Below are 72,089 nucleotides of genomic sequence, written 5' to 3' on the forward strand. Positions count from 1 at the left end.
TCCATATGGTTCGGAACCACAAAAGGAGGATCGGGGATGATGGTACGAAGTGAGTCATGGAGTCACATTCGCCCGTATTGGCCTCTACTCGATTCTTATAGTGAAAAGTGATTCCTGCGATCTTAAAGGCATACAAACAAAAATTCAATTTGCTCCAAACTATTATTAAGCTAAATTGGTTGAATATTAATGCAACATATAATTCTAAAATATTGTGATCACTTGATTTAATAACAAGATTAAAAAGGAACCTAAACCGGTTGTCCAAATTATCTTATTAGGCGTGATTTTCAATTACATATTCCCTTTAAACATGCAATATGGTGATCATAAATAATAATAGAACAAACATTAATATTGGAAGCAATTTAACAATAATAGCGTTAGTCAAATCGAATATAAAATAACCTAATCATGATACTAGCAATAATAAAATAAGAGTAACTAAATTAATTAATTACTCACATTGCGCGCGTTCCTTTAAATTGCTACATCATGAATAAACTGTTAGTAACTTCAATAAATAATAAATCAAATGGAAATTAAATTAAATAAATGTAGATTTGAATTGGTCCAAACCCTCAGTTATTTGTACCTTTCACGCCTTGGTTTAAGGACGGAACCTCGGGTTAAGTATGGACTCCTTGGAGTGCTTAAGGGAAGAATGGTGTAATTAGGAATATGGGTTTAAGGCTTAGAATATGGGAGAGAAAGAAGAGAATGATTCTTGGTGTAAAAGAGAGAAAGAGAGAAGGATTCGATGATCAAGCTTGTTGATGATTGAAAAAGGGTAGATATGACCTCTATTTATAAGGAAAAAAGAGGGTCGGAGAATCAAGAAAAGATAAGAATTCGAATTGAAATAATACTCTTGCGATAGACAGCAGTTTTTGCGATTTTTGTTTTTATCATATGTTTTGATCCGGAAATCGGAATAAGATAAATAATACATCGTTGGAAAGCTGTTGAAGTCTACTTTCTAACCCAATTAGAATCAGATTAAAATCCTTTGTAGAATAAAAGATATGGCCGAAATAGTGAGACGGTGTCAGTTTTGGATAGAGTTTGATATTTCATTCATATCTTTTCCGTTATAGCTCGGAATTGATATTATAATACATCATTGGAAAGATAATTTCAAGGGCTATCCAACCATCTAATATTTGGATAAAAAATATAAGGCACGAAAATAATATCTGTCTATCTTTGAACGTCTTTCAATTCGGATAGAATTAGGACTTTCAAAAAGAAAAGTTTTATTAATTTCAAACTCTTTAATCTTATCTTTTCAAAAAGGATAATTAAGGTATTTTAGAAACTTATAGAAGCTTCTAATTAATCCTAATTGGTTTAGGAATGGGATTAAATCATTTGGACCCTCCACATGATCATTGGGTCGTAGCTAAGGTGGGCTTAGGTTCGGTTTGGGCTCAGTTTAATATTTTGGTCATAACTTATTCGTTATAACTCGGATTTGGGCTTATAATATATCGTTGGAAAGCTCTTTTCAAACCCCATCCAATTATTCAATCATTGGACCCAGATTATGGACCAAAATAAACTGGATTAAACGTTTTTATAAAAAGGACACGAAATGAATGATTTTAAAGGACACGAAATGAATTATTTTGGGTTTAAAGGCACGAAAAGAGGAAAATAAGTTATGGTTTGGGGAAATGGGCTAGGAGTTGGGTTGGTTTATGAAATGGAAATATGGATTTAAGCACTCCAAGATTAAATACGCAACCCGACCAATAATGGCGGTGAAAGGTTGTTCATCATCGGGTTTGGTTTTGGGGAGACATTTTTAGGTGTCTACACCTTCATGACAGAAAACCCTAGCCATTACATACACCTACAAACTTTAATGTTTTAAGGCGATTTGCAACTTACAATAAACAATCTTTATGCGAATTTGAATTAATCAAATACCAATACTCAGTCGATGGCATAATCACTCGCTAGTTTGCATTTACAATTATACGAGATTTTAAGGGACCTTACCTAATACGATTCGGTGAGGAATAGCGCGTTGCGCCGCTGCCTTTGATTCGTTCACCCAATTCCTTGCGCAAGAAGCTGTGATATACGTAGTACAAACTAAATGGATGTGAATCGATTCAATAGATCTACAAATGATAAACTGAAGATGCCCAATTTGACGTTGGCTAACATCCGCCATCCGGTACTTAAATCCCGTTTGTACACTGTTATGTCATGTCCATTACTGTGCAATTCTTATCTGGCAATTATAACACGTAACATCACCTTACTTGACACGGTGTCCATTTTTTGAGATGTATATTTTACGAAAATGTCCCCATGATGAACGCTGAACGTTTATCATAAAGATGAATGTGTGTCTTGTTCTTCAACTCAACTCTATCGTGTGCACCAAAAGAACAAAGAAAATACTTAACCTCCATTGTCATCTCTCTCAATCGATCTTTCTGCTTTTTCTAATTTCCAAGGTTAGTATTTTTTTTCTTCTTATAATTATCTGCAGTTAATTCTACTATTCGATGATTTTCAGGTTGTTCTTAGACAATTTATCTTCCAATTTTGTCGTTGTTTTTATAATTGATCCTTTAATTTGATGATTCGACAATATTGGAGGTCAATTAATGATGAATTGTGAGATTAATTGTTAAAACTGGAGTAATTTTTGCTGGTAAAGTTCTCAATTTGCTACTGTTAATGGATTGAATTGATCCCAAACTAGGGTATTCAAATTCAATATTCTGGTATGATTTTGTCTGCATTTTGAAGAAATATGATAATTAAAGGTAATTTTAGTTGGACTCAACGATTATGCTAGGGTTATTTGCAATTTGATAGTTTGGCAACAATTTTGTATTATCTCAACGCATGTATTTGACTGGTTATACTTGTTGCGTCATCAATGGTGTCTAATAGTAATGAAATTCATAACTAAGGGTAAAGGTGCTTTAATTCCGGCACCAGAGCTGAGTTCGAGCTTTAATTTTGTTGCTTAGTTCTAAGGGAATTCATTTTCTTTTGATTTGGGAAAATTGAAAAAAAAAAACTGTCACTGCTCTATTACTTGTGTACTTGTGAAGTGGAATTGTGGAGTGTATTATTAGTTTTGTTGCTATAAGATAGCCATTTTTTCAAGACTAAAGATATAGAGAATGGTTAAAGTTTTCTAAATAAGGGAAGTTTGTCGGTTTTTTTTTTTATTTTTTTATTTTTTTTTATTTTTTATTGATGTCCAGTTTTAGGAAGCATCTTTATTTAGGTATGCATCCATGAAGCCATGAAGGAGAAGAAGACTACATTGATATTGCAGCGCATCTTTGTCAATTGTAGTGCACAGGTATTCAAGAGTAACACAAGTATAAGATTTATAACTTTATGCCCTGTTCAATTTATGTGTCATAGCTTTTAAACTACTTGATTACTTGATGTTAGTACATTAAATTAGAGATGGAACTTTTCTGCACCTGGGTATGATGGAGTTGGGTTTGCACCAGTCATAGCTACTTTTTCTTTTGTCCATTCTATTTTTTGGAAAATAGTTTTACCAACAACGCATTAAGAGTACCCTATGCAGTATGCATATCTAGGTTTTCCTGCTGACAGACTTTCAGTAATTTCAGCATCTATCAACACTGTTGTGTGAACTTTCCATTCCAACAAAATTACTCTTTTGTTATACTTCCTCCGTTCTTTTTTTATTGCACCATAAGGGATTTCACGCTTGCCAATGCATTACTTTAGCTATCAATATCTTCAATTATACTTTTGTAAAAATTATAAAAATTTGATATTTGAAAAGTAGGGATCGATACGAATCTAACTAGATCCCACATGACTATATTTTTTATAATGTATAAATCACAAATGATGGTCAAAGAAGATTAGCCATTGCAATCGCTGGAAATACTAGGCCTACTAAAGGCACAAAAATTGAGGGAAAGTTCATAGTTGTCATAGACCGGGTACCTCGATTCATGAATAGTGTAAAAGTCCTAATGGTACAATAAAATAAAAACGGAGGAAGTATACATTTTCTTATGTATTGTTTATAGATGCCTCTGAAATACTTTGTAAATGTTGTTAACATTTCAAGGTAGCTTTTATATTGAAGTGTTCATGATGTATATGGTCAATTATGTAACTGGCTTGTTTCTCAAAACCATGATGCTCCCCTGTCTTTGCCACCAGAGTTCTAGACACAAATATCACTTCAGAAAACATATAGTGAGGGGATATGCTAGGGCCATAAGTCTCCCTCCCTAAAAGAGATATTATTGTTTTTTAAAAATTGATGTCTGCTATTATCATTGCCAATTAATAATTGTCAAAGCATTTTTCCCATCTTTCTTATTCTATTTTTCATGAATTGGACTCTACTTTATTTATTTGATACAGTTCACCATATTAAAATCACCGGCCATCTTTTCCCTTCCATGGGCACTTTATACAAATCTTTCTTCCCGTCTCTATCTAGTTTGGATTTGAATTGAATTTTTTGTTTGGTTGTCAAAATTAAAGAAATGCAAGTAATCAAACATCCTCCTCCTTTGAAGTTTTGTTAGGTGCTCTCTTTGTTTGGTGGTTACTTTACTTTTGTTCAACCAAGCTGCGACGGTGATGGAAGTTGAATCTGTAGCCTTAGGAATTGTGGAATTTAGTTTTGATCCAGTTGCCAGGTTTCTCCAAATTAACCATGGTCTTTGAAATATTAATTGTTCAATGAAAATTTTCAACCTATTTGATTGTGATTTTGAAATTGATTCGGTGATTGATGTTATGTGATAGAGCTAGAATGTGGTCTTAGGTCGTTTTGAAGTGTTGAATTTGGAGTAATATATGTCAAAATGTGTGATTGTGGAATTGAAAGAGAATAAGAGATAGAGAGGAGGGTGCAGGAGTGAGAGATGTAGAAGAGGAAAGATTGCTGTCTAGAGTGCATGATGAGCAATGGAATTGCTGCTTGTCCACTTCACATTTGCTCCTGTTAAGGCATTCCATTTTGAAATCTTCATTTACTAAGGCATTCCCATGACTAGATAGAGGATCTAAGTCATCTAACCATGATTATTGGAGGTTGAGAATGCTAGGAGGATGGTGGTGGGGGGTGGGGGGGGGGGGGCTATTTACTTGCAAGTCTTTGGTTTGCTTATATTGCCTCCAAAATACACCCTTTCCCAGTTGACAAATAACTTTAGAAGGCTTGAGTTCCTCTGAAGATGGCAACTTTTCTGCAGACCTTTGTGTCAGGTAGAAGTAACACTAACATTATGCTCCAAGGATTGCTATGTTGCCAAAACTGTGCATGTTGTGTCATGCCTCATAAGAGAAAAGAACTAAATATTTGGAATAGTCTTTTTGCTGTCTTTGTAGACCGTGGAGTACTGATCTCTCAATCCGTGGAGTATTGATCTCTCAATCCTTCATAGGGGTTGTTTGGCAATCGGCAGTTGGTTGTTCCATGTTTGCTTGGCTTGTTTGACTAGCTGAAAGTATTAGGTGTATGAATTGGCTTTTTAAGTTAGTTGTTTAAGCCAACTGTTTACAAAAGTGTTTGAGAAAATTATTAATGGTTGCTAGCTGTTTATTAGTGATTAAGTGGGCCAACAAGCCAAAATTCCATAGAAAAAGCTACTCTTATTAGCTTTTGGCTTTTGGCGGAAAGCCAGCTTAAAAATAATTTTTAATTCTCTTTGGTAACACTATACTTTTTAATTTTCTCAATGGTGAATTGCAATAAAAATAATTATCTTTGGTTAACTTGAATTTTTTATATTAAGCTAACTATAACATTAATGACAAATTTAAACTAAATATTTAACCATAGTTAGGTTTTTTTATTTTTATTTTTTTTGCATTTAATTGATTTTAAAAATATTTTTTTTAAAAAAATTAAAAACTCACCCCCTACCCCGATTCCCCCGCCAGCGCCAAGCACTCCCCTTCCCAAACCCACGCCAGCGCCCAGCCCTCTCCCTTGCCGGCGGCCCGGCGTGCCGGCCTCCCCGCCTGCCGCGCATCTCCCCAAACCCCTGAAACACCACTTCCCTTCTCCCCGAGAACCCTCGAAACCCCTTTTGCACCCCCTCAAAATCCCCCATCCCCCAGACGCCCAATACCCCAGCTCTCTACCCCGGCCGACGACGCCCTGCCCCTGCCGAAACCTCCTGTTGAATCGGAAGTTGGTCGTTAGTAAATTGATAAGGTTTTCGCAGAAGAAGATCTTGTTAAGGATTTGAATTGATTCAAGCCTTTAATGCCAAAAAACCCTCATTTCTGCATTTTTCTCGAAAATATCGTCGATTGAAGCTTAAGGGAGACTAACCAGAAGCTTAACGAACTCAAATTTCTGTAACAATGGCGGACGACTAACCAGAAACTTTGAAAATTTGCAGTCTTTCGATTAATGTTGGGGGATCGGCGGTGGGGGTGGGAAACTGGGCACAAATTAAAATTTCGAGAATTTTGCAGGTTTAGGGTCGTGGTGGGGGATGGGGAGGAGGGCGTAGTGATGGGGAAAAATGGGGTGGGTCTTAGTGTCGGGCTAGGGCCGCCGACTGGGGGAGTCAAGTAACCGGCAGGGAAAGGTGGGCCGACGGCGCCGGCAGTGGAGGGGAGGAGAATAAGGAGGCTAGCTGGTGGGGGAGGATTTTTTTTTAAAAAAAATTTATTTAATTATTGTAAATTAACCATGGTTAGCTATTTTAATTAAATTAGCTATTCTCTTTGGTAACCAAAAATTCAAGTTTACTAAAGATAATAACTTTTTTTCCCAATTTACCATAGAGAAATATAAGAAATTGGGTGTTACTAAAGAGAATTTCCCCATATTTTTTGGCTGTTTGATCAAACTAAAAAGCCAATTGCCAAACACCCCCATACGGTATTTGAATTGCTGCAAGTTCGATTTTTGGGCTTAGGTTGGGAAACGGAGATGAAAATCTTGTGCATAATGCTTTTATGGGGATTTTCTAGTGCTTATGAGCTCTTGGCTAAAAAGACTGCGCATATTTTCTTAGGTTCCGTGCTAATCAATGATTCTCTTTGGGATATGATATCTATCTAGCATCTTGTGGGCAATGACAACTGGATGTTTTAACAGTTAGTGGGGAAAAATTCAAAGTTTCAATTTGTGTACTGAGTACAATTTGTCCTCTGTTATTTTGCAATCTGTTTCTGCTGTTCACTTTTACAATATCTTTTTATCAATAACAGGAGTTGAACTGCCATCTTTGAGGGCGCTTCTGGTTCATTAATAGAGGGGTTGGGATGGCTTACAGAGGGTGATGGTGAATGGTGATAGTATGCTCTCTGTGAATCAAGTGGTGTTAGATGACAGAATAATGTTATATTAAATAGCCAAGTTGCAGAGTTTAGATCTTTGAGGGAGGGGAGTGAAGGAAATGTTGGCAATCAGAAGAGATTATAGATGAAGTGTAAATTTATCCCAACTATGTAGTATATTTAATTTAAGAAAAAAATACTGAACCAATTACTTAGATCAAAGAAAATTCCCTTTCCTTTCTTGAAGATCCTAAACCAAACGACACGTAATATTTAGCTCTGTATTTATACCTGTCATAATGAAAGAATGTTAATTATGTTTTCTCTTAGCTCTTATTGATGTTTTCTGATAAAATCTCATTTTGCATTTACCATATGGTAAAAGTATCCGTGTTGCTGTTTCACCTTTGTGTTTGTGTTCTATTTTAATCCAATTGCTTTATATCTAGGCAAAGAATTATGGAAGCTGTGTTGCAGCGAAGATTCCAGAAGTTGAACATAGTATGTGCGTGAAAGAATTTTGTGCTCTGAAGAATTGTATGCAGAATGTGGTACTGTTTCCCGTAAATAGTGAATTGGTGGCTTTGAGCAGCTTCTTGTTCTTCTTTTTGTCTTCATCTGATGTATTTGTTCTTTTGTAGCTTAAAGGCAAGCCTTAGTGTGGCAAATTGATTGATCAGTGGGGCATATCTGGAATTGCAATCAATAGTTTTGATAGTTGATTTAAGAGACCACTTCAAAGGAGTTATATGTGATTGTTGTGTATACCAAAATACGTACTTAGGTAATTATGTACTTGACTTCACTCTATACATTAAATTAGAATCTCATAGATATATCTTTGTGGAAAATGTGCTGCTGTAGTGACTCGTCTAATAAATGTCTGATGTAAATACAATCTTGCCTTTCTTTTCTTCTATTTTCTTGCTCATTCTGGTTCATTTCTTTTCTGTTTGTAGGTTCTCAATTCTTTTCTTTTTCATAGTGATCCTTGGTTATCTTTGCACAGAAAGCAGAATATTTTAGGGAACAAGAGAGGGCATATTAATATGAACAGTGAAGCATCAAGTTCTCAAGCCAGCATTGGCTTAAGTGGGTCAGGTGCTTTGTCACATGTTTATATTCAGTATCCCCCTTTGAAATGCAGCTTCCCAGGTTCAAAGGGCTTATTCTATGATGATGGGAATAAGTTATTGTTATCCCCAACATCTGATCAGGTAATGATACATAATGAATTTAGATGATGTTGTTAGGATTTGCATATGGCTTCATCAAATAATACCAGCAAGTTGTTTTTTTTTCCCATGAGTTAAATGTAAGGTAATTTGATATCTCTTGCTAGGTTATTTCGTGGAAAGTTGCACCTTTTGAGCCTAATGTTGAACCTACATCTGATTCCATAAGCGAAGGTTCTGTATTATCTGTTCGCTACTCTCTAGATAATAAGATTATAGCAATTCAGCGGTCAAGCCATGAGATTCAATTTTGGAACAAAGAAAAAGGCAACTCATTTAGCCACAGGTGTAAGCCCGAGTCAGAGAAGATACTGGGGTTTTTTTGGACAGATTCCTCTGCTTGTAATTTTGTGCTTGTGAAGACTAGGTATGTATATAAAAACCTGAAATGTTTTATGTTCTGAGTGAGTCTATTTTAGAACCTGATGATATTTGTTTGCCAACTTTTTCATTACTAAAGTATTAATGAGAAAGGCATGTCCATTATCTCAAGAATCCATCTCCCTCCATGTAAGATACAACATAAGACCGCTGTTAGATTGAACATATTTCTGCTCTGCAGAGTATAAAGAAATGTAGAAATAGATTGAACAAATCATTTACAGTTGAAACATAAGGAACTTATGTCAGGAAATCTGCATTCTTCACAACAAACCTAGGAGTTCAGAAATAGAATATTTGGATAGCACTCCTTCTTCACCAGTATTAAATAAAGTGAATAAGAAAGTAAAAAATTTATAGGATCCTATTTGAAACAACTTGCGATTGCAGTTGTAATTTGTGATAATGTTTGCATCCTTGGAAAAGGGTTAAGTTGTAATTTTACACTTTATAATGTGAATTTACAAATTAGAAAATTTTCACTTTGTCATTGTAACTCGAGAGTTTTGGTTCATATCTTATAGTATATGCTTGATTTAATACATAGTATTTTAAAGGTATAAACTTGTAAATTTGGAGAAAATTGTGGATTTAAGTACTTTGTGTGATGGTGTAAGTAAGGGATTATAATGGCTGATTACATAACACAATTATGTATAAAGGATGCTTGGCATGAGTTGAAAAATATCATCTCGAACAGCTCTTTGTGGAAAGCCAAGTGGAAAAAAATAAAAAATTCCTTCTGTGAGTGACTGGTGACTCGAACAGCAAACTTTTGTTTCCAATTTCTGTCACGTAATCAACAATGCTTTGAATGGACGTGCTACTTTGTCTCACTCTGCTGTCCTCAAACTCCTTGCTGTTTATATCTTGTTGTGTAATTGTTATAGGCTATTTTTTTGCCTATTATATTCTGCTTTGCTTATAAAGAAAAGAAAATCTCTGTAATGCTTTGATCCCTTCGTTCCATTTCTGCCTATAGCATAATTAGGAGTCTACATTTGATTTGAATCCCAATTGTCATATGGATACAAATGGGATGGACATATGGTAAGAAGACAAGCTGAGAATTGCTTACAGAAGCTATTAATTTCATTATAGTATAGAGTTAGAGACCAGTTTCACCAAATTACACTTCTTAAATCTTAAGTGTGATGCATCATTATTTCTCTGGTCCATATATCAAAATCATCTACTCCCTCCGTCCCATAATATAGTTCCAGTTTTCCTTTTTTGAGTGTCCCAAAATGTTGTTCCTGTTCCATTATCTTCTTTTTTGACAATATGAAATATCTAAAATACCCTTATTATTTTTGTCTTTAGTCATTGCACTAGCCAAAATATCCTTACATTTCTTGTTATTTGTGTCCTCACCTACTTTCATGTTCTCTTTCTTTATGTACTTATTATTTGTACCCCACTCACATGTCTTGTACTTTTCTCCCTTTTCATGTACTTATTCTTCCGTTTCTTAATTATCGTGAAATTTCACAAACGAGAACTATATTATGGGACAGAGGGAGTAGTTGCTTAACTACATTCATAATTACCAGTGTGGCATTTGCAGTATAACTTCGTAGGATTTGTGTCAGAATAAGATCTTAGCCCTCGTACAGTCCTCAAGACAGCTTACTGACTAGGTTCTGAATACATTTCATGGGCTTAATCCCATATTACATTTTCTTTTGTGAAAGCTTTCCTGCATGTCTGTACTATGTTCTACAGACCATCATATAATTAAATACTACTAGAATGCAAGATTTGGTTCCTTAGAGAAGTTTCTGAGATATTGTAGCATTATAAAGAAAACATTTCTTTAAACGCTAATGAAAATATTTGAATACTTCAGCCAATAATCTCATATACTACCTCCGTTTCATATTATTTGCAATGATTAGACATTTTTCCTCTGTACTTTATGTCAAATCGTTGCAAATAATATGAAATGAAGGTAGTATTTTAAAAATTTTCTAAGGTTTACTCTTTTTATGGAAGTTGTTTTTAAATACATTTTTATTGTCTTGACAAAACGTTTTGAGTTGTAGATTATTTGTTTCATCATTTTAAGCCTTCTATGTATGCATAATCATAACTAAATTCTATTAATGCTCTATGACTGGTCTTTTAAATGTAATAGGTTATTCAGTTGTTGTAGACTGGTGTAAATTGTTTATCTAGATTTAAGTTTTTTATATGGGGTTTGTGTGTTCACGATTATGTGAAAGACAGTTGTAATGCAAATGAAATTTTTGGTAATTTTTGTTTGTCTGAGTTGTTGATCAAGCTGTAAATACTACATGGAAAGACACATAATACTTTTTCTATGATATGTATGTGGTTTGATTTACCTGTTGTCTTTGATATTGCAGTGGGCTGGACATGTTAACTTATGATTCTGAATCACAAAATATTCAACTTATTGAATCCAAGCGTGTAAATGTGAATTGGTACATCTACACACATGAAAGTCGTCTTGTTCTCCTTGCTTCAGGGATGCAATGCAAGAGTTTTACAGGATTCCAGGTAATGAATGTTCATAATATGTATTTATTTATGGTTTGGAACTTGAGAGAATAATATCATAATCTGTGCTGGAAGATCTCTGTGCAATATGACAGTTGTTTAGGTTTTATGGTGTTTGGCAATGCTTTTATATGGTATAGAGGATAAAAGGAACAATACATGTAAACATGTTCCCTGATATATGGGACTAAAAGTGAAAGTGTATTTGGTATTAACCTTTTTTCTTTGGATTGGACCATCTTAGACTTATAGTCCAAGCACTATGGTAAAAATCTCTTTTGATCTATTCTGCTCTGCTGGATGACACTGGCTTCAATCTGTTTGCCTTTTTCCAATAGAGTTACTGCTAGTTATCTTTGACAATATGGAAATGATAATAGGATATAGCATTCTTAGAGCTGATTGAGGATATATCAATAACATGTTAGGATAAAGATTGTTGACAACTAGTGGGGTTATAAATAATTTAATGCTTATCTGTTTCTTATTGTATTATAATATTTTTTGTGTTATTATATGACTTGAGTTGAGATCTCCTTTGCAGCAATTATCAAAACCATCAATAATTAGACTATTCTACTATAACAGTGCCATAAACTAATTCATAATTTAATATACTCCCTTCATCCAAAAAAAATTTCCCATTACCCTTAGGCGGATAGCTGTAGGAGATTATTGGTGGTGGAATTTGACGAATAGCTGTGAATAGAAAGCAAGGTAGTAAGTATTATTGTTTATTCAATTGAGGTGAGAAAAGTGGGGACCATAATGTTTAACAGCTTGTTTGAATACATTATCAGGAAGGAAGGGGTTGGGAGGGGAGGGAGGAAAAGACTCAACTCCCTTTGTTTTGAATTGGATAGAGGAGAAAAGAAAGGAGGGGTAGAAGAAAGTGGAGAGAGAAATTCAAAAGAAAAACACGTGAAATACTGAAGCTGCAGTAGCCTACTTCCACCACCAAAGCAACCAACAAAAAAAAAGTAAAAAAAAAATAAAAGAAAAAGATGACACAATCACACACAAGGAAGAAGAATCAGTGTCTGAAGATGAACTAAGAAATATTTATATATTTGTCTTCATTTTTCTGTGGAGAGTAGCTTTGGTGAAGAATTATCCTATTTAATCAAATGAATAAAACAATCATTGCTCAACTACTTTTTTTCGGAAGATCTATTGAATCGAGGGTGCTTAGGGTGATAATATAGTGATATTTTCGATTAAATTTAAAGGTGTTGATCTTAGTTTTAAAAGGCGCGCCTAGGCACAAGGCTCACAAAAGCGCGTACCAGGGAGCTTCAACCAAAGCAGGCGCAATGTCCTACAAAAAGCGCGCACCTTAGTGTGCCTTTGCCAAGGTCTAAGGCGCAGCTCCTACATTGCCTTTTGTTTGATTTTATGTAATTTTATGTAGGCTCCATTTTTAAAACAATCAAACAAATTTTTAAAGGCATTATGGACTTACGTAGCTTATTTGTCATACACTGTTATTATAACCAACTCCGCCAAAACCTGGAAAATATAGTATGAAAATAGAAAATTAGTATCAAAATAATAAAGTGATCTAAGAAACTCATAAACAAGCTCTCTTACCTTGGTGTTCTGTGAAGTTATACCTAAATTAGTTTTTGAGTAAAAAAAGTAAGTATGTGTCTATATATATTAGTAGTGGTAATGAATTGAAGAAACTAATATCACTATTTTATAGCTTATGAATAGTTAGATACTTGACTGTTAACAACACTATATTATAGCTTAGTTGGTTATTTGGCTTATAAACCATCATATGAATAGATTTGTTTATTTGCTTGATTTTTGTTTAAGAAAAACTTATATGATTTGACATGTCAGTCTTATTATAACTTATATGTATGACGTTACTTTATTCTCATATGAAAAAGATGATAATAAAGCCCATATAAAAATAGACAAAAAATAAAGTAAAGCATTCTTGATTAGTAATACTCAATAAAGTATAATAAGTGGAAATATGGTAAAGAGAATGTTAATTTTGAACTTATTAACCTTGAACTTATGTGAACTTATTAACCCTTATATGAACTTATTAGACCCGAAATAAGTGAAAATAAGGTGAAGAGAAGAGGCCCTCAATCCGATAATAGCTCCATCGTTAACGAACTTTAGCTTTGAGCACAAAATGAGGAGAGAGAGAGTGCTTTGTTTAATTTCGGGAAGAAAATAAAAGGGTAAAGTTTTCTTTTCATAAAAATTCAGTTTGTATAATCTATTTCCCTTCCAAATCTTTTCAAATTTGAATTTTTTTTATTTTTAAACCATTAATGGAAAATATACCTTCCATTACCCTCCCCTCCATTTCCCTTACCCCTTATGATTGTTATCCAAACAATAGGAAATTTCCCCAATTCTTTTCCTACTCTATCCTTGTATCCAAACAAGCTATAAATGGTGTTGAGAGAAAGATGGATAAAATAAATATTAAAAAGGGAAAGCAGAACATTATTAGATCTAGTGACCTAGTTTGGGAGAAATGGAAAAGTTTGGACAAATATTCAAAGAGTAATATATATATATATATATAAGAGGGACTTTTCTTTCCCCCGCACCCCCCCCCCCCCCCACTCCCCCTCTTAAGAGCCTAATTCTAAAATCAATATAGAGAATAGAGATGTGATTAAATTGATTGAAGTTTGTAAGAAGCGTGATCTAAATTTGGTATTCTAAGCTTGCACACATACATATATTTGGATGAGGAAAAAAAACATGCATACCATGAATAGATTATAGATAAAATCAATGCAACCAACCAAAAAAAAAAAACTTATGCAATTGTCTACCATCGTAAAGTTATATATATATATATATATATATGTATGTATATATATATATATAAAATTTTATCCTTCAAAGATCTTTGTTGTTCATCTGTAAGATTTCAAAAAATCATGTGGTTAGGAAAAAGGGTCTTGGCTTTGCAAGTTTGTGGAGTTAGGAAAGAGAATTTTAGAATGGAAATCCATGGTAGTTGTGTTCTTGGTTTGGATTAGGGTTATCACATGAAATAAGTATTATGGTAAATTGTTAATTATGTGAGGTGGGTATACTAAACCAAAATTAACTAGCCTTTTGACCCGTTCAATGCATGGGTTATTTTTTGTAGATTATTTTTCTTGAGGTGTGTTTTTAAGAAAATGTAACACCTCATTTTGTTACTCAAATTATGCCAAGTTATGGAATGCCTAAAATCTTTAACCATTTTAGGTTATATAATCTATATTTAAGTTAGTGGGAATGTGAAAGAATTAATGTTGAGTACATGTAATGAATACCTTCATCGATGTTTTGTTTTGTTTTTTTATTTTTTTTTTTTTTGGAAAACTTAATTGATGATAAGTGAAATGGTGTGTGTGACATGTGGTGCTATTGGTTTGTGTGACATGTGGCGCTGTTGGTTTGTGTGATGGTCAAGCTATATTTAAGTTAGTGGGAATGTGAAAGTAATAATGTTGATTACATGTAATGAATTAATTTTATTGATGATTTTAATATAAATTTATAATAAAAAAATTAGGGAAAAAAAAAAGTGAAATGGTGAGTGCGACATGTGTCGCTATTGGTTTGTGTGATGGCGTGTTATTATATACTAAGTATAGTTATCTAGTCTCTTTTATTTATTTATTTATTTTATTGGTTCGTACTTGCCATGCCAGTGGCTGGATACAGTTTATATAGCATATAGCCATATATTATTATATTCACATCTTTAAAAAGATCTCTGTGGATTAATGCTTGTTTACCATTTTTATATGTTTTCATAATTTGTCTGAAACATGCCCATTTCCTCTATGTAGCTCTCATCTGCTGGAATTATTCGCTTGCCAAAGTTTGAAATGCTGATGGCCAAGTCTGAGGCCAATAGTAAGCCAATCCTAGCTGACCAAGACGTCCACATAATCACGGTGTAAGGCTTGCAGAGCTGTTACTGATTATTATCCTTAGTCTGAATATATGCGAGCTCTCTGAAATATTTAACCTTTACAGTTATGGAAGAATATACTGCTTACAAGTTGATAGAGTGGCCATGCTGCTCCATTGCTATAGATTTTATCGTGATGCTGTTGTACCACAGGTACTTATTCTTAGTTGTTTTTATTCTTTACTCTAACCTCTGTTAAAAAATTTAGAATTTCTATTGTTAAAAATTTTAGAATTTTTGTTCAGCATCGAATAATGATTTTGATGCTTTTTTTTGGGTGATGGGAACATTTTTTATTGGAAGTCAAATATCATATTTAGGGCTGGAATACTGGAATTACAAATTTGAAATGACAGTATCTTCTGTCATGAACTCAGGATCAAATATTTGCATTATCACAAACTGACACAATTCTGAAGTTGTAAATTTAAGGTGAAAACATGTTATCTTACTCTTCTCCGATTTTCTTCAGCCTGTAGGTTATAGACTGGTAGGTCTATAATTTGTCATATGTTTCAGTCCCTTCACCACTCTAAAAGTTACAGCCTATTGTTTCTGAAAGTTCTTCACACTTTCTGCTTCGTTCATTTCAGAAAGTACCAAACCCCTGCTACTACCTCATTCTCTTACCCAACAATCTTTACTTTTTTCCATTCACTCTTAATTTATCAACCTTTTTCATATACACACTTACCTTTTTACACCCTCTTTTACTTTAACCGCCTTTTTGTTACACCCACTCATCACATCAGCATTCTCTCCAATTGCCTTAAAATTTGTGCAAACTTTAAATGTTAAGAACTTACAGAAACGAAGGAGTAGAATTTGTGTATCGCTTGATGGTTGGAATCCAGCTGACACATTTATGCTAATGCACCTGCTAGTGATGAAAATAATTTTCAATTACCATCTACTTTGTATCTAAGTATGCTTTTCTACTAATATACTATTGTTTTCAGGGCTCTTTACCCATTTATTCCAGCAAGGTTTCTGTGAGTGTGATTGATAATGTACTGCTGGTTCATCAAGTGGATGCAAAGGTTGTCATACTGTATGACCTTTTTGCAGAGTCTAGGGCACCAGTATCTGCTCCACTTCCGCTGCTTTTAAGGGGTTATCCTAGAGTAAGTATGTCTTCTACTTCTAGTCCTTGTAGCAAAGATGATGGACGTTCAGGGCTGAAACTGAGTGATGAAGATGAGACAACAATTTACGGAGATGGATGGACATTTTTTAATCCAGATCTTATATGTGATACCAGTAGTGGACTATTGTGGAAAATCCATTTGGACTTGGATGTGAGTACTATAAATTTTAAATTTTATTGTTTTAGTGCAAAATGCTGTTGTTACATTCAATGCCTTTTATGCAGTCTATATCTGCTAGTAGCTCAGACGTACCCTCCGTACTGGAATTTCTTCAGAGACGGAAGTTAGAAGCCAATAAGGTAGACTATATAACCTACATCCATATGGTGATTGCATTATGAAGTAAAATTTTATTCCATATATTTGCAAAAAGGTGATTCAGTCAGCATTCTCGTTTGCTTTATTCTTTACTTTTTCTCTGACTCAGGCTAAGCAATTATGTTTGGATTTAGCAAGGACTATCATATTGGAGCATAGGGCAGTGGGTATTGTTGCACAATCAATGGATGTTCTAATGACTTCTTATTCCCGTGCAATAAAGACGGGCAGTTACTTTAAAGGGATAATAGCTGACAAAATTCTTTCTTCTGATGTCCGACCTGCCCATAACCCTAGACCTGCTGCTGATGAACTCTCTAGAGGGGACTCCTCTGCGATCCGTGATGAATATACTAGATCTTCAACCATTTCACATTCAGATTTAGAGGGAAAAGTTGGTCCGAGTTCAGCTAGAAGTAAACTGGTTGAAGGTGCTCAAAGTGTTGGTACAAAGGTTCAGCAATCATCCTTAGAGTCTGAAGTTCCTGGTCCCAATAGTGTCCCATTGGATTCTGATAATCTAGAGCAGCAAGAATCTCAGATCACCACTGCAGCCATTTCTCCTGATGAGCTATACCGCTTTGTATTTTCTTCTGTAGATGAAGAGATGACTGGGGATCCTGCTTATTTGGTTGCTATCCTTGTTGAGTTCCTTCGCAGGTATCCAAATTGATATTCTTATACACTCATAGCTCCACTTCTTATTTTGCTTCTCCAGTGAATTTCCCTCCCCTGCTTTATGTTGATCATCCTTACTGCCTGCGGAATACTCAAGGAAAGGAAAACAATTCAAATCCTGGAAATGTTTTTAAAGAAAAAGTAAGCCAAAGTAATTGTGTTGATGGTTCGTAGCAATAACAGTAACTATGCTCACTGTGGTATTTTTAAGAAGTTCAGAACAAGAACTCCCTCTATTCCCAAAAGTTCGACTCGCTTTTCATTTTAAGTTGTTTTACCCCTCCTACCCCACACTATTTACACCTTAACTCTCTCTTACTGTATCCACCTTTTTCTTACACCAACCCACCTTTTTACCCCATCTCTTTTACTTTATTCGCATTGTTTTTTCAACCGCACCATCTTTTCATGCATTCCTAGAAACAAGACTCTACAGTAAGCAGGTCGAACCAATTAGTTATATAATTTTTGTTTAAAGCTCTATATTTCTTTTGACACCTTGCCTGATTTTTTGTTTTCCCCCTTTGAAAATAAGGTTTTTTTTTTTTTTTTATAAAAGTAATAATGTTTAGCTTTATTTTCTACGTTTTCCCCTCTCTTTACTCTTATACCTTTTTTTTTTAACACAACATAGGAGATATATTAACGGCTCAAGTGGTAAGCAATTTGATGTTGCTTATGGAAGGTCTCGGGTTCGAGGCTCACCGTATGCAGAAACTCTTGTTGGGAGACTCACCCACCATAAGCCAAGTGTGCTACCCGAGTCGTGAACCTGGTGGGCATCCTAAAAAAATAATGGTCTATGGGCATCCTAAAAAAATAATGGTCTATAGGATCTTATCCAGTGATCTTAATGGATACCAGATGAATAGTGTTGATAGAGTTAATTACAACATCCAGCCATATGCGTGGATGCGCCAAAATATACAACCCATTATTTTAAACACCATCCCTGAAACAACTAGGATGGGACAAAAACACCTGGCACTACTACTAGTATTCCCTCTCAAATGAAAAGGGAGTCGAATTTTTGGGAATAGTATGATGGGACAAATTTGATAGAAGTACTTGTCTCCTGTGTATATGACTACTGATGGGACATGATTGTGCTAAAACTATGACAGAGATAGGCGGGAATCATGTAGTGTCTTGCTAGCTAGAAGTTTTATCCAATTGATAGAGATGGGACAAAATTGATAGAAGTTTTGACCTGCATTTCACAGGAAATGCTACTATGACTACTGATGTGGATAGTAGTAGTGCCTATAGTAGCCTGCATTTTAGGGGTGATGTTTTAAACAATGGGTTGTATATTTTGGTGCATCCACGCTTATGGTTGGATGTTGTAATTAACTCTATCAACATTATGGCAGCTCATATGCCTTCGTTTTGATGGGCTTTATCAGTCTGGTTAAAGCTCCTAAAGACCACTATGCTCATATTTATACATCTCCTATGGTATGTAAAAAAAAAAAAAAATCTTTCAAAACCTTGTTATATGGGCTTTGGACTTTTTAACAAATCTTTTCCTAGTAACAACAGTCCATGGGCCATAGTTATCTGCGCCCAAATCTTGAGTGGTTTTATCAATAGATGTATCACAAGGCTCCAAATCAGGCCTATCCAAAACAAGTATTTGACTTGTTAAAGGTACATCCTTTTCTTTCACAATAGCCAAATCAGACTTATCCTTAGCACTAGGATCCAAATTCACTTTTGACATATTACTCACATTCTGATCCTTAACATCATGCACACCAACTAAAGCAAATGTTTGGCAATTTTCATGGCCCACTATACCACATGCAATCATAGATTATTCAGATTTTCATACACAATGGATTGCCAGGCTCCTCCAACCCAGATTTTAGTGCAAACAGGAATATTAAGATCAATTTCAACACAAGCTCAAGCATATCTAGCTCTTGTTAAACGATCTGTAGCATAATGCCGAATTGGTTTCCCTGCAATTCTTGCTATTTCAAACCGAGCTAATATATCAAAATATTCCGCTGGAAGTTTTCTGATCCAAACAGCCATTTTATCAAAACGGGAAGAGTTTGGTGTGAAATTTGGTTCCCATTTACTGATCATTAAGTAGTGATCTAAAACAAACCAAGGGCCTCCAAACAAGGCTCTCTCATAATCATCTATCATTGAAAAACGAAACATGAACATGCCATGTCCCATATCAATAATTTCAAGAGTACCCTTTATTTTCCACATTATTTCGGCTCTTTTGGCCATAAAAGCTTGTCTAATTGACAAACCAACCACTCTACCCATTAAGGTTAACTTCCATGGTCTACGAAGTCTCTCAATAGTAGCTTTGCTAAACTAGACAGATTCCTTCTCACAGGCGCCATATCTTCAGAGTTCAGAGTCATTCCATAAATCCTCTTCCACCTCAATAATATGTTTTGCTTGATCAAACCAAGATGAAGCCACCGCTTCCCTAAAGCTTATATTCTTAGTATCCTTCAAGACAGGAATTTTAGTTTGATTAACTTTTGTAGGAGTTTCATCTATATTCATAAAAGAATCAATGATAGAGGAGTTATGAATCTCATCCTCCATAAGAGGAGGAGTTTCAAAGGGAGTTGTAGAGAGAAGTTAGAGAAAAATCTTAGAGAGAGAGTCTAAAGATATTAAAAAAAATTACCACAAATACGAAGTACAACTTTTTTATGTTTTTATGTTGGTGGTTTAGTTTTTTTAAATTTTAAAGCAACAATGTTAATCAATCAATCAAAGCCTTAATCCCATAAGTGCGGTCGGCTACATGAACCAAATTTAATTATTCCGTGTAATCATTGACAAAAATCCTCCTCCTTCATCTCTTACGATCCAATGCCTCATCTTCATGTAAATCTAAAAACTTCGTATCCTTCCTAACTCCTTCTAACCAAGTCATTTTCGGTCTCCCTAGTTTAACCCCTCCATGGTCCCACGTTTCCACTCTTCGTACCGTTGCACCCTCGGGTCTCCGTGTTACATGCCCAAACCAACGCAGACGATTTTCCTTTAGTTTGTCTGTAATGCCTACCATACCTATCTTCTTGCGAATAACCTCGTTTCTGATTCTATCTCTTAGAGTGTTCCCGCACATCCACATTAACATTCGCATTTTCGTAACCTCCATGTTTCTAATGTGCTCCTTCTTAGAAGCCCAACATTTTATGCCATAGAGCAACAATATAGAGCAACACTGGTCTTATGGCAGTCCTGTGAATTTTCCCTCCAACTGTAAGGGAATGCTTCGGTCACATAACACTCCTATGGGCACTATCTACTTAAGCCACCCCAACCCTCTGGACCACGTCTTGATCTAGGTATGAACAAACTTTGTACAACCAGCTTACAGATCAATCTCACCATTTTTGTGGATTATTGACCCAAGATATTTAAAGCATTCGCTCATGGTCAAGTCCTTTCCATCCAAACTCACCACCTCATTGCTTGTCCCCCTCCGAGTACCAAAACAGCATACCAAATATTCTGTCTTACTTCGACTTAGCTTAAACCCTCTAGATCCTAATCTTTGCCTCCATTGCTCCAACTTGGCATTAACCCCATGTTTAGTTTCATCCACCAAAACAATATCATCCGCAAATAGCATACACCATGGGACTTCATCTTGAATTGGTCTAGTTACTTCATCTAGAACCATTGTAAACAAGAAAGGGCTTAATGCAGACCCTTGATGCAATCCAATATTCCAATTGTAATAGGAAAATCTTTTGTCAACCCCCCACATGTCCTCACATTTGTTGACACATTCCGATACATATCCTTAATGAGGTCCACGTACCTTTGTGTGATACCCTTCTTAAACATTTTCCACCAAAGCACCTCTCTTGGCACCTTGTCATATGCCTTCTCTAAATCGATAAAGACTATATGCAGATCCTTCTTCTTTACCCTATAAAACTCCATCATTTGTCTTATCAAATGGATTGCTTCCATAGTGGATTTCCCTGGCGTAAAACCAAATTGAAAATGCTTGTGTATGCCCACAACCTATATTTAATCACTCTTTCCCACAACTTCATAGCATGGCTTATAAGCTTGATCCCTCTATAGTTTAAACAATCTCGAGCGTCTCCTTTGTTTTTATAGATCGGGACCAAGGTGCTCTCCCTCATGCGGGATCCTTGTAGCTCTCCATATCTTGTTAAAGAGATATGTTAACCAATCAATGCCAAACTTACCCAAACACCTCCACACCTCTATTGGTATACCATCCGGCCAACCGCCTTCTTAGGCTTTATCTTTTTTAGTTCAATCTCCACCTCTACTCTCCTAATCCTCCGCATATACTCCATGTTGATTTCTTCATCACTCACAGAGGTATCTCCTATCACCTCTCCATTACTTCCATTTAACAATTCATCAAAGTATCCCTTCCACTTGATGTCCTCATCTTCTACTAGAACAACTTGGTTCGTATCTTTGACACACGTTACCATGCCAAAATCCTTTCTTGCCTCTTGTCTTCTCTTCGCCTTCTTATGAATGATCTTTTCTCCCTCATTGGAGTCAAGCATTTCATAGACCTCCTGATAAGCCTTTTCTTTCGCTTGGCGAAACCGCTACCTTTGCCTTACTCTTAGCCTCCTTATACACTGCAAAGGTTTCATCGCTCCTACATTTTCCCCGATAACATTCCCTTTTTTTACTTAATTACTGCTTTCACCTCTTCATTCCACCATGAAGTATCTTGCTGCATTGAAGTTCTTCCCCTTAATTCCCCTAAGACCTCTTTGGCCACTCTCGAGAAAGAGTTCTTCATTCGTAACCAAGTCATGTCTGGATCCACCTCTTCATCCCAATCCGCCTCCTTGATTACCTGCATCCCTTAGAGTCCACCATCTTACCCCTAGATCCTCTTGTCTTCCTTTTTTCTTCGCCTTCTCTTTCAAACGAATACTCATAACCAAAAGCCAGTGTTGACCACACTGTCTCCTGTAATGACCTTGCAGTTTAAGCAACTTTGTCTATCCGTGCTCCTTGTGAGCCGGAAGTCTATGTGTGTTGCATTTGCTCCACTCTGAAAAGTAATCAAGTGCGAATATCGCTTCTTAAACTGAGTATTAGCCAAAATTAAATCATATGATTGGGCAAAATCCATTATATCCTCGCAACCTGCGTCCTTCTACTCATACCCAAAGCCGCCATGAACCCTCTTGAAGCCATCTCGGCTCACCCCAACATGCCCATTGAAATCACCTCCAATATATTTTCTCGTACCAGCTCATCTAAATCCTCCCAAAATTGTTGTTTCTGTTTTGCACCTAAACCAACTTGGGGAGCAACAATCATGCAAAGTATCTTTTGAAAGAGTTGCTAAGATTTTATTCTGCATTTCTGTAAGTTGTTTTTTAATTTTTGTTAAGTAAAACATTATCAAATAAAATTTGATAACTAAGTATCAACTTTGCTATTGATTTGACTTGCCACAATCAATTATATATTGATGTAGGTTGGGTAGTTTTCTTCTCGAGGATGTGGTTATTTAAACAAGTAGAAAAGCCGATGTCTAAGATAATCACTTCATCGGCTGTAGCATTTAATAGTGGGAGGATGAATATAGGTTCTAAGAAGGCCAATGGAATAATTCTTTCCTATATTATTTTCCACTGAAATTTGGTTGTTGCTTATAGTGACAAAGAGTCAAGTAGTTTTTTTCTTTTCCTGTAATGAAGTAATTTTTCTTGTCTACTTGGCTGATCATGCACAAGGTCGTATTAATAATAAGCTACTAACTGCTTGTCAATTCTTTCTATAATTGTTAGTGCTACACTGGAAAGAATCAGAGTGTATCCAAGTTTATATGTTCTGATGATTCAATTGCTAGCACAAGGTGGGCGATTTGGTGAACTGGGCTTGTTCGTCATTGATAAGGTTTTGATGCAAATTCAATTCTAGTTTATTTTATTAACCTGCAAAGACTCTCTGGATCAATCTACGAATGAAATTACACTGCAGATTATTGAACCTTCAAAAGAGGTTGCTTATCAACTACTAGAATCTGGCCGACAGCATCCTCCAACAAGGAAACTTGGAATGGACATGCTTAGGCAGCTATTTTTGCATCATGATTACGTACTGTCACTGCTGCAGGATGGATATTATCTTGAAGCCTTACGCTATGCACGTAAATATAAGGTATGCCTCTCTCTCTCTCTCTCTCTCTCTCTCTCTCTCTCTCTCTCTCTCTCTCTCTCTCTCTTTCTCTCTCTCTCTCTCTCTCTCCCTCTCTCTCTCTCTCTCTCTCTCTCTCTCTCATCTGCTGTTACAACTTGAAGCATATTAACTAGTAATTATGTTTTTGTGTTGCTGGATGATGTGCACCAATTAACAGATCTTTTTTTAATTTCATCTTCTACTTTTCACAAGAATTAGCAACATAATTACAAAAGTATCTTCCTTGCACTCTGATTTTTCTATCTTCTTTTGGTTGATTTGGTCTCCCTAATCATTAAATGTTCTTTTACGAGGAAAGCTAAGTAGATACTTTTTTTTTTTTTTTTTTTGAAACCAGCTAAGTAGGTACTTGGTACTGTGAGCCTGTGACTCCTTCACTTGTCCTTTAAAATACACAATTCTACTGTGTAAGATGTACCATGAAATGCAGAAAAAGATGTATCATCTCAATATATGGAGTTCATTTCATTTCTTTTAACAAACGACATGTGATTTTCAGGTTGTCACTGTTCAGCCATCTTTGTTTCTTGAAGCAGCCTATGTCTCAAATGATTCTCAACACCTGGCCTCAGTTTTAAGATTTTTTTCAGACTTCATGCCTGGCTTCAAAAACACATCAGATCATGCTACATATGGCGAGATTCTGCGCCAGATGAATGCTCCTTACGTAGGTGCTTAGTCGTTGATGTTCCCTTTATCAACAAGTAGCCCCTGCAACAGGACATTTTGATGTTTAAACTTCAAATTGTTGATGATGCTGTATCTATGGTATACCCAAAACAAAAGCTGATGACTATAATATAGTAGGTATAAGCCACAGGCTTTGGTGGAGGAGCACTGCTTGGTAAAAATAGATTGAGTTCAGTATAATTACAAATTTCGTTTTGAGCAATTGTGTGCTGTGTCACTTTCAGTATAGGCATCAGTTATTCATTGTTAGTCTCCAGATCTGGTAATTCATAAAAAATTTCACGTTTTTGCTGTGATTAGGTTTCCTTAGAACTAGAAATGACAGTGGATCATGCCTCACTGAGCCTCTCCTATATAGTTGTGATGAGTATGTTGCTGCAGCTCCACGATAAAAATATTTGAGACATCAAATGGCGTCCTCATAGGCATCCCGCAGAAAAATTTACTTGTCCACTCATACAAGCCATAATATAGCTTTTAGCGTGTTTTTAGTGTGGCTAGCCACACCGTGTGGTCTACTAATACATGCCAAAACATTGATAATCAACTCCTTATTGATCGAGTAATTCCTGACCAATCAAGTAACCCCTTGAGCGACTGAGTAACCCGTGAATAAGTAATTTCGGCCACATGGTGTGGCCAACTATATATAAAAAGTATGAAAAACTAGCAAATTAAGGTGGCTACAATTCGGATGCGTCACATCACTATTATTCGAACCTTGCAAACTAAATAGAATTTATTTCGTTCATTTTGTTGCTAACAAAACCATCGTCAAAAGCATTGGAGTGTGGTATTGGACTATTGGTGCATTTTTGTTTGAAATTTAAAAATCTAGACTTAAATTATACGGAGTATTATTTAAACTTATACGAAGTATTTTGTATTGTTTTATCAAAATTTTTGTGTACACTCGATTAATAATAATATTAATATAATTAAAATGTTTTAGGATAGCCTTTAATATAGATAACTTTTAATCTTTTACACCTGATAGTTACTTTTGCTCACTTAGATTTGATTTTTATTTATTTATGGAGATTTATTTTAAAATAAATCATATACAACCATGATAACTTTTATTTATATTGGAATAATTAAAAATTGTGCATCCGTTGTAAGTTGCCATAAAATGATCAAAAGTTATCCTGAAATAAATAAAAGTTAATTCCATTATATTGTAACAAGAGAGAAAAAAAAAAAAAAAAAAAAAAAAAAAAAAAAAAAAGGTCATTAACATTAGCCCTCCCTTTACCAATATCAGATCAAGTTTTTTTGGTTTTTTAATTACTTGCTCCATATCTACATGCGCAAAGTGCCGAGTTTTAGGAAAAATAATAAAATATGGAGGTAGGTAGTGGGGTTGGTGGAAAATAAATAATTATAAAAAGCAAAATTAGTTGAGAGAATTGGAGGAGAGAGAATTTGAAATTAATAAAATACGTATGGTTTATGTTGCGTCCACTAATTAAGAGAAATGAATAAAATATTGTAAAGAAAATGAAGCAAGTAATTAAAAACGACCAGAAATGAATAGTGGAACAAGTTTTTTAAAACGAAGAGAGTAAAATAAAGGTCCTATCAAATTGAAAACTCTCATGGGTTAACTAAACCCTACATAGCTGGTTAGAGTGCTAGACACTTTGAGAGTGGGATATGATATGAAGATTTCCTTTCTCAAAATATTTTTAGTGGAAATTGAACCTTCTACCTTAAGGTTGATGAAAAATGTTCTTCTTTTTATCTCTAACCTTAAACAGTTATATACATGGTACACATATACGGTATAGGGCCAATGGTGGTATACCTATAATATGCTTTTGAAAAAGATATACTCCATAGAAGTGTTTGTTATGATTCAAAGAAGGTTCATTCCATAATTGCATGCTTTATCTAGATCAATCATTTTCAATCATGAAAATAGCTACTGCCTCCAAAAGCAATACATGACAATGAGACAATTTAATTGCTATGCATTACAAATAAAATAAAATAATTAAAAAATAAAAAATCAAATCAAATCCAGTTGCATTTCATTTTCAATATGATATGTGATATATAATCCTTCACCAACTCAAGATATCTTTTTCCAAGTTGCATGTTATATGAAAATATTTGAAAAGGTCAACCCACAAACCAATAATTAGAATGCAAATATATTTAATTTGTTTATTTAGATTCTTCTCTGTCATTCATGATAGCTTAAAACTAACTTAAAGAACTATATATGCTTCACATTTGCAGCCTAACACACACATTACATAAATAATTACAAAAAGAAAAATTAAAGAATTGAGCTTGGGGCCTCAATGAGACAATGAGTACGCAAGGGTCCCATGAAATTATTATTATTATTATTATTTTTTTTTTTTATTTTTTTTTTTTTTTTGATAAAGGTCCCATGAAATTATTAATCTAATGTTGTATTGTCTAATTTGGGAATCATTACTAGAATATGGATTAAGCCAAAAAAATTATGCTAACTACTTTTGGTTGGGAAATAATGCATATTTGATCAGCTTTCTTGAACTACGTATATAATTATTTTATATTGGCCAGGGTTGGTAAGATAAACGATGCTACTTAAATAATTAATACTTCCCCCGTTTTTTAATACAGTAGTTGTAATACACACTTTTTCACGATATTTAAGAAATGTGGGGTTTACATGATATAATACACTTTAAAATGGGGTGAGGGGTTGTTAGGGTGTAATTTAGTGGGCCATGTGATTTAAATAAGAGAAATACCGAAATAGTATAGCTTTTCCCCAAAATAACTTTCCATTTATAGTGTGTTGCAAGTATTGTGACATTTTCATTTTAGAAAAATGTTGCAAGTATTAAAAAATGGAGGAAGTAGTTAATACATAACTTTTTTTGTCTAAATTAATTTCCTAACTTACTCCCTCCGTCCCTTATTGATAGTCCCTTGTGATCAATTTTAAGTCTCAAAATGATAGTCTCATTTGCTTTTTTCAAATAGCATTAATATCATTTTTTTACCAAAATCCCCTCCAGTTTGCAACAATATTTGTGTAAATTTAACTTTTCCATATAAATTTTGTTTAGCTTTCTCATATACTTTTATTACTTTTTATCTCTACTTTTTTATATACCCAATGTAAATTTACCTTTTTCATTTACTGTTACTACTTCTTATTTATATTATTAATTCACGTGAAAATTGTATCATTAAGGAACGGGTGGAGTATTTTTTTTTTTTTTTTTTTTTTTTTTTGAGAGAAGTGGAGTATTTTATTTGAAAACAAGATAAATAAGTTAGAATAAATAGGTCATAATTATATGCCATATACTTCTTCTTCTTGTTCTTCCTTTTTTTTTTTTTTTTTTTTTTAGGAAATTTACTTCTTCTTCTTCTTCCTTCATGTAGGGGTATATATTAATAATAGTATAGTACGTATAACTAAAGCAAAGGTTAATCTTATCTCGTGATAAGGTCGTATGTATAATACTTCATACTCTGATCCGTATTTAACTATTGTATATCCTTCACATGCAATATCCCATGATGTTCTTTAAACTTACACATGGCACTCCATGTTTATAAAATTTATGTTATTTTACTATTAACTATTTATTATTTTAATTTATATATATGTTATTTTGAAATAATTACATGTTATTTTATATTTGCATATTTCTTTTTTATATTCAACATCGATTATTTCACCGTACTCCAATTCTATAAAATTCATGTTATTTTGATATGAACTTCTTATTATTTTAAATTATATATATGTTATTTTTAAATAAGCACATGTTATTTCATTCTTGCATGCTTTTTTTTTATACATATTGTTGAAGTAAATAATTAAATAACATACTTGCCTAAAAATTAAAAAAAAAAAAAAAAAAAAAAAAAAAAAAGTAAATAAAGTACTATTTTAACAAAATAATCAATGACGGATCCAGAAATTTTACATTGATTTATAAATTAACTTAACTTTGAATTTTTACAACAAAGAATGAGAAGAAAGATTTTTACTACATATTTATAACTCCTTAAGCTAAAAGAAAAAAGGAATAATAACATCAAAATACTACGGCAAAAACTTAAAATCAGTAGCGGAAAAAAATCCATTTTGTTCCCGGCTGGAATCAATCTCAATGCCCATGGTGTAAGAATATAACTATACAAGCATGCAACCAGCTTAGCTAAGGTATTTCTAATATATTTTTATACAACTTAAACTACATATACCTTTTTAGGATCATGGGGCGGGCCATGGCTTGGGCTGGCCACCCCCTAGATCCATCTATGAAAATAACACAAGATTGAAACAAAATAACTAATTAGTGAACAATTGACCCTAGTGTAGGTAGGACACCCTACACCCCCTCTAAACACGTTGTTTAGAGTACTACCCACACCCCCCACTAACTTTCATTTTATCTCTCCTCACCCTTTTTTACATTTTCTCTCTCCACACCCATTTCACTGCAAGTTTCTCTCTAATCAAAAGCTTTAATTGCAAAATTGTTCTTAAATTATCACAAAAAATCTTCAAGCACTATGAAATTCAATAAAACAAGGTGCGAAATCTGAAAAAATAAGTTATTTTGTTTAAATTTGGAATGAAAAAGAGTATAAACCCTAGGTTTTACTAATTTTTTTGTTGCGATGTATTTCGAAAATGTAATCGAAACATCAACCATGAAAAATGTATATTTTTTTTTTTTTGAGGGATGAAAAATGTATATCAATGTAAGTATTATACTATAATTTTAGTAATTTTTATTGAAACTAGTAAATTATATCAGTACATTCTTCAGTTTTGTTTGCAGAGCGAAGGAAACCGTTTCAGAGAAGAAAAACAAATATTATAGTTCGTTGTTTTTTTTTTAATTTTCTTTATTTTTATGAATGTTCATTTTCATTTTGTTAAATGTTCATTTATATATTAGTATAACGTCATTCACATTTTAATAAATGATTAATATACATGTTCATTTATATATTAGTACATAGTCATTAATGTAATAATATTCGTCCTTTTTCATAGTTTAGATTGGAATATTATTTTGATGACTGTTCATATTTATTTTGGTAGATATTCAATCATATACAAGTATATGATCATTCATAATTTCACATATAAATATACGATTATTAGAATTTTGATAAATATTCATATTTTAGTCATTCTATTCAAATATTTATGTTCATTTCAATTTTGAATTTCAATATATGTTTTTTCTTATATGGATTTATGGTAAATCAAACATTAATATATTCAAGAGTTGAATTATTCAGTGTATATTTCATATATGTTCATCGATCGTTATTTTTCATGGTCATTTTCAAACTAATAAATGTTCAATTATATATTAATAGATATTCATTTCCATATTGAATTACGTAAATATGTTCATTTATGTATTAATAGTTGTTCATTTTCATGTTAATAGATAGTCATTTCTACACTAATATATGTTCAATTCATTTATATATTAATACATGTTCATTTATATTAATAGATGTTCATTTCCATATCAATCATGTCAATTGTTATACTCATCCATGTTCATATTCATATGAAAATTGGTTCATTCTAACACTTATTCTTGCTCAAATCTAATAAAGTAATATATATATATATATATATATTTGTCTGATAGTTAAACAAAGAATCGTGGATATAATGAGTTAGACCACACAATGACAAGGAAAAAGTAAGACGACAAAAATAAAGAAATCGAGAAGGCATGGAGTCGCCAAGCAATATGAACTAATAACACGTGCTTGAATTCTTCAAATTTGAATGATTGAGAAGTTTATATTTATAAATGCAAAGGAATAGGAAAAAAAAAACCTTAGCAATAAGATGAATATCTTCATCAAGTGATATGTTGGATCCGATATTGCTTTTACCGTATATTATTAGTTATTACTCATCTTAACTATTGAATATGTAAAATGATAATTAACATATATCAAACCCCCCCCCCCTCTTTACATAGTATACGTGTTATATGCTTATTAATTTCGAAAGATAAATTAATTTTTATTATATATAAATGTTAATTAACGTATTGATAAATGTTCATTTTCATTCTTATTCATGATCATTTTATTTTTAACAAGTAAATGCATTAATTTTAAAATGAACATGTACATATACTTAAAAGTTCATTTTTATACTACTATTTAAAGCACCCAATTATATCATGAAGTAGTTATTTTTACAAATGTAGTAAGGAATTTCAATAAGAGTGTGTGCTATTGACAGGCTAAAGTCGTAGTCACCCAATCAAAAATAATACCTAAATCCACTAACTATGCAGATAGGGAAGAAGGGTCGAACCACAGGGAAACGAGTTAATTTATTCCTAATTAATCAATATAATCTAAATTATCAAGTAACCAATTTGTTATTATAAAAGGGCACTAAACTACTAAGAGTATAAGTGGGAAGGAATAAAAGTAGGAGGAAAATCAATAAAATAAAAGCCTATGGCATAGGTTCACCAATAAACAATATTCCAAGGTAAAACATAACAATCAATCATCAATGCATCAATTAATCAGATCATAAAGGGCTTTCGCTACGTATTACAATCACAGAGTTAATTTACCGGTATTAAATCTCATCTCTCGAATCTCGACTTAACCATATATAAATTAGTCCGCCTATTGAAACTAAGCCTAAACATCAATTCTCATCTCTCGAATCTCGAATCAATATTGATAAACTCATACAATTAAACCAGGCCTAATCTTATTGCATAGCATTAAATCAATCAATAGGAAATTAATCAAGCATTGATAACCAACAATAATAATTTAACCCTTCATATTATTTATGGATCCCCATAAACCCTAGAAAGAAAAATACTCAGACATAATTGAACATAAACTAAACAAAGCAATTAAAGGAAACATGATGAAAGAAATAAAGTAAAATAAATGAGATTAAAGTAGAAGAAATCGTTACCAAAGTAATCGGAATTAAGGAGTTGAATTAAGAACAAAAATGGAGAACAATGTTGTAGAGAGAGAAACTAATCTAAAGCTAAGTAGAGAGAGAAAGTCTAAGAGAAGAGGTCCTAAGCAAAAGCATTAAAAATCGTATTTATACCATAACCCGAAATTACTCCTAATTAGAAACTAAGTAATCATCGAAGAAGCCTCCCCAGAAACTCGCGCCCGATCGGGCGTAGGGCCTCCCGATCGGGCCCGCCTTTTCTCTTCGCCCTCTTGTTCTGGGCATCCGCCCGATCGGGCTAAAGCTTGCCCGATCGGGTCCGGCTATATGCTGGACTTGGATTGGGCTCCATTCTTGGCCCAATTTGAATCTCCACTTCGGGTCTTGAATACTCGGTGTCCAAAAGCAATCGGTCATGCCTTCAAATGCTCGTAGTTGTACCGCAATAATCCCGTGAAAAAGCTCCAAAGATGCAATTCCCTACAAAACTCAACCAAAACTACGAAAACACTAGAAAACACCAATTAGTAATAAAAGTAGCTCTAACGAGCCAAAAACACTACTAATTACGACCAAGGGACGGGGGTAAAACACCATATAAAGTAGACATATCAGCTATATTGTAGTTGTTATAGAAATGATTCTTACAATTACAATAAGGAGTGTGTGCTACCTTCAAAATTTTCAATAAAAAGTACAAAAATTATAAATTTTATACATTTTTCATCTATAATAATGCTCCTTAATTAAATGTTCAATTATAAATAATTGTATGTTCATTTACAACTATTAAATAAATATGTTCATTTTTGATATATTATATGTTCAATTATAAATAATTGTATGTTCATTTACAAATATTAAATAAATATGTTCATTTTTGAAATATTATATGTTCAATTATAAATAATTGTATGTTCATTTACAACCATTAAATAAATATGTTCGTTTTGGAAATATTATATGTTCAATTATAAATAATTGTATGTTCATTTACAACTATTAAATAAATATGTTCATTTTAAAAATATTATATGTTCAATTAAAAATTATACGAGTATACTGTTTATAAATTTTTTTTTTAAAATTATATAATTCTCATTAAAATCAGAAGCAAGCTTTTATCAATGGTGGTTTAAACTTCATTCTTTACCATTTTCTTTCTCCTTCTCAATCATTTGCATTTGTCTCCTTTAACCCAATCTCAACTCCAACCAAAGGAACCAATCGCCGCTACCACAAAATATCGACCACCACCGCTGCCACAAAATATTAACCACCACCCTGCCACAAAAATCTATGTTATCTCGCCTTCATCGCTGCCACCACAACATAACAACAAATTTGCATTTTACTTGTAAATTGTAATTACTGCGATTAGGATCAAAATCATGAAGCAGAGATTAAAAACTGAAGAAAAAAATCATAAAAAATCAAAGATAAGAACATAATAACTCACATTGATGAACAATTGAAACTACAATTCAAATTCTAGATGGAAACACAACTTCATAATCATAATCAAAATCGGAAATCAAAGTATTATCTATTAAAGCAACACAATTAAAGAATCGAAATGGGAAAAAAAAAGTTGATTAATAATGACGATAAAATCAAAGAAATTAGGAGAAAAAAATGTTAGGAGAGAGAAAATGGAAAAATTAATTGAAAGAGAAAGAAATTCAGGCTTTAAAATCATATGTTACAGAAAAAGAAAAGTAAAAATAAAAAAAAGGAAAATAGAATAAATTATAAGCAATTTAAAATGACATAAAATTGATTGTTGAGGAAAGGATGTAGTGAGGTGAAGTGTAGGGAGATATGGTGGGAAGGGGGTGTAGGCAGCTGTACCTACAAAGGGATGTAGGATAAAATTTAAGATTTAGGCAAAATAACTCAAACATAATTAATATGAAGTACGTGATCTACGAGTATATAATACTGATTGGGAAAATATGGGGTACGACTAATTTTTGTTAAAGTGATTATTGAAATTATGTTTGGCACAACCCGTCAAAAATTAAAAAGAGAGGTAAAGTGTCAGCTTCAAAAAAATTAATTATACTCTGTAAAAGAAACATTATTTCATCAAATCCTCATTGTTAATCACTAATTACTAATTAGTACGTAGTACTTACTTGTTACGTGGTCAATCACTTTCAAGATAATATAATAATGCAAACATTTGGTAAATTTCTATTTATTGAATAACTGCCAAAGATTATGAACTTGTAGCTGAAAATTAAACCAACTAATTAAAGCAACCTCAATTTATAGGAGTGTTCTATATTAAATAAAACTTAGGATTTTATAATGACATTTATATGTTAACATTTAGCCTAACTTTAATCATATAAGCGTACTTTAACGATCACTTAGCTTTGATTTTTCTCAATCTAACCACATTGGAATAGTAAGGCTTCAACTTAAAACTTTTTTTAAAGCACAATTAAAAACTTCTATATCAATTAAGTATCTAATTAAAATTGTGTAGTACTAGTATGTTCATACTAGTACACGTTCTGTTTCTATTTAATAATAGTCTTATTTGTAATTTTATAGATACTAATATATGATAATGTATTTTAACTCTTTCGATATATGTATGAGATAAAACATACTTATATAGGATCTTGTTTAATTGTCTCAATATGTCGTTTTACAATGGTCTTGTTTGGTAAAGACCTTTTTGGAGAGCTTTTAGCTTAATTATTGTGCCCTATTAGATGTCTGACTATTTAAAAAGCTAATTTGGACGTTTGGTAAATAACTTATTAAAAGAGTTTTTTGGCCTCAAAAGCTCTTTTACTAAGGAGGTGTTTGGCAAATAGCTTATTGGGAGTAAATTAGCTTATTTGACCCACTTTAGCTGATTGACTAGTCAAATAAGCTAATGCTAGTGTTTGGTGGTGAGCTTATTGGAAAAGATGATTTGCCTAAATAAGCTCTTTTACAAAAAGTTGGTATGAGCAGCGTTTTGCAAAGAGATGATTTGGTAGGATGAGTTAAATTACAAATTTGCCCCTTATTTATTACCTAACTCTATCACAAATTTACAACTAGCACAATTTAATTTCATTTTCTTTCATTCACTCCCAAGCCACTGCCACTCAATATTTCATAGTGGATCTTTGCCTTAATATTCTTTGTTTCGATTTTGTGTCTTTTGGTTTTCTTTCATTATCTTGTTTTGGTTTTTTGTTTTTTTTTTCTTTTTAACCAAAAATATTATCTTAATTTGTTTTTTGTGATATAAATCATATGCCCAATGATATTTACATAGCATGTAAATATATCTAACAATATATCTATCTTTTGTGCAATAATTAATCCTTCAAAATTAAATATGTCATTGTCTTTATTGGTCATTTTGCATACTCAATCAGTTTTAGAAAATCACCTATTTACCAAACACTTTTATACAATCAGCTAATATGATAAGTTAGTCAAATTAGTTAATAGAATAAGCTAGTAAAAAGTTAACACAATCAGCTTTAACTTTCAGCTTTTCACCAAACATGGCCTAAAAGTTCATTTGAGCTTATTGAACAATTAGGTTTTTGGCTATTAAATACACTAAAACAACTAATAAATAAGAGTTATTCACTTATCACTTTTACATAATTCACTAATTACAACCAGCTAGTCAAATCAGTTACTACAATCAACTATATTAATCAGCTACTACTCCCTCTGTCCCTTATTAATAGTTCATTTTGGGCAATTTTCACTGGAATTAATGAACATAAATAAGAAGTAGTAAATTTATATTGAAAAGGTAAATTTGTATTAGGTATACAAAAAAGTAGAGAGAGAAAGTAATAAAAGCACGTGTAAAAGTAAAATTTACATGAAAAAGTTAAGTTTGCACAAATATTGTTGCAAATTGAAGAGGATTTTGGGGAAAAAAAAATTAATGTTAATGGTACTTGAAAAAAGCAAATTAGTCAAAAGGAAATATCAATAAGGGATGGAGGGAGTAATTAATAACCAAGTAGGGCCAATGTTAACTTTTTATTTGCTTATTTTTTATAATGAAAAACAAGCAAAACGTTACATTGAATAGTATATTAGTGTGAAATAATTAATGTGTAAGCAATCATACCTTGAAAGACCCCATGATATGCAATGTTGGGCTATCCTAAGTGGCTGAGTAGTACTATTAGTCATTAAATTTTTAAAAGAGACAACTAATGTATAAGATTAGCATATTATTAATTAGGAGTATAAGAGACAATAATAATTATGAATGATAACAAAGTACAGTTGATGAGGGGGATTAAAGCCCTCATTAAGTTATTAAGAGTATATTAGCGTTAAACATTTACCTGTGGTCATGATTGCAAGATCCAAAGGAGTTCTCTAATTTATACACAGTACGACAAAATATATACCAATGCACATTAATTAAATACATACTATGTACTACTGGTCACATCTAAGGATAAAGAAATTTGCAAGTGCTTAGAAATTGCTTAGAAGTTGTACAATAGCCAAAATGCTACTCATCACCCAGTTTTTTTTTAAGCTTTTAGTCGTACCATTTTCTCTCACAAAAAGATTCCAAATGTAATAAACAAATAGGAATGGAGAGAATAGTAATTTACTATATCAAAGTCCATAAAAAAGTACAAGAACTTTTTTCTTAGATGGTGCAATTTGATGTTGTACAATAACCCCAAATGCTAGTAGTATACCTGTATCAAATTCTGTTAATGAGTATTACGAATTATTTTCTTAGATGGTGCAATTTGGTTCACATGTCATTGGGGCCGACTGCCTTAGAAAGAAAAAACATTAATATGGGTTATTAATGTAAATTATAAAAAATTATGAAAAATTGATGTTTGGATATTACATGTTGAAACGATTCTTATAAGATCACAGGTTATAATTTCTTATAAATATATAAGTAGCAATAGACGGTCAAAATTTATTTAGTTTAACCCCATGAATAGTAAGTGAGTAGAATATTAAAGAACGAATGTAATATATTGAAATCAAATTGAGTATGTGAATAGTACAAAACTCTTAGAAGATATAATGTTTTCTATTAGACTAAACTTTTTCAAGCTAGTTCATTAGATAAAATCGAAGTTTTCTCTAAAACCAAATACAGATACAAAACTTTCTCGAAAATCAAATACAAATGTAATACATATAGGAGTACCTTAATATTTTGGCCTTGTTTGGTTGCAATGGGAAATAACTTCCCATAATAACTTACAATTTATGGGAAGTTATTTCACTAATGCAATTTTTAGAAAGTTAATCTAACTTGTTTGGTTGATATTAGGGAAATTAGAATACATGGGAATTTAAATGACCTATAGAGACCTGGGTAATTCAATTCCTACATTATGTAGGAACTTCAAATTCCCATAGAATTCTAACTTCCTCTATTTTGCAGTTTTTTGGTTAACCAAACAACTCAACACTTTTGCATTTTCTACTCCATGGGAATTTTGAGTCCCATGAAAAATTAGTGTAACCAAACAACTAGTGAATTGAACAATTTCTTAAATTGATTAATTTGTACAATTTCTTAAATTGATTAATTTTTCTATCACACCTTCATTTGCAAAAAAAATAAAAAAATATATATAAAATAATAAAAAAAAATAAAAAAAAAATTTGTGATGGTAAGAAGAGAGAGGGTACGTTAGGACAGGAGTGGTGAAATTTTGACTTTACAAGCATTGCCAAAATTAAAATTTCTTCCCTTAGTCACATTCCACATAAGCGAGTACGTCCTAATTTTATAACACTATTGGATTAGGTAAGACTAACATGTATCTCCACGTGGCCATTTTTAATTGGTCAATAAGTCAACATAAAAACACGCGACTTTTATGATTCTATGAGTCTATGACTACCCCTAAGTTCGCGCGCCCAAACACATCCAAATACCCCACAAATCATATACCGTCTACACAAATTACTATCAGTTTAATTTACTCGCAACAAAGGAATATTTTATGTCTCACAAATAATAGCTCTTTGTTGCGAGTAAATTGGATCGGAGGTAGTAATTAATATTGCGAATTGTATGAAATTTTTTACCGTATAAATATTGTAGTTAAATTTGAGAATTTATTTCATCATTTTTTTTTATTTTTTTTATTTTTTTTTGAGGATTAAAAAAAAATTTATACTATGTAGTTTATAATTTTATTAAGTAGTGTAGTTAATTATAGATGTATAGCCAATGTATAAACAAGAATAATACTCCGTAACATACGTTTAAACTCTAAAGTACTCCGTATCTCCTAAATTAATTTTAGTTGTATTAATTTTATTCATATTCACTTTACTACGTATTTATTATGGAGTACGAGTATGTTTTAAAATTATTTGATTTGATATCATGAGAATATGAACGGTAATAAACCTAAAAAATCCTACATGATCTTATGGCTATACAATCAAATAAGATTGCTAGGTGGATAATGTAACAAAGTTTGTAAAATAAAAAAAAAAAGAAAAAAAAGAAAAAGAAAATCAAAGTGCATTTTTTAAAAATTGTGGTATATAACATATAAAAATAAGAAGTACTTTGTAAAAGATAGAAACTGTTTTTGCAAATTCTTAAATGAGAAAGGATGATTTGAATTTGAGACATTTTTAATGCAAATCCGAAGTAAAATTTACGGGGTACACACTTCAAATATTTATGATTTAAAGTACTTTGTATCATTAATATGGAGTAATATTTAACAAATACATGTTAGAATAATATTATTCTATTTGTTATCAATAATTTGTGTAACAAATATTTAATTACGAGTACAATATATCATTATAACTATTTCAATGTTTACTTTATACTCCGTATATTAATTTTAAATAAATAATTTTACCAATTACATTTGACACAAATATATTTTTGAATTCATTATAATATACAAAATATTATTACTCCGTATAAAATTAACAATTTTAACGGTTATATTAACAAACACGGCAATCAAACTGCTGCATCTATTAATAAACAAAGCAGAGTATTTAATTATTTCTTGTATTTAATTATTTCTTTTTCTGTCATTACTATAACAAGTGCAGCAAAATATTTTTCATAAAAAAACACCAGAAAATACTTTCCCACATTTATACACTCTCTCTTTTCTGTAGCTGGACGTTGTTGTTGGCATTCAAGTCCATTTTCTCTCTCCTAAAAAAGTAGATTATTGGGGAAATTTTTTCCAGAGAAAAAGAGAGAGAGAGAATCGCTTCGAAGGCAAGCTACAAAAGCTGAACAAACCCTAGCGCCATCCAATTTTGCTGTTCAGAACAAGAGAGAGAAAAACTGTCAAATTAACGCTCACATTTTACTCTCATTGATTACGATTGTTTTTCTCTCTCTAGATCCCTTAAAATTACTCTATTTTTCCAGCAATGTTCAGATAATTAATCATAACTTCCAGGTATTTTTTTGGTTGATTTTTTGATTTCAGTGTTTTTTTGCTTAATTCTAGCTTAATCACTTGTTTTCCAGCTTAATTTTGCTAATTTTTGATTAATTTTGTGTTATTTGTGATTTTTGTTAGGTTTGAGTAGCTTTTTGTAGTGGAAATGGCGTCAAAGTACGGGTCAAAAACGAGGAAATCGGCGAATTCTGCGTCAACTTCAACTACGACGTCGTCGAAGAAGTATCTGGAAACTTCGGCGGAGTGTCAGACTTCGCCGGCGTCTTCTTCGGTGAGGAGTAAGAATCATCATCAGTACTTCTACTCTGAGAGTCCTCCTGTTGAAACTGAGAAATTGAAGGAGAATGTCACCGTCACAGTTCGCTTTCGTCCACTCAGGTGAATTTCCTGCTATTTACTCATTATTTATTTTGTATTTTTGTTTAGTTTATATATTAATTTGAATTGAATGAACTCATTTTGCAATTAATCCTGTATTCTGGTTTGTGATGATGTCTGTGGAATAAGTCCGAAGGAAATTCGGCAGGGAGAGGAGATTGCGTGGTATGCTGATGGCGAGACAGTGGTGAGGAGTGAGCATGATCCATCGATAGCTTACGCCTATGGTAATTTTAATTACTTGCATGAGTGATTATTTCAGTAATGTAGGTTTAATTTACGAGTCTTAGTTAAAGAATCGGTTGTTAATTTAATGTTGGAAGTTTTTGTGATATCTTGTGTTGGCATTTACTAATCTCAACGTGGCTATCTGGGACAAAAAAAGACGATACAACAGCCGTTAGACTTGTTAGAGTGATCATTTTTTTTTTCTAACAAAAACTCGATACATGTATGAGTGATTATTTGCTAATGTTTGTATACTTTTCGAGTCTTGTAATAATTATCGGTGTTGTTGCAAGTTAGAAGTCTTTGTGATATCTTATGCTGGCAATTACTATCCTAGGTGTGGATTCAAATAGATGTATGCTCAATACATTGATTATTAACATGCATGAGGGATCATGTGTTAATATAGGTATAACATTTGAGTCATAGTGGAAGAGTTGGCTGATTTAATGTCAGATTGTATTTTATCTTACCTTGACTTTGTAGTCCCAAATGCGTAGTTTCTTTTGGTGTAGAAAATCATTTGAGGATTTATAAAGTGTATGGTGCCTTAATTTGAACATCCGAAATATCTATGTTGATAGACTTATGAGACAAAAGAATGCTAGAAAGTTTAATTGTATTCATCATATATTGTTACAAAGCAGAATTAAAGGATAACATAATCGCTAAGATAATACATGAAATTATTGAGATACACATTAACTAACAATTATAGAGAATAATATCAAAGGTATTCACAATAATAATAAAATATCACAAAATAATAAAATATGATATGATTATAAGTAAGATAGCAATAGATATCTGATATCTCTTATTCTCTCTATAATACTTTCTAATTAACAGTGGTGGAAGTTTTTTTTTTTTTTTTTTTATTTTTTTTTTTTATTTTTTTTTATATCCAAGGCGATTATAAATGCAGAAGGATAATTCTACTTTCTGTTTCTTTATATGGAAAGAGGCTTGTGGTCTTCTTGATGTGCTTCCTTTAATTTACTTTCCTATCTAAACTTTCTTTTAATCTTTTGTAGACAGAGTATTTGGGCCCACGACCACTACCCGCCGTGTTTATGATGTTGCTGCTCAGCATGTTGTCAATGGTGCAATGGAGGGCATCAATGGTGCGTTAACATCTATATTATAGGCTTACTAATTGGTTCTGGAATGCTACCTGTTCCTCTTTTTTTAAAACTGAAGCATATGTTGAAGAAATGAAGACTTATAATTTTGTTTTTATCTAACTTATGCATGCAGCATCTCATCGATCTGGCAGGTTCCGAGAGCTCCAAAGCTGAGACCACTGGTGTCCGTCGGAAGGAAGGAGCTTATATAAACAAAAGCCTGCTGACTCTTGGAACAGTGAGGATCCTGTCATTGTTTATCGTCTGTATACATCATGGTTGCTTTTGTAAAAGAGAGTAAAATTGCTCATCTTGAAAATTCTCTTTTGTGGAAATACATAAAGTTTTGCGGCTATATCACTTTTTGCTGAGATTCTACATAACGATTACTTCTGAATATGTTGTTAGGATCAGGACTAAGGATTATGAGTGGTGAAACCGTAGTATGTGAAAGATAGATTGAAGGTGTTCAGAGTATTTAAGTCTTTTAGCAATATTGGGTCAAAAGGGAAGACTCTTCTGAAGATGGATCTTATAGATAGGTTGGAATAAATATCTGGTAGGTTTTTGGATGATAGAGGAGTTTTTTTTTGTTTAGTATTTTAATGGGGATCTGGTGAACATGACAGTGCCAGATGATGGTGAAGGCTTAAAGAGAGGGATATTGGTCAAGCTTGTTTTTCAAGGTGATGATTTGCGGGAGAGACAGGGTTGAGGAACTAGAGGTGAATGAGGATACGTGGCTTAGATTATGAGAGATTAAATGGCTATTGCTTTGGTATCACTAATATTTTCTGGGGCTGATCTTTGGATGATCTGTTTTAACACACTCTGATACAGGTTGGAGCCCTATTTCTCATGTGGATAATAATGGACGGATGAACTTTTCTGGCACAGATTAGGAAAGCAATCTTTGGTCTTGAGATCAGTACATTGCCCTTATTGATGATTTATTAAAGCCATTTTAAGGAGTTAGGAATGGTAGAGTGCTGTGTTAAAAGCTAACTTCTTATGGTGTTTAGTGAGCCCTTTTATTTGGATTTTAATATTTTTTAACTGACTAGAATAGTGGGAATCTTCCTAATTGTTGGTTATTGGTGATAAAAACAGGTCATATCAAAATTAACTGAAGGTAGGTCTACACATATACCATACAGGGATTCCAAACTGACTAGACTTCTTCAATCTTCATTGAGTGGTCATGGGCGTGTTTCGGTAAGTTTGAGTTTCCTCTTTGCTTGTGAATAATCATCATTTGATTTATTTGAGCTTTGGGTTGTAGGAAGCTATCATATTTGTCTGAATTATGTGAACTAATACTCTGGTCTATATGTGCAGCTCATATGCACTGTAACTCCTGCATCAAGCAATACAGAGGAAACACATAACACATTGAAATTTGCACATCGTGCAAAGTGTATTGAAATCCAAGCAGCACAAAATAAGGTATATATATTTCTATTTGAATTTTGAAATGTATTGTATATTGAAGCTACTGACGCATATCAACCATGAGCAGATAATTGATGAGAAGTCACTTATAAAGAAGTATCAGAGTGAGATTCGCTTGCTAAAGGAAGAATTGGAACAATTGAAGAAAGGCATTGTCATTGTTCCTCAACTTAAAGTTGGTGGAGGAGAAGATATTGTATTATTAAAACAAAAGGTATGCATGTCTTTGTCAAAGGGGTATTCTATTGCCACATACTATCAAACATCTTCTTGCATTGGACATTTATCCATTTAGGAACTCATTGCAGTAAATAATTTATTCACCGTGTTTATTTGTCCAAGTACTTTCTTTTTTCTAGCCATTTAGTATTAACTGAGAAACAGGTTATGTATGTTTGAGTTAATTGTAAAGGTCTTTGACTGAATCATATGTATTTTCCAATTTGAAATCTGCACTGTTAGTTAAAAAAAGTCTTTTCCCCCAATGAAATGCATTTTGATGCTTATGCTTTCATGAACATGCTAACTTTTATTTTGTTTTTAGCCTAGAGTTTGATGTAGTAGCTAGTTAACCAACAATGAGACAATGTAGAACAAATAGGACGAGACAGGAGAGAACAGGTCTCTTCAAAAGTAGTTCAAATCACACATTCAAATTTGATGATCACTAAACATTAAAAACTGCTATTAAAAATGTGTCTTGAATGCGGCTAGATATGCTGTACATGCTGAGTACAGTATTGATTCCTAAACAACACTGGTGGGTTGGGAAAATCTCGTGGACTTGTGGTAAAATCTCGAAGTGCAATTCAACCCTGATACATCTTTTAAAAGCCAAAGAAGTTCTCATTATGGATTTATTGGATTTTCTCACTTGAAACAGACTACTATGTCGAGTGTTTTAAAAATTGCAGGCAATGAAAGGCTTCACTTTTAACGATTTTAGAAAACTAGAAACTATCAGATGGTAAAGGGAGGAAACGTGTCTGGGACACACTGATACAGTTGACTTGCTGGGTATTCTGTTATGACACATTGGCAGATCAGAAATGCAACCTTCGATAGTATAAAAGGGGGAGGAATACTCAATTCAAAGTTCCACTTCTTTGGCTATCCTGTGGTTTTCTATTTTTTATTTTTGGGTCAGTAAAGCAATGATAGGATCTTTCGGAATTGGAATAGGCCCACAACGCTAGAATTTTGTGAGACAAAGTAGTCCATTTTTATTTCTTGTTCTGTGGGAGTTTGCCTGGGAGGGGATACTAAAGCTTGGTTGGGATGCTTTATTTTTTCCTATTAACCTACTTTAAAGACTTCTGGTCTCCTGCTGCTGTAACGTCTTTGCTGATATAAAATAAGCAATGGATTTGAAAGCCTATAGGTGCTTTTATCTTGTACTGCTTTCTACTTAATTCATCTAAAAATGCATTATCTAATTCAATTTCTGTTATGGTCTGTAAAGCTAGAAGATGGCCAGGTCAAGCTGCAATCACGGCTGGAAGAAGAGGAAGAAGCTAAAGCAGCTCTCTTGTCTAGAATCCAACGGCTGACAAAATTAATATTGGTATCCACTAAATCTTCACAGTCATCAAGGTTTTCACATCGCCCTGGTCCAAGAAGAAGGCATTCCTTTGGAGAAGAAGAGGTGCAGCTTCCCCTTCCTTTTCTTTGTTTATTTATTGTATGCACTTATTTTGGTAGCATATTTAATACCTCAGCATAGATTGAGTCTGATGTGTATAATTTTCAAATCTTATTTAAATGGTTACTTTGTTACTTTATTGCAACATTTTCATTGATCAGCTTGCTTATCTTCCACACAAGAGACGGGATTTGATTCTGGATGATGAGAACATTGACTTGTACATTGCACATGATGGAAATGCTGAGAATCCAGATGATATCTCTAAGGAGAAGAAGTCACGGAAAAATGGACTTTTAAACTGGCTAAAGATTAGGGTAAGTGCAAATCCTTTTGAAGGAATATATTAGTGTAATAAATTCAGCTCTTATTCTCATGCTGTATATATATGAATTTGAAGCATGAAACTATTGTGGGTTACTGGGGTGTCTTAATGCATGTATTAGGTGTGATTTGCACCAATAAAATGCTTAGAGTTCTTAGTATGAACATATATCCAATATTGCCACTTGCAAGTACATGCAAATACTAGATTCTCGTGAGTACATGTGTGCTCACATACCTTTTTAGAAAATGGTGTTCACAGTGGCATTGTGAGGGCAAGGAGGAAATCACAAGCTCTTAATTGACTTGCTGTAAATTGTTTTGGGTATGGCTTATGGCATTCTCATCACCAGATACATAATATGGTATTTGCATTCACAGCATATTGATGTGTGATTTATGCATTTTATTGTTGTTACATGCCTGTCTTCTCGGTCCACCGGTTTTGAGTTTCTATTTAGTTGATTAAATATTTGTTACTTCATTTATTATTTCTTAGGGGTGATTCCATGTACATCTATAGCTCCCCGAACCTTGTCTTAAACTCTTAATTGGATTCATACTCAATTGTTGTTAATTATTATGATTTTATTTATTTATTTAGTTTTTGTATACGCTGTTTATTCATAACTGTCTGTTTATATACTTGTATATTTATTGACAGTATCTCTATTTGATTAGATAAGGACATTAGAACCTTCTTTTACTTTGTTTAGAAGCTTGATTTCCCATTCCCTGGTCATTTTAATCTCTATACCTTATATGTGTTGGCTCTCATATTATACTTTTCAGAATTTTGTTATGGAATCAAGATATGTTCCATGCTCTGAGATTCTCTATGCTAATTTTAGAGCTATTAAGATTTGAAAAAGGGATGAAGCGCCCTTCTATTCAAAATCAATCAATAAGTGTAAAAAGTAGAAGTTATAGTTTTTATTGCTTATGATGTTAATTTGAAGGTACCATACAATCTTGCTGCTCTCTCTTATCCATTTTTTTTTTTTCGAATCCAGAAAAAAGATGGTAGTTTGGGTGCTGGCAGTGATAAGTCAAGTGTGGTGAAATCAAATAGTACGCCTTCAACCCCACAGGCAGACAGTGTTAATCTCAATGCAGAATCCCGACTTTCCCAGTCTCTGCTTACTGAAAGGACTAATTCTGCGGAGCTTTCACCTGTAGCTAGACATGATAGAGAAACCCCTGAGGATTTTTCTGGACAGGGGACACCTCTGGTAAGTAATTTTTCTTTTAATCCATAAGATTGTCCAACATTATTGGAATTTATGTTTGCACGTTTCTACTTAAGGGGCATAGAATAGGCATAACAAGTTTAAGTTACCTTGGGCTATCACTTGTGACCCCAAGGTTTGTTTTTTTTTTTTTTTTTTTTTTTTTTTTTTTTTTTTTTTTTTTTTTTTTTGGGGGGGGGGGGGGGGAGGGGGAGGGTGGTGGTTGTTCTGGCAGTGATTAGTTTAGTGTGGTGAAATCAAATGCCTTCTCAATAATTCTCATAGCAATACTGTTGTGGAAAGTGGAAACTGTAGCTTTGTTGTAGATACTTGATTTAATATCATAGCTTTTGTCTGAAGGTTCATTACCATTTGTGTCAGACAAGTACAAAATCAATCGATCAGATTGATCTTCTCAGGGAGCAGAAAAAGATTCTGTCTGGTGAGGTTGCACTTCATTCAAGTGCTTTGAAACGTTTGTCCGAAGAGGCAGCAAAAAATCCCAAGGAGCAGATCCATGTGAGATGCCTGTAAAGTTTAGTAGCTTTGAGCTGCTTTTTACCAAATGTCGTGACATTATTATGTTGTTTGTTTCAATTCCAGGTTGAGATGAGAAAATTAAGAGAAGAAATCAGAGCTAAAAATGAACAAATAGCTTCCCTCGAGAAGCAAATTGCTGATACTGTGGCTGCCAACTATGACAAGATGGACAATTCTGAGATGTCACAAGTAAGTGGTGTAATTTTTCTCGATCTATGAGGACCTCAAGTTTAGAATTTGATAGCTGAGCCATCAATTTTCTTCTCTTTTTTGGGTGATCTCCAGACGGTTGCTGAACTTGTGAGCCAATTGAATGAGAAGTCGTTTGAACTCGAGGTGTGATTTTATCTGTTATCTATATTATTATGATATTTTTCCTTTGCTCTTGTGTTTGAGAGTAAAATTGCCTTTGATAGACGCGCAACCTACTCCTTTAGCCATATTGGTTCTACGTTCAAGGTTTTGCTGCAAGTATATGTTTGGCTGTAAGTAATTTCCTGTTCTTTCTTGTAGGTTAAGATTGCAGATAATCGGATAATCCAAGAACAGTTGGACCAGAAGGTACAGAATCAACTATTGGCTCCTGCTCTTCACTATTTATTCTGTGTATATGAACCTCTTTTCTAAATTCCATATATGTTGCCTGGCAGATTGGTGAAGTTGAAACATTACAGGCTGAGATTAGTTCCTTGAAGCAGCAACTTTCAGAGGCATTGGAATTAAGAAATGTAAACCAATCATTCAGTTATCTGCAGCATGGTAGAATGCAATCCATGTCCGAGGGGGTTGAAATGAACAAGGAAAATAAATCTTTGGTTGATACGAATGAAAAGTTGCTATTGCATGCCCAGGTTTGCCAAACTTTCTTTATCTGCGTGGTAGATTAATTATGCCTCAAAATAAGAAGTATATTATGATTTACGAATAAATATGTACTTGCCATTATTAGATAAAGTTCAGTTTCATGTTGCAGCATACTGCTCCAATTTTTAATTCATGTGTTTATCTCATCTTTCTTTAATAGACCACTGAGATTGAAGAACTGAAGCAGAAATTGACTGAACTAACTGAGACAAAAGACCAGTTGGAGCAGCGAAATAAGAAGTTGGCAGAGGAGAGTTCATATGCCAAAGGGTTGGCTTCTGCTGCAGCTGTTGAATTGAAGGCGTTGTCAGAGGAGGTTTCCAAGTTGATGAATGAAAATGAAAAGCTTTCTTCAGAAATGACAGCTTTAAAGAATGCCCCCACTCAGCGTAGATCAATCGTAGCACCTAGAAATGGAAGGAGAGAGAGTCAGGTGAAACGCCAAGACCAAGGCCCGAGCACCTCAGATCTTAAGAAGGAGCTGGTCATTAGCAAAGAGCGAGAGCTTGCATATGAATCTGCTCTTCAAGAAAGGGATCAAAGAGAGGCAGATCTCCAAAGGAAAGTGGAAGAGTCCAAACAACGAGAAGCATACTTGGAGAATGAACTTGCAAACATGTGGGTTCTTGTGGCTAAGCTAAAGAAATCACAAGGAGTCGAATCTGATATCTCCGACTCTGCGAGCCAGAGAACGGACAATTGGTAATCGACAATGTTAGATTTGTTTTGGAATGTACAAAAGTTGGGGAATGGGGAAGGAGTTGTAAATTGAAAAAAAAATAATGTGGAACTGTGTGGGTAGTATCAGGGTTCTCTAACAAATTCAGATTGATTTTGCGATGAGTGCTGATGCGTGAGCTTTTTGTGTTATTGATACCCTGATTCTGATGTAATTAATGCCAATCAAGTTCCTTTTTGGCTAATTTTCCCATTCCTCGAGTCCTGTTGTGCTTCCTGTCTTACCGGGTCTTCGCATGGGGGCTCTACTAATGCTACTCTTCTTCAAGCAAATTCTTGCTATGAATTAACCATTTACAGGGCAGATTTCCAGTCAATGATTTTCAACAGTCAGTGCCCCATTTAAACAGATTTGAATTATTAGTCAGTCTTGACTACACGGAATAATCACTTTTGGTTCATGTAGCCTACTCCACTTATGGGATTAAGGCTCTTATTGATTGATTAAATTATTAGTCAGTTTAATAGACACCATTCCAAGCCACCAATTTCACCACCAAATCAGCAATAACCGATGAGGGAAAGTAGGGTGTTAGGCTTGTTCAAGCAATGAACTTAACCTAACACGTGATATTAACAATCAAGTTTTATACACACAGTTGCATACCATAATGTTATCATTTCTGTTTCTAATCCTAATTCCTAAACAAACTTTGTAACTATTTATGCATAGTTCAGATTGCACTAGAGTCTCGAATACAAGTTTGTATTTTTGCTTATCAAAAGATAAAATCTACTAGTATCTAGTACATTTTTCACAATAATACGAAAATGTTGTCGTCAAACCTTTTTTTTAGATTTATTTATACTTCTACCCTCCGTTTACTTTATTTTCATCTTTTGTCAAACAAAGTAATTCTACTGGAGTGTGTTAATTTACACAAGCAAAACCAAACAGCATTGCTTTGCCTTTGGTCATCTTAACTTCCTGAGTCAAAAAAAACTACAGACGTCAGCGACTACTATCGCCGGTAAAACAAAGGTCCAATTTAATTAGCATGTTCCAGTGATAAACATGGAGTAAAACAATGGCGATGTTAGCATTTCAACGAGCAGCGCGAAACATCCACATCCCCGCTGCAGATGCACCTCGCCTCACCAGATTCTCTCTCCGCCCCCCTTATTCTGTAAGCAATTCATTTCTCCTGCTTCGTTTTTAAACTTCAAGTTTCTATTTACATAATTTTGGTACTAATCGCCTAATTTGCTCGATTATGTTGTTTTCTTGCTGATTTTAGTTGAATTTTGGATCAAAATAGCATTTATATTATGTTGATTCTGCTCTATTAGTCCGGTACCACTTACAATGTGTTTTTAAATTAGTATGTACGGTCTGTTTGATAAGTGGTAATAAATGGTGGTAATTTTGTAGTATGAGAAATCAATGTCGATTTCCGTGGTAATAATAATTACTCAACCCAAGTTATCTCCAATTATTTGCAAATTTTCGTTGTCATCCATTACCATTTGGGGTGGTAATGGACATTCATAAAGAAAAGCACAAGTACAGGATGACATTAGAATGGTATTCTGCTTGCCAAATTAGATGGAAACTGTGCTTAATCACATGCTCTAGGTTGAGTAGGTAAGGAGGGAGTAGCTTGAGTTTCCTTTTACATTGTACTACTAAGAATGAAGTTGGAATACCATTTGTGTCGGATTGAGCGGGATAAGGATGCTGCAGCTGTGATGTATGCTCTAGTCTAGTGGTATTTTATTTCATAAGGGTCCTCTATTTTCTCCCTTGATCATGGTTCAGTCCTTTGTTCATGGGACAATGTTTGAAATATGAACAGACCATTTGTGTGCACTCCATGTGTATACCACTTGTTGCACACTAGATGAGGTTCCTGCAGTTATCTTTCATGTTGATACTTGATCCTTGATAGTGCTTTGGATATTCATGGAGGTCTCTTCGTGAGGGCATGAGGCCATGGTTCCAGGGAATTAAATGAGTTTATCTTGATACTTGAGGTGGGTGCTTTGTTAGGAGCTTTATATTTCGGTCTCTTTTGTGTTGCTTAATCTTATCTCTTCTGACTTTTCCATATTAATCTCATTTAGAGGAATGACATACCTCTTGAGGTGAAAGTTTTTGTTTGGATGTTAGCATTTGGTAGGATTGATACTAATTGAATACACCAAAAGCAAAGACTAGGTCACCAAGTTTGGATGTCTCTTCTATGGCTGTGTACTTGTGTAGAGTTAATACACTCAATAGTGTATATTTATTTGTTCTTATGTTGTGTGCTATGTTTGTAAGAGGTTGTTGTGCATCAGAAATCTTGGGTTTCTCTCTTTACTATTTTGGATTGGTTGTGGATGCTGTGGGGTTTGGAGAGGTCAAGGAGAAGAGGTTGGTGTGTTGTTCTTTTCTGACCATCTTGTGGTGTGTGTGGTTAGGGAGAATATTCTATGCAACTTTTGGGAGCCACCTTATCTTGCAATTTTCTATGGGATTGGGTAATATATTTAACATTCTTTGAGGCTAAGGTGTCCGTAATCAACTGCAGATAATTAAAAGAACTAGTTTAATTGTATATAAAGTATTGATAAATTCATTTTCTCAAAAAATATACGAAGTTATCTAAATATTATGTGTGCTGGATTGGGTGTTGGTTGATTCATTCTTGATATTACTTTTTTGGCAGGGAGGTGATCTAAGTTATATTAAGTGTGTTACTAAATTTCTTTTGATTAGTTAATTATGAGTAGTAGAAATGTTATGGATTAACAACCTAGCCAAGTTTTTTATTTTCTCTTTTTTTTGGACTCCGGCAAAAGATTTAATCTCACTCACCGACTCACTCAATTTGTTACTCTTCATTTTTCCATCACCCTTTGCTATAAGGTAATGTAAAAGCTCAAGCCATCGCCAACATTCCATTTCCCTTTTTCTTCTGGCTCTAGATTACCTGCATCATCACCATCACATGTTCACAACTACTTAACAAGCAACAACACAAGTGCCACAATGGGACAGGGGGGGGGGGGGATCCGAAAACGTAATATTTATGCTATATTGGTTCTGCAATTAACCTGTGATGTCAGTGAGTCTTTGTGCCAGATCAGCATATCTGTGGTTGATGATGTAGATAAGAGAGTGGAGTTGTGGCCTTCTGTTGGTGTTGGGTTTGGAGGCACCATAGTCAGACGGGCCTGCTGGTGTTGGGCAAGCGGTAGGTGATAACAGGGTAGAGAGGTAAAGGGATGGCTGGGAGAGGGGAAGTATTTTGGTGGTTAAAAACATGACTTGAACTAGGGACTTAGGGAGCAAGATAGTGGAACGGATTTAAATCCATTCAATTCTCTATTTGTTTTTGTTTCTGTTGTGTTTTATTCTTCATGGTTCAAACCAAATTAGTGTACTATGTGGCTCAAAACAAGGAGAGAACAGAAAAGAAATGCTAAAAGCAGTTGTATCATCATGGCATTAACCCTGGCCAGTAACATGAAACTAAATCTTGAATCTGCTATCAGTTGTTAGGGCACTTAATTGATTTTGCTTCTTCTGCTTGAGGTGGTGACATCTCAAAGTCAATGTATCATAAGACCATTTGGGTTGTTCAACGATTAGAAAAGTTGTAAATTTGCTTTGATGGTGTGACACTTTACTTTTGCCAATTTGGATACTGTGCTCTTGTAATATGTCATGTTTGATTTTCTTATTCTTATTATTGCAGAAAAAGGCTCCCTTGAGCCTGGATTCATTTGGTATCTCTATTGTATACTTCTATAAGTTTTCATTACTATGTGCTCCTCCAATCATTTCCTCCAAATCTTCATCATTTGTAATAGAAGCTATCCTACATATTTTCCAAATCTAGCTTTTTTTCTTTTTCTTCAAATGACTGTCTTTAGACCTATCAGTTTGCCGTTTTGTGTATGTAGTTGTAATACAACACGTGCATTGCAGTGATGAATGCTCATAAACTAGTGCAAGACTGGAAAGTTCAGTTACCTACTATTATTAGTTCATGCCATGTCTCTCAAAGTCTCAATCCTTAATCTCCTATTCTCTTGTGAATATACTTCCTCCATTCCACAAATATTGCTGTTGACATTGACAATATTGACAGTCTCCTTTAACAATCTAATGAGATTTACCAATTTATACTCTAGGAAAAATGTAGTCATGTGAGATTTTCTTAGATTCATCTCAATTTATGCTTGCAAGATAAACAGAGTTTGATTCTTCGTTGAAATTCTATCTTTTTCAATTAGTGCTATTTGTTTACTAATTGGAAATACATTCAATCTATATTTTATTTTTTGATATGATTTTTACTTATTAGTAATTAAACATATTAATGATCAAAGTTTTTCGTTGGAAAGCCGAAACTCTACTTGGGGCAATATCTGTGGAAACAGAGGAAGTATATGGTTTTCTGTTTTGTAAACCAGATTATCATTCTGCGTTAGGTTGATAGTGGGCATGTCAATATTCTTCTAAGATTTTTCCACCTTTGGCTAGTAAAGATTTGTGAGCTTTTTTCGCAATTCTACCATAGCTCGGTGTACAGAACAGCAATGTAGCTTTTGCTTGCAGTTAAATTGCATTAACTGTTAGTATCCGAAATGTATGTGTTACAAATTATACAATGTTTATGCATATGTTTGTAATCACATCTTATGCATATATTTGCAATCGCCTCTTACTATAGTAACTCGTAGAAATAGTATGCAGTTTGGGCATGATCTTGGAATGGTCACTGGATTTAGGGAAGTGGCATTTTACAGGATTTATGCTATCCCTTGTGAGTTGTGACTGTGTGACGTGGATTAAAAATTTGGATAATTCAATGCTGGAAAAAATAGGTAGTAACTGAAATATCTATGTTGAGATTTTAAAGTATGCTTTCAATTACTTGGTGGGTGCTTCAAAACACGTGTTACATAGTGGCGTATTGTGAAGAGCAAGTTTGGAATCTTTTACTCAACAACTTTTACTTGATTCTATCCGCATTTGTTTGATTTCATAATAATTCTGTTAACCTAATCTGTCCATGGCAGTAACGCAAAGTAGTTGTTTATGTGCGTGTTGGATATTTAAAAGGTTATTAGTGTCTTGAAAACTGCATATATCTTATACATAGCATGTTCACCTTTTTCTACAAAAATCATATCACAATATAGCTTGGGAGTTAACCTGACATTGAATGCTCTCTTTCAGGCGGAGGTGGAATTTGCTGATGGCCGTGCATTTAATTTATCAGCTGAGTTTCTGAGAGTTTATAGCCCAGCTGCAGACAGCAAGATCCGTTCCATTGGTGGGGAAAAGGTAGAATGTGTGTTAATTTTACTGTCTGTAGTTCCTTGGTAACTGTTTTCAAATCCCAATTGCCATTGAAATTTATCGAGGTTTTATAGATGACTAAATTTATTCGCTACACTGCTACTCCTTACTGAGACAGCATTTGGGTATTTATTGGTCACTTGTATGCTTGGTACATTAAGCTTGTTCCTGGGATTCTGTCAGTGATGCAAGCATGTATGATTAGAAAAAAAATATGCTAGGTAGAAAATGAGCTTGCATTTTAAGTCATGGATGAGAAGTGACATTTTGACTTTGGAGACAACTGATGGCAAAACTGGACTATTTCAATAGCCAAATGAACCCAACTAGAAGTCCTCATCAGTTACTAGTGAATTTCTTTTTCTGTTCTCTTGCAGGTAATATTTGGTCGGCGTCATGTTGGGATCATGTCTGCAGAACCTGTAGGGAATTATGGGGTGAGGTATGTTTAGACATTTAATATCTCAACCTGAAGTAGCATAATTTTTTGGCAAATGAAAGCCTATTTGTGAAGTGTTCATATTCATGCATGTTTTAAATGTGTTTATGTTGTTCAGGTTGCTCTTTGATGATTTGCATAAAACAGGGATATACACATGGAACTATTTCTATTACCTTGGCTCCAACAAATTTTCTCTCATGAGAAATTATATCAAAACGTTGAAGAAGCATAACCTAAGTCGAGATCCCAAAAGGAAATAGCTACTTGAAGGACTCCATGTATTCTTTGTACCTGTATGACACAAGTTATATTAAACAATTTCGTTATAAATTTATAATTATCGTTAAAAAGTCATTATGGTAACCTAATTACCTTTTGATGTGGTTTGATGAAAGATCTGGCAAACACCTCAAAATAAGAAAAAAGTTATACGGATAATTGAACTCTAGGTACGCCGCGCCTAATGCAATATAGGTATCATAATTAACATTTATTAACCGTTTGTTAAGTTAGTTAAATTTGTTATATTAATAAACTAGGTTAGAATCCGTGCGATGCACGATTTATATAAAATCTAATTTTAATTTGTACATTTTAAAAATAAATCGCTATTATACATGAATATAAATAAGAATTACGTATATTTTGTAATTTTAAATTTTTTTTATTTTCATCAAAATTCTGATATAGTATTTGTTCAACATTGTCTGATTCATAGTTCAATGTAGGAGGTCATTTATTGGTGTACTATTTAAAATTATTTTAATTTCCAACGATAAATTGATAGGTTTTAGTTGTAATGTAGAAGCTTCCAATATTTAAATTTCAAAAATGTTAAATATAAAAGCTCTACACAAAAAAAAAAAAAAAAAAAAGATGACATCATCATTGCATTTAGGCGGGAAAATTTTTATTGAGAAAACCACACGTGGGCAATGGTGACGTCAGTAACTTCTGTTTTAATAATAGTTAATAGATGTTTATATGTCTTGTTAAAAACAGTTCGTTAAAACTATCAGGAAAAAAACGTTATAATTTTCTATTAGCTTTTGCTGTACGTAATTTATAAACCTAATATATTTTCATATTAAAAGGTTCACTAAGTTTGTTATATAGATCGATAAAAAGTTGTTACAAAGTAGACTACCCGTATGCCTACAATGCATGGGCAAGATTTCATAAAAAAAAAATATTGTAATTCGTTATGTTCGTTACAAGTATTGTTAAACAATTCGTTACGATCTTATAGGTCTCGTGATACATAAATCGTTAACTTCGTTATGAATATCATTAAGAAGTATATTATTGTCATAAAATTCGTTCAAAAAAAAAAAAAAAAAAGATTCTCATTAAAAGTTTTCGCCCTAATTTGTCAAATCAAATATGTATAGCAGGTTATGATTTTAAAATATACATTGTTGCCTAAAATGAATTTTATTAGAGTATCAAGCTAAATGAACTAATAATAGGGCTAACAAATAATGTACATTAACTTAAATTGAGTTCAATGAACTTACAAATTCAATAAGATCATAATAGGTGACAAATTATTGGAATCAATTAATACTTTAGAGATCATATATACAAATACTTTTACTTTTGATTTTTGAGGGAAATATAATAAACATATCTTACGTGTATAATATAATATATCGGTAGTTTCATAATTACGAGTTCATTAGTGAATTTAACAAATTCGATGTATTCCTATGACATTGATTTTTATTAACTAAATGGTCGTTAAATTCGTTAGAATTATCCCTAAAAAGATAGTTATAATTATCGTATTTAAATTAATCATTCGTTCTAAATTTTTTTTACATGGTTCACAGTTTACATCTCTCAAGCAAAACAATTTCAAAAATCAAAATGTATGTGTAATAAACTAATAACAATTAACAAACTTTTTTTTTTTTTATTTATTTATTTTTTTGATGTTGAGATTTAAAAGAAAAAAAAAACCTTTATTTAATGAAAAAACAAAGACTTTCTTTTCTTCAAAAAAAAAAAAAAAAAAAAAAAAAAAACAAAGACTTTCTTATACCAGAATTCACAAAAAACTATGATCCAACTGGAAATAAAAAACTGAACCAATAACAATTCAGCATTCTAAACAGAAACTTAGTTTTCTAGCATGTAACGCTTGAAAAAAAAATGCACCAAACAGACTAGTTGGGATATAACGTGAACAGCTTACATAAAACTATTTTTTATTTTTTTATATTGTTTTTTTTTAAAAAAAACACTTGCATAAAATTATTTTAAAAAATACATAAAATAAAAATAATACAGTGATTTTTTATTTTATATATATTTTTTTAATCTAATGATCTTCTATATCTTTGTTAATCTCAAATATTAGTATATCGAAGTGATTTTTAGACATCCATTGTACTAAGTAATAATCATACATTCCCCTCAAAAAAAAAAGTAATAATCATACATTGATATTGATTTAATCAATATAAATCAACAAAATCACGCTACATAATATCAAATTAAAATAACACCAACGTTTTCAAATTAAACACCAACATTTTTCATTAATACAACGAAAACAACGACAATGTTTAAACAAACAACAATGATAAAACATTAATGAAAGACATAAAAATGTAGACTAAAAAAAAAGAACTTAATTAAAATAAAAAAGACACAATAACAATAAGTTTCAAGCAATTTTTCCCTCTTTCACCAAATGATCTGATATGATGCGTTGACATCAGATTCCAAGTTTCAACTCAAGTTGTTCATCAGTGAGAGTTTGAAAAGAGTTGGCCATAATCTCGTCAACATCATTTCCAGCAACACCTAGGATAGCATCAACGTCGCCACCAGAAAGCCTCAATTTGTTGACATACTCCTTGAACCACAAAAACCTACGAATTTGTCCAATAGGGCTTAATGGCACCAGACGACGACGTGGTCGTCCTCGACGAGCCTTAAGTGCAAGCCTTAGGGTTAGATCCACTCTAGGAGAACGAGGGCCGTTATTAGCCCTTCTTCCATTGGTTTGATCTAGAAAATCTTGAAATGCTGGTGGTACTCTTGGTACCAAAAAAAAACATCCTTGTTGTTAAACTACCTTGAGGGAGTGGTTGAGGCTGAGGCAAAGGCTCAAACTCGAGGTTTGGCTCAAGCTTTGGCTCAGGCAAAGGCTCAATCTGAGACTGAGGCTCTGGCTCTGGCTCTGGTTGAGGTTGAGGTTGTTGTTGAGGTTGAGATTGAGGTTGAGGTTGAAGCTGAGGCGGAGGCTGGTACCAGGAGTCCGCCACACACTCAGTAAGATGAGGCTCAAGCGGAGGTTGAGATAAAGGTGTATGTTGCGGCTGAGGCTGAGGAGGTTGAGGTGGCTCAGGCTCAGGTAGAGGCTCGATTGGTGGCTCAGAAGGACCCTCATCAAGTGGGGGATCATCGGATTGCCTTTGTCTACGGCGTCTACCTACACCCATAAAGAATTTCAAATGGACGAAAAACTCACGTCTTACTTTATACCTTTCACCACATACTGAACACAAATAAGGGTATTCAGGTGTAACACCTGGGCGATTTGAGTTAACTTCTTCTCCTTGTTCCACCCTTCGAAATCGAGATCGGCCTGTACTGTCAAGAGAATGGGATTTGCATGGCATGTGTGGAGTTCTTTTGTGCCTCCTAATTCTTGCCATGGTGCACCAAACTGATGGAGAAACAGAAAGAAAAACAACTGTTTTTTTTTTTTTTTTTTTTTTGGTTATTTACTTAGCAAAGTAAGAAGTTTTTTGTGTGTGTGTGAGATGAAAGGAGTTTATGAGTTTTTATAATGGGAATGTTGAAGAACTAAGGATGATAACACATTATCAAAACATTGTTTGTTTGAGCAAATTTAATAGGCTGAAATTATTAAATGTGAATTTTTTTTTATTTTTTATTTTTTATTTTTTAAATGATTCAATGAAAGATGACTACTTTTTAGAGTGTGACTTACATGGTTACGTTTGAAATCACACCAATATCACAAGCAATTGAGATATTACAGATTAATTTTAGTTGTCTAAAGGATTTTTTTGAGGATATCATCAGATTTTGCTTATATGCTTCCTTATTTACCTTATTGCTTTTTGAGAAAATGGTAATATATCATGATCTATTATAGTTTGGTAATAAATCATACATGATCATTTTATAATTGATCATTTTCCCTTTTATTATTTATTTTCAAAAGACACGTGTATGGTGATAATCCATTATAATGAGAAATGAAAATAATAATCAAATTAAACCAAATTAGTTAACACACAAATACAATTTAGGCCCAATTCAAATAATCTAAATTTCATTTATTTCAAGAAAATAAGTTTAGAGTGGTTGAAATAAGGGTTAATATGTCTAGATAAATTAAGTTCAAGAAAATTAAAATAAAATAAATTTCATATATGTTTTAATAAGGAATTAGACAAGTTCAATTTACAATTAAATTAAGCTTTTATAAGGTCTTATTGGTTCTGATAAGTGTAATTGAGCTCTGTAAAAAAAGTGTTCAATTCATCATATTTTTACTTGTTTTAATTCTAATTAGTTTAATTTAGGATAAATAAGTTATGATAAGGGTTATTACCCAAGTACAAACTACGATAAAATAAGTTTTAATATTGTTTAATAAATTCAGATAAGTTCAGGTCTATTAAAAAAAAAAAGATAAGTTCAGGTAAAATAAGTTTAGATAATTGAAAATCAGGTAAATAATATACACCTAGTTTTGAATCAGGCCAAATAAGATAAGTTCAGTTGAAGAGAATAATACACTCTATAATAAAAAAAATTCAAATAAATTATTAAATTCAATTGAATAGCACACACCCTTAAAGTCCTCTCCTTATTCAACTTTATAATGGTTATAAACGTTGAAGCAACAATTGTTTACCTTGCTAAGAAAAAGAGGTAACTTGTTTGTAATAACTCACCACATGGAAGCAAGCATTTTAAGAAACAGATAAGAGAGACTTAACAAATAGTTTCAATCAACTAAAATAATTTAAATAGTAACAATTTTACCCTTTATCCATGGTAAATTATTTTACATAATTTATTTTATTACCTCTCTTATAATCTCTTCTTTAAATTGCGTGTTCAGGAGATAAGTTGTAAGCACAAAAAAAAAAAAAAAAAAAAAAAAAAAAAAAAAGTATACAGATACGTTGTTCGAAACTCACAATAACTTATGAAGGATGTTCTCATTTGTCCTTCTAGTCAATCTTCAAACATACACTCACACAAACATATACACGCAACACACCATCACACAATACACACCATCCCCCGCACCCAACACACACACAACACACCTAATACAAAGGGCATTTATATGGCTTTAGGCTATAGCAACCGTTTTTAGCATTTACATGTTGTTTTAGATTGTCGATAAATAGTTTTGTTGATGGCTTGGTGTTGTATATCAGAGAACAATCCTAATTTTTAAATCCGAATTTCAATTGCCACTTTTTTCTTTTTTAACAAGTTATTTCATTTAAGTGTTTTGATTTTTAAAAATAATTTAATTCCTCCATTTCAATATAATTGACATAATTTAATTTTTTCTTTTTTTTTTTTTTTTTTTTTTTTTTTTTTTTTTTTGAGTTTTTCCATAGTTTTTTTTTTAGTTTTTCTGTAGTTTTTTATTTTCATAGTTCATATACGAGTAATAATTTTTTTTTTGACAAAATATACGAGTAATAATAGTTTATAGTAACATAATTAATTTAGCCAATGTGATATAATTAGTGCAACATTATTGTTCCTTCCAAAAAAAAAAAGTAAACAATAATTGTACTTCCTAAAAATTGACCATGGACGGGATAGAACAACAATAATAGTACATCAGTAGAAATCAATTATTTTTCATAATTGAAAATTTAGCTCTAGTAAAAAAATCAAATGAATAAGACATGGCCAAAAACTTCTCAATTTTAATACACAGTCAATAATTTTTTTTTTTTTTTTTGGTGAAAGATACACAGTCCATACTTATCGTTCCTTGTTCTGCATTAATCACCCAACTTTCATTTCTATAAACTTATTGAATTCATTAGAGCTTATAAGAACTTACCAATTGATGTATACAAATTTAACTCATTGTTCTTGATCAAATTAATTATTAATCATAGGTTATCATACTATAATTTAATCTTACTGAAATAAAAGAAAATAAAGTTAATAACAAAACAGGCTCTTTCATTAGTAAATTACTGGAAGTACATAAACATAATTAAAAACAAACATAAACATAAACCAATTTAAGCTAATACAACAACTGACTGCATTTACTACATTTTGTTTTAATTATTTTAAGGGGGGGGGGGGGGGGGGGGGGGGGGGGTGGAGGGGTCGGGAGTTACAACTCCTACATTTGACACAACACTTCCATTACCATCCTTCTCTGATGGTCTTAATTAGAGCCTTAACTCCAAGTCGAGACCATTAGGATTGTCATCAACATCAACATTGGCATCGGCCGCACCATCAATCTGCAGATTTCCAAAGTTTGGAGGGAAGGAGGGCTGAGCCGGAACCTCCTCGACCTCGACCTTAGGTTCGACAACCGGAACCTCCACGACCTCGACCTTAGGTTCAACAACCAGAACCTCCTCGACCTCGACCTTAGGTTCGACAACCGGTGGCGGCGGCGGCGGTGGTTGTCGACGAGTGGTTGGTGGGACCCACTCGTTGATTGTGACTTGAGTGGGGACCAACGTAACGGTGTAGGTTGGACTCGGTGGTGGTGTTGGTGGAATGTTTGACACCGTCCTTCTAGGAGCAACGTAACGTTGATTTCCTTGGTTGCGATTAGGGTGTATTGGGATTTGGGGGGGTGGGCAAGGGCATGGACGTGGACGAGCATGAGCACGACGAGACCGCGACAGAGGCTGGCTATGATGATTAATTGCTCGCATCCTTAAAGCACGGTATCTGCGGTGACAATTAGGAGCATCGCAACCACGGTGGGGGGCCGGGTTGGCTTCAACGTGATACTCAACTTCATACTCCGTAAAATCCACCACTAATTGGATTCCTGGTATGACTAGTTTATCTTTCTTGTGTGCATTTTGGTGGCCTCTTAGAGCATGAATTGAGGGATAAACCTTAGGGCATAGGTGGCAAGGGTAAGTCACATTTGGGGTTGGTTGTTTAGGTCTCTTGTTGGAGACTCTAATGGAGCTTTCGGTTTGTGGTTGTTTTTGTTTTGAGGATGGACCATTTGAGCTTCTGGCTGATTTGGTACCCTTGGAAAACAGATTTCTGGCCATTTTGAAGGAAAAAAGAAGGAAATGGAAGGGAGGGATTTTTTTTTTTTTAGGAGATATGTTGGGAGCTCTTGTTAAGAATGTGAAGAAATGAGAGGGGTGTGACGGGGTTCTTATAGGAAAAAAAAAAAAAAGGAGGGGTAATTAAGATGGTATGTGGTCGAGGTAGAAAAGGGGTAGTGAGAGAGTTGAAGGATAGGGAGGAAATTAATATTAAGTGTAAAATTAAAACAAAGGCTTTAATTTATTTGTTACATAATTGCAGAAAAAGGTCCTTATTTTTGGTATAATGAATAATTGCATAGTTGTTATCTTGTTAGTGCTGTTTCCTAGCCAAGTTTGTAAGGGTTCCAATCGGAAGAGAAAAATGCTTATACTTGAAGTGTTGAGAGTCTTGAGACTACATTGATTTAAAATATTGAAAAAAATAATAATTTTTTCAAAAAAAAAGTTATTGAAAAAAAAAACCGCGCACTTTTTAAAAATACTAATTCATACACATAAAAGAAAATAATGTTATATACATGCTAGAAAGAAAAAAAAATTGATTATGAGTATTCTTGATTTAGATCATAATATTAACTTCAATTTCGAATATTATTTGAACATTAATTGAAGTTTATGCGCAAATAACGGATTAGTGTCACGTGTGTTAGATTCACTGAATGCACGTTTACATAATTTTGTCTACGTTCGATACATAAAAGGCGTAAATCGTGCATATACAGAATCATATCAGATGCACGTACGTTCTACATAATTTTGTTTGCACTCGATACATGCAAGAAATACCTCAGATGTTCTATATATTACGGCAAAATTAAACAATTTGTAAATTGTCATTGTTATAGCATAAGTACATTATAGACCGCTAAGTGATAGTGTTATTAATTGATAATTATTCAGCTTATTGCCATATAGCATAAGACACGAAAATATTTTACCTATGATCCGTTTTTATGAAATTACTGCATACTTTTATATATTCCTATTTTGCTTTATGAAATTAATTGAGATTGCTTAGCTTTATGCCTCATGTCTAATATAAAAATTAAAAAAACATTAAATTGAAGCTAAAATAGTACTCTAACTTACATATAACTCTTAACATCTAAAACTAGAGTGGGGTGACGATTGAAGTAACTAATGAGTTTACATGTCTTCCATGTTTTTATTTATTTATTTATTTATTTATTATTATTATTATTTTCTTTTTTTGTGTGTTTCACCCAATTCATCCTTTTGGGCTAATCTGAATTTAAGGCACAGTTCTGGGTGTTTAGGTTCCACTCCCCTCCCAATTGTTGTTGAGGTCAGTAAATGTTTTAGAGGAAAGATAAGATATTATTCAAAACCTATATATATCATATATCACATTAAATGTGTACTTCACAAGGAAATTAAGGTGCATAACGTGGTATGTATTTTTATGGAAATAAAAATTATAACATGATCGATATTTTAATGTAATCATCGCATTGAAGGTGCTCTTCACAAGAAAAATAGGGTGTTTAAATGTTTAATGTGGTAGATGTTTTTGTATAGAAAGATAAGATTACCATTTCATATAACAGATATTTTACCCCACATTATATGTGCACTTCACAAGAAAAACAATTGGTCGTGTTAGAGTGGTGTAAGGGGAAGAGAGAAAGGAAGTAAAATTAAATTGTAGGTTATTACTGAAATCAATCCGGATTTTAATCCTATAAAGAAAAATTGAATTAAATTTTTTTTATCTTTTTCCTTAAAATAATGTTACACATTAAATACCCTCTATTTTTTGTTTCAAAAAAAAAAAAAAAAAAAAAAAAAAAAGAGAGGGGGAAAGCAAGTGTTTTAAGGGTGTATTCTCTACATTAGCTATGGTTGAATAGTTTTATAGCACCTAGAAAAAGATTTTTAAATCCAATTCATTGATTTTTTTTGTAAAAAAAATTAAATCCAATTCATTAACTTTTTTTTTTAAAAAAATTTAAAATATTTCTATCACCGGAATAGTTAAATGGATTTTCTAATATGTGCTCATTGCATGCTATAAAAATATATTAAAGTGATCAATAATTTAATGACAATTAATTTTTTTTTATATAACAATAAATTAAAAACTACACTCATCATCACCCTCATTTCCCACTATGTCCCACTTGTTTAATTTAATATATATCATGAAAATATCCCACCAATTTCAATTTAATTTAAACAATTAAATAAAATCAACTGACAATAAACTTGTGCACTTATTAATATAATTTTTTCGTTATAAATATATATTATAAATAAACTGAAGGAAGTGGTAAGAACCGACTAGAAAAGGGTTGAGATAGTAAATTTTGATTTTTCGTTCTTTATTTATATTAATTATAATTTTATTTATCATACTACTTCCGAGATTGTTGCAACTTTGGAATATTTTTTATCTCACAAATAATATCCTAAAGTTGCAACTAAAAAAAATTGGAGGTAGTATAATTTTTTGAATAAATTTAATTTTCATATTTTGGAAAGGGAGTTGTGCTTTCGTGAAACATATATGTAGCTTGTTGTTTATTTCCCAACATAATTAAGTATCAACCTAACCTGTAAAGACTTTCAAATAATAAAGTTTTAAAAATTGGCTTGAAATAGGGAAGGCTTGTACAAATGTAACATTAATAAACTAAAGTAGTTTTTCAAGGTTTTCAAAAAAATAAAAAAAAAAAAAAAAAAGTAGTTTCTTAAGAGAGAAAGAAACGTGAAAAAAGAATAAAAATAAACAGAAATTGTTGAATAATGACATCATGCATGAGTGCATTTTCTCATTTTCTTGTCCTTCTAAACTAATCCGTAAGTTTTTCTCCACGTTGTAGGCTTGCTGCAACATATTTCTGCATGGCTGCATGGCTTATGTAATACGGAGCACGTCATAGACCATTTATTTATTTATTTTTGGAAAAACTTTTGTATGCACCCGGTTTACACTAATATTAGTGTACATCGAGCAGTATAAGGGTAATTTTTAGCTAATTTTAGGGTATTTTTTTACCTTTTTTTGGGTAAACATAATACAATTTTTATATAAATAGGCAACAAGAAAAGTTTTATACAGGTAATTTAATTACATTCAATAACTCATAATTGATTTTTAGTCATTTAAAATGTGATTACTAATAAAGAGTAGATAATTTTTATTTGTATTGGGTTACTTTTATGCCTATTGGGATAACTTTTATTTATTTTAAGGGTAACTTTTGATTAATTTAGGCTATGTTTATAATGGATGTACAATAATTATTGTACACCCGATTTTTTTAAAAAGTTTGTGTTATTTTTGTTAGTTTTTACAACTGATTGCTTCTAGGTAATTAAGATGTACTCCGATCTATACTCTATAATAATAAATAAATAAATAAATAATTTGAAATCTGAATTTGGAGAAATTTATAAATATTCCCTTTCTCCAAAAATCATCTTTAGCTAGTTTTGTGTGTGGTGCCGCATGGTACATGATGGTGGTGTGATCACATTTGTTTGTAAGGGTAACATTTATCCATATAATTTAATTCTTTATTGTTTTATTTTTATTGTGAAAATAAAGATATACGAATACAATAAAATAGGGTTCATCTTTTCTTAAGACTAAAACCTAATCTATTTGATTTAATAAAATAGGAAAATTTACAAGTTTTGTATCCTAGCAAGGCAACATAATCTACAACGCTGTTGGTTTCTCGGTAGACATAATCCTGATTGAAATTGTTAGAGTATGATCTTAACTTCATCCATAAATTAAACTGTTGAATCTCCCAAGAACAATAAGCTTAATTTACCCTGCAAAATATTGAAAAAAGAAATATAAAGTCATCTCCTTCAGTAATAATACTATTGATGTTTAAAGACTTTGCAAGGAAGGAGCCCATTTCGAAGCGTGATAGCCTTAGGCAAGAAAGGGGAGCAAAAACCTAAAAAGTATTCCTTCCATTCCCAAAAATTCGACCCTTTTGGCCTAATTTTAGTCTCAAAATAATCGATCCATTTGCATTAAAATAACCACCAATTTACAACAATATTTGTGCAAAATTATTTTTCCTATATAAAATTTTGTTTTTTCATGTATTTTTAATACTGTATCTCTCTATTTTTTTACAAACCCATGTAAATTTATTTTTCTAATATATTTTTAGGAACTTCTTTTTATTTAACTTTCTTAATACCCGCAAAATCAACCCAAAAGGGTGGTTGTTTCGGGGACGGAGGGAGTAAGATTTACTGGCTCTAAGCAATTCATTACGATCATTGATGAATAATCCTGTGGAATCGGAATGGTAAACAACTATACTGTCAAAATTGAGTTTCACAACTCCAGGCACTCAGGCAGGGGATAGAGATTCCATTTATTTTACGCATACTGGATCCTCGGGTATTGTTGGTGTAATTGTCTTGAATGGAATATCAATGTGCATATAAGATTGCCACTCTGTAAAAATTGAAAAAGCTTTCTAGCCTGGAAAGCAACTGCGTGAGTAAAATGATTTCTACTTAAACACAAGACTATATATATATATATAGTTTTCCATATACTCCACAAATTAAAGGCAAAGTATTTTCGGGAGAGGCTTAATTAGAAAAAACAGACTTTAACGACTGGAACTAGAAAGATAATCTGTACATTGAACGGTAGTTTGTAACCAAGTTTTTACCAAATTCATATCCTAGATTTGCTTTGCATGAATACAACATAAGAGTAAATGATCTTGATCTTCTATCATATTGTTACAAAGAGCAAAAATAGGTGAAATAGGGACTTGTCTGTAATTTTAAGCTTCCTTAGTAGGGAGACCATTAAGTAAAACTTGCCAAGTAAACTATTTGAATTTCGGAGGAACATTTAGCTTCCAAATCCAAGAAACTTTTCTATTTCGCAATATGAATATTATGAGCAGAGCTGTCAGTTTTTGACCCGAACCGTTAAATCCGACCGTTTCGAACCGATCCGAAAAGAAATTGAATTGTTTAAAACCCGTTTTTGGAAACCAAAAATTGACCCGACCCAATTTTTTCCAACCCGAAATTGAACTGAACTGAATTTGTGAGAACCGTTACTAACCCGACCCGTTATCAAGCCAAACCGTTACAACCTGAAACTGAAAGCAACCCAAACCGATTACGTCTAAACATGATAATAACCTGACCCATTTTAAACCGAAAATCGTTAAAACCCGATAAAAATCCGATAAATTAAACCTAAATCGTTCCAACCCGTAACCCGTTGTGACCGAACCATTTATAATCCGTAACATGTTGTGACCGAACTGTTTACGACCCATAACCCATTGAGACCAAACCATTTAAAACCCGTAACCCGTTATGATTGACTCATGTACAACTTGTAACCCAATATGTTTATGATTTAATCCGTATCAACCCACTACTCGATAAACCCAACTTATTTATGACTTGACTTGATTATAACATGACCCGTTCCTACCCCCGTTATCTGACTAATTCGACTTGATAATCATCCGACTCAATTTTAACCCGATATGATTTGAAGTGAAACCCGCTTTAAATTGGGTAAACTTGCACTACTACAAAAAACGCCTATCGAGTCGCCTCTAAACCATCTTACACATCGCTTCAAGGGCGACACTACAGGCACCGACACAATAGGTACCCCCCTTACGTGTCGCCTATGACCTGATGCGTTAGAGTACTTTACGAGTCGCTTGGTTGATTATAGGCGATGCATAAAATAAGGTATAGGAGTTACTGTAATATAGTTTATGAGTCACTTGTTTCTTTAGATGCGACTTTAAAAATATAGTTTTCGAGTCACACATTACTTTAGAGGCGACGGGTAAGGTCTATTTTATAAGTCATTTATTTACAAAAATGCGATGTATATAATAAAAATTATGTGTTGCTTATTCAGTAAAGGCGATGCGTATGGTAAAATTTATGAGTCACTTATTTATTAGAGGCGATGCGTATGATTAAAATTATGAGTCACCTATTCATTAGAGGCGATGCTTATAATGTAATGGCCCTGCTACGTGCAACTATCCTAAACATGCATAATATTAAAATTTATTTATAATCATAAAAATGAATAAACTAAAAATGACGATATTTGACTAATTTAAACTAATAAAGACAAAATTAACTAAAATATATTAATAATTGAAAATTTTATTATAAAACGAGCACATACATGAAAAATTCTATGCTATATAAAACGAAGAAAAAAACTGAAATAACTTTGTTCGCTAACTTTTGAGTACAAGTTTCATTCTCATTAAACTACAAACATTTATCATAAAAAAATCTACACCATATTTCTCGAATATCATCGATCACCTCCTTAGTGAAAGGCTCAAGAGAGAAATGCTACATACACAATAAATAGATACATTAGTTATACATACATGTAACATAAACAACCGCTAATTTTATAAAAATAAATATTTATTTAATACCTTTTCCCAATCGTTATCTTTTTGTATTATAAGTGAGACAATTTGATCCATATACTTCATGACATAATAGCCACACTCAACTCCGCCTGTTTGTCGAGAGCACTGAAATGCAAATAATAATATTTTTTTCTAGTAATGTCAATACACACATAAAACTTAAATGACCATAGTAATATAATGTAAACCAGCAACATCTACCTTAATGACATTCCACGTTAGCTTTGTTTTCCGAGATCCTTTGTTAATATTCATTAAAGTTCTATATGCCCTGTACACAAATTTGATACGAATGCATTACATATGGACATAAAAAACTAGTCAAACCTACAAAAAAATCGGCAGCATCTCTCCATAAAATTGACCTATACGGCACTATGCCATTATTAAAAGCATCTAAAACCACCAATACTTCCGGCATATAACATCTGTAACATTACAATATACAACCAACTCTTCTCAAACACCATGAAAATATTAATATGATAAATAATAAGCATTTTTAGTCAAAATTTACAGGAAATTTCACGATCTAAGTATTATTACCTTATCCAAATATGAACACATGATATGTTTAGCCATGCCATTTCAAATAATTGCTTAAGATCCTCACCAAATACGTAAGCTGTAAAAGTGACTCTCTCAGGATAATAGAATATATTCTCTTCAAACTCAACATCAACGCTGAAACATGTCCCCTCTCATCCATATTTTCCTCCATATCATGTAACATCTCTTCAAACTGATTATCTTCATAATCATCATCAACATTATTTAAGCCCACTACATTATCATCGTAGTTAATATCATCATCTAATATTCCCTCACCATGCCAAACCCATTCAGTATAATTCTTCAAAAACCCATTACAAAAAATATGATCTCGTAGTTCATTTTCATTAGACACCGTACCCATATTTCCACAAGTCTTACAAGGACAACATATTTTCTCCCCTTTTTTTTTTTTATGTTTCAAGGCAAATTGAATAAAAACTTCAACCCCTTGTTGAAATTCAGGCGTAGTACGCTTTCGTGTAATCCAAGTTTTGTCCATTTGGTTTCTAACAAATACATGTCCCACATATATTTAATTAATAAACATTAAATCTCATAAACCAATATACAAGAATTTAATAATATATGACTTTTTGACAATGTCCTTATCACTCTGGTTGAACTCATTCTAGATTTTTTTTATTAGTAGTAGCAGAGTACGTAATAGCATAAGATCACATCGTAGTGTCTACCATATATGCATCGGAATCAAAATAGTTTCATCAATAATTTATATAATTAATACGAGAGCATCTATATAGTCAATATTCACGTGACTAATAAATTAATTGAAAATCAATTTTAAAAGATGTCAAACTGATACGGGATGCATAATCTTCATATTTCTTAATTATTTAAGTTTCTAGTGGAATACAAAATGTAAATTAAGTCCAAGATTAACAAAATCACATCAATAATCAACATGCAATGGTCCAACATATGAACATAACCGTACTTTATGAAAAAAAACCCCCAAAAAAGTAGAAATTCAATTAAGCATAAGATCTCAAAAAAAAGAATTCAGCCTAATTTAAATAACAAGACAATGAAAAACAATGACTTTTGATAAACTAAAACACCAAAATTATAATAGCCCATGTATAAATAAATGAAATTATAGTTTATCAGATGCTTACCTTCGAATTCGAAAATTCTACAAAATATTAGATGAGACCCACCGCCGAAATTATCACAATTAAGCCGGAAAATTTAGTTGCTGGGGTTGAGACGCAATATTAGATGATCCGTCGCTTCAAATTGCAAGGGAATATACTGGGGTTTGAATGGGAATCAAGATTTAGGGGTTTGGTTTGCGTTGGAAATCACAGTATTGTTAAAGAAGATGAATATGGATGGTTTAGTTTTCAAGGGTTTTAACTTTCTTTACTTTATTTTTGGATTAAAAAAAAATGCAGTACTCTTTTACCTCTTTTTTTTACCTTTCTTTGTTTTTTATTTTTTTTTCTTTTTGATTAAAAAAAGGTGATTAAAAAACCGTAGTACTCATTCTCCTTTTTTTTTTTTTTTTTTTTTTTTAAAAAAAAAATTAAGACCTAGTACTCTTTCTTTTTGTAGTATATGAATTAAGTTAGTTTATTTATTTTTTTTCTATATAAGATTCTAATGACTTTTTTTAAAAAAATTACAATTGTATTACTTAATCTCTTAGTAGTATAAGATTTTAATGAAGCAATTGGGGCAAAAATAAGGGACGGACGGAGTACTCAATATTAGATAACTTAAAATGTTACTCCGTATTATATGACTCAAAATGTTAATTGGTCGCACGTTACACACTCCGTTCACAAATAATTAACACTTTTGACTTTTTTCACAATACATATACTAAGTTTGACCATCGTTTTTTTTAATAAAAAACCTCTGGTGAGGAAAAAATCTACGAGATAGCCGTCTATACAGGTAATAGACTCTTATTGCGCAGGAGAGACTCCTTGCATCTACTCCAATAAAGTGTAAAAAAACAAATATTTTTATGAAACATATTGTGAAATAGTTATTAATATAAACTTTCATAATATAAACTTTTTTTATTATAGATATAAGATCAAACCAACATGTATTGACAGTCAAGTTTGACAGTTTCAATTATCTAAAAACCGAGGAAGTGACATCCAATAACAATTTTACTATTCAAATGTAAGATGAAACCTTACGCATTGATTTATGGTACTCATATATACAAGACAAGTAACTCTTAAAATATGTAAGTAGTATTACTAGTATCATATACTAATTAAGGGACGAGTCAATAAAATATTTAGATAAATTCATATTCAAACCTTACGCATCACGTTATATATAATAGGCGACTCCAAAGGTTTACGAGTCACATATCAAGAACATTTGACACTTTAGACTTATTTTCAATTTCTAATACGACCTAATGTGTCGCCTAATTTATAGCTAGTGACTCGTAAAGTTTATGAGTCAGATTTTAATTTCAGGCGATGTATTAGACTTAATAGTTATATTTATACAACAACCTTACGCATCACTTAATTTATATGAGGCGACTCCAATCATTTATGAGTCACACAATAATAATCAAGCGACAGATTACATTTTTTTTAAACTTATTATACTACCTATAGTGTCGCCTCATCTATAAGGGGTGACTCCAAAGGCTAATGTGTCACATATTTTTAACAAGCGACTCTAAAAGGGCGACTTTTAAAGGTAATTTTGTAGTAGTGTTGTTTTCAAACCAACCAAGTTCAATCTAAACCGATTATAACCTGAAACGATAATGATTGGACCCGATTTCACCCGATATGTTTTGAACCGAAACCCATTTTCGAACCGACCCAGTTTAACCCAAACTGATTAAGACCCGAACCAATTACGACCAGTCCTGATTAAGACCCGAACTTTTTTTAACCGAAACCAACTTTAAACGGGCTAAACCCGTTTTCAAACCGACCCAGTTCAATCCAAATTAATTATGACCCGAACCGACTAGAACCCGACCCGATAAGGACTCGATCCGAATAAAAATTTTGCCATTAAAAAAACTAAACCGAACTGACCCGATAATTTTCAAAACCAACCCAAACCGACCAGCTAATTATTTCAATCCGTTATAAACCGGCCCATTATAACCCGAAACTGATAAACCCAACCCAAACCCGAACTGTTTACCCGAATTGACACCCCTAATTATGAGTCATCCAAGTTGCAGATTTAACCAAGAATTGAACATTTTTTGATAGCCCTCAACAAGGTTCATCTTGAATTGGAACTGACACAATGGGGATACCTATTCTTTGGACTACATGGTGAGGAACAAGAGTGGATAAATGTTGATGTCTCGTGTTGTTGTATAAGAGATACAGTGGCTAATTGTCAAATATAGATTCATTTAAACTATTAACAGTTACCCAAAGGTGCGCAATCTAATTATGATGAGCAACAACCAATGTCTATGTTTGAACTAGTCCAATAAATCCACATACCCCACTTCGGCCTTCTAGGTTAATAACTAATAAATACTACCTCCGTTTTTTATTAGTTGACACGTTTTGACTTTAACATTGTTCACACACTTTCCTTTGAACATGTTTTGTACTTTATACATAATAAAAAAATATAGTCATGTGAGTTCTTGTTAGATTCGTCACAATATATATTTTCAAAATATCAACTTTTCATAAATTTTGCTTATTGATAATTAAAAATATTAATGATTGAATTTGTGTATTGGCAAACGTGACTAAGAAATATGTCAACTAAAAAGAGACGGAGGAATTAACTAATACACAGTTAGTTGCCTTATATGTGAAGTGGCCGCTACACCATGACTAATGGTGTCATTGACCGCATATAAGAATTTCTGAAGAATCTTTTTGTATTTCATTTTTTAGTAAACGCTTTTATTTTAAGATATTCCTAAAATTTAACCAAATTTTTTTTATTATTAATTAATTCATTCATAGCATGTTTGTATCATTTGATTGAATTAACTTTGTTGAATTTGTTTGATTTTCATTTGATTCAATTAGTTTTGTTTGAATCTGTTTGAGTTTCATTTGATTCAATTAACTTTGTTAAATGCATTTGACTTTCATTTGATTCAATTACCAAACACAAATAATTTATAAGTTACTTAAAATGAATTTTCTGTAAAACAGAACATGTATGTGATATGGATCCTGACCTCCATTAATAACTTCATTTTTCTCAAATTATTTTCACTGTATAATAATAGTTTATGTAACATGCCTAAATAACCAAACTTAGTAGAAAAATTATTTGTGGACGAAGAAATATATATTTTATTTTTAAAAATAGTCACAAAACAATGTAACATACACAAATTAAAGCTCTCATATGAATGCATATTGCATGTATACAAGTGCATGACTTAGCAACGGAATCTTACTTTCGTAGCTAAATTGGTTGGACTATTTTACTATCTTGACAAGCTTTGGGTGAAAATTTTCAATGAAAAATCTACAAAAGATTCAACCTCTCTTGACTGCATTATTGGCTAATAGCTCTCAATCTCCAATTTGAAGATATATCCTTAAGGTTAAAAGTCATTAATTAGCTTCTGGCCAAATGAAAATTGGAATAGGAATTGGAGAGACTACTTCTCTTTGATATCTTCCTTGGGTTGGTGATGGCTCTCTCTACTTGTCTATTTATCTACACTAAAGCAATAACAACTTATATCACTTTTTTCCCTCCTAAACTTATTAATATCCCACTCAAATATTATTTTTAAAAGATTTACCTT

The 72,089-nt window shown here is 32.8% G+C and overlaps 3 protein-coding genes across 9 annotated transcripts; all 3 read left to right on the forward strand.

Annotated features, from left to right (window-relative positions):
* The first annotated feature begins 2,241 nt into the window (after positions 1-2,241).
* Positions 2,242-24,709, forward strand: LOC145583179 (uncharacterized). 4 transcript variants are annotated; one of them, XM_081640350.1, is made up of 15 exons: positions 2,242-2,471; positions 3,237-3,337; positions 7,731-7,832; positions 7,923-8,065; positions 8,241-8,498; positions 8,624-8,883; positions 11,267-11,420; positions 15,248-15,357; positions 15,438-15,525; positions 16,332-16,670; positions 16,745-16,819; positions 16,948-17,498; positions 23,312-23,420; positions 23,505-23,684; positions 24,223-24,709. In XM_081640350.1, the coding sequence occupies exons 5-15, from the start codon at positions 8,331-8,333 to the stop codon at positions 24,400-24,402; spliced, it is 2,214 nt and encodes a 737-aa protein (XP_081496476.1). In that variant the 5' UTR covers positions 2,242-2,471; positions 3,237-3,337; positions 7,731-7,832; positions 7,923-8,065; positions 8,241-8,330; the 3' UTR covers positions 24,403-24,709. The 4 variants fall into 4 exon arrangements, with proteins under 4 accessions (XP_081496476.1, XP_081496477.1, XP_081496479.1 ...); XM_081640351.1 differs by having other exon boundaries at positions 8,291-8,498; XM_081640353.1 differs by having other exon boundaries at positions 3,243-3,337.
* Positions 24,710-39,126: 14,417 nt separating this feature from the next.
* Positions 39,127-47,501, forward strand: LOC145583180 (kinesin-like protein KIN-7K, chloroplastic). Of its 3 annotated transcripts, none has more exons than XM_081640355.1 (16): positions 39,127-39,167; positions 39,297-39,394; positions 40,430-40,519; positions 40,653-40,757; positions 41,630-41,734; positions 41,858-41,965; positions 42,039-42,185; positions 43,434-43,616; positions 43,775-43,930; positions 44,951-45,169; positions 45,527-45,685; positions 45,770-45,895; positions 45,992-46,042; positions 46,220-46,267; positions 46,357-46,557; positions 46,731-47,501. In XM_081640355.1, the coding sequence occupies exons 2-16, from the start codon at positions 39,392-39,394 to the stop codon at positions 47,274-47,276; spliced, it is 2,247 nt and encodes a 748-aa protein (XP_081496481.1). In that variant the 5' UTR covers positions 39,127-39,167; positions 39,297-39,391; the 3' UTR covers positions 47,277-47,501. The 3 variants fall into 3 exon arrangements, with proteins under 3 accessions (XP_081496481.1, XP_081496483.1, XP_081496482.1); XM_081640357.1 differs by having other exon boundaries at positions 45,548-45,685; XM_081640356.1 differs by lacking the exon at positions 39,127-39,167 and having other exon boundaries at positions 39,178-39,394.
* A 659-nt stretch (positions 47,502-48,160) lies between these two features.
* Positions 48,161-53,405, forward strand: LOC145582292 (uncharacterized). Of its 2 annotated transcripts, none has more exons than XM_081639292.1 (4): positions 48,161-48,435; positions 52,482-52,589; positions 52,982-53,041; positions 53,162-53,348. In XM_081639292.1, the coding sequence occupies exons 1-4, from the start codon at positions 48,337-48,339 to the stop codon at positions 53,171-53,173; spliced, it is 279 nt and encodes a 92-aa protein (XP_081495418.1). In that variant the 5' UTR covers positions 48,161-48,336; the 3' UTR covers positions 53,174-53,348. The 2 variants fall into 2 exon arrangements, with proteins under 2 accessions (XP_081495418.1, XP_081495417.1); XM_081639291.1 differs by having other exon boundaries at positions 48,184-48,435; positions 52,982-53,046; positions 53,162-53,405.
* The last annotated feature ends 18,684 nt before the right edge of the window (positions 53,406-72,089 follow it).

This window comes from Chenopodium album, chromosome 15 (genome assembly GCF_948465745.1).
Source record: "Chenopodium album chromosome 15, dcCheAlbu1.1, whole genome shotgun sequence".
Lineage (NCBI taxonomy): Eukaryota > Viridiplantae > Streptophyta > Magnoliopsida > Caryophyllales > Amaranthaceae > Chenopodium > Chenopodium album.

Coding starts and splice junctions, on each gene's coding strand:
- LOC145583179 (XM_081640350.1), top strand. CDS start 8,331: ATGAACAGTGAAGCATCAAGTTCTCAAGCCAGCATTGGCTTAAGTGGG. Junction 11,421..15,247: donor AGAGTTTTACAGGATTCCAG/GTAATGAATGTT, acceptor TCCTCTATGTAG/CTCTCATCTGCTGGAATTAT. Junction 15,526..16,331: donor GTGATGCTGTTGTACCACAG/GTACTTATTCTT, acceptor TATTGTTTTCAG/GGCTCTTTACCCATTTATTC.
- LOC145583180 (XM_081640355.1), top strand. Junction 40,758..41,629: donor GCCTGCTGACTCTTGGAACA/GTGAGGATCCTG, acceptor TGATAAAAACAG/GTCATATCAAAATTAACTGA. Junction 45,896..45,991: donor ACAATTCTGAGATGTCACAA/GTAAGTGGTGTA, acceptor GGTGATCTCCAG/ACGGTTGCTGAACTTGTGAG.
- LOC145582292 (XM_081639291.1), top strand. CDS start 48,337: ATGGCGATGTTAGCATTTCAACGAGCAGCGCGAAACATCCACATCCCC. Junction 52,590..52,981: donor GTTCCATTGGTGGGGAAAAG/GTAGAATGTGTG, acceptor GTTCTCTTGCAG/GTAATATTTGGTCGGCGTCA. Junction 53,047..53,161: donor GTAGGGAATTATGGGGTGAG/GTATGTTTAGAC, acceptor TATGTTGTTCAG/GTTGCTCTTTGATGATTTGC.